The following is a 70,119-nucleotide window of genomic DNA, read 5'->3' on the forward strand; positions in this document are numbered from 1 at the left end:
AGCTCACCTTTGGCATGTGTGTGTGTGTGACAAAAGAGAAACGCAATCAATTTTAATAATTTTCCTTTTCATACACAGTCCTCCGGGGCTGTTATCTCTCAGGAGCAGAGGAATTCCCCCGAGTGCATCAGTCATCAGGGGAAGAGGCATTTTCACCACCAGCACCAGCCTCCTCTGTGGCCACCACGTGCCTCGTGTTCTTCCATATCAGCCCCTTCCCTCGCCCCACATCCGTGTGTGCTTCCAGCAAAACCCAACTGCTCCATCATCCAGTCCGGGAGACCGAGTTACCATTGCAGTGCTGGGCTTCACTCCCACCACAAACCCCCCTCTGCCCAGTGTCTGCCCTGGGCAAGCGCTGTTCCGTGCCCTGGCTGCCACCCTTGCTCCGGGCAGGCTCAGGTGGATCCACACCACGGCGGCACCGCAGGGTTCTCTCTTCCTTGGAGAAACCATAAGCTAATTTTCCCGCGGGGCAGATGCTTTTCCAGCGCTTTAGATCACACCCGCCCTGTTTTGTCTCTCCCGCCTTTACCATCCGTCCAGCAAAACGTCCCTCTGTCCGTGCCCTCCGCCCCCACGGGTATCCAGCAACTGGGGGGGAATAATAATCCTGCAGCAGGAGGTCCTGGGCTCCCTCCCCTGGCAGCTCCCCCAGCAGTGTGTGCCGGGACGGGGATTTCTGTCGGCAGGGCGAGGCGCCCGGCTCTGCTCCTGATGAACACGTCCCGCGAGGACAATGATGGAGTTCCTGCGAAATTTTTCCCGCTGACCTTTCCTCCGCCGCGGAGCGGGAATGCCTCTGCCAGGGAAGGCCGGGGACAGCGGAGAGCATGTTGGACGGCTGGAAAATGTGACTCTCTCTTTGTGGAATGCCATTTCCCCCCCACTTTCCTTCCCTTTTCTTCTACGCGCCCCCCCCCCCTTTAGAAAAAATGTAGCGCTGAAAACTTGAAAATTTAAGGCAAAAAATTGCTGTCTGCTCCCCCCTGCCTCCCCTTCTCAGCTCCGTCTGAGCAAGCAGCCAAGCTGTTAAATGCTTTTACCTGCTGTGTCCAAGTCAAAAGTCAAATAATGTGTGAATGAACGTGGAAGGAAAACAAGAGGCAGAGAGGGGGCGCGGGAGAGAGCCCCTCTTACAACAAGATAATCCCTACATTATGAGAAACAAATAACGCGCTGCTCCTCCCCAGGACCGTGTCCGTGACATCCTGACAGGTACAGCTGAACTTCATTACGTGCCTCTCCTTGCCTTTTGCTGCGCTGCTGGGGCTGGACCCTGCAAACGTGAGCCCCAGAGCGTCTCCCCCTGGCAGCCAGCACTCGCTTTTTGGAGCTCCGTGGGTTTCAGAGGGGTCGCTTGGCTTTCCCCGGGCCGTCCCGCCTACAAAAATGCCTTTGCCGAGGGGCTGGGACCTCCCAGCCGGCCGTGCACGGCGAGGTGAGTGCCGGTGTGTGGGACCCGCCTTTCACCCGTGCCCCCAAAGGGAAATCCCAACAGGAGAGCAGGGCACTGTTCTTTCTACCCGCATAGTGCAGTTGCCACTTCTTTTCTTCCCGGGGCTTGTTTGCTGCCCCTGGATGCTGGGAAGCCTTTGCTAAGCCAGCACATTGTCCTTTGCACGGAGATGCTGCTCCGACCCTGCACAGCGTCCTTCACTCCCTCCTCCTGCGGATCCTCCCCGGGATCCCCCATCCCACCTTCACCCACGGGAGGGGGGCAGTGTATGCGAGGTGCTCACCTGGAGCAGGTCTTTGGTTTGGGTTTGTTGCGAACTGAAACATCAGGTGCAGGAAAAGCTTCCCCCCACCAGTTCCTTGACTTTTGCTTCCAGGAAAACAGTGGATTGGGAGTAAATAAGCATTACCATGCACCCCACAACAAGTTTACGATCTGGACACCCTTAAGGCTTCTCAGTAAAAACCACATGTATGTTTTATCCCAGCATTTTGTTTGGCAGGTGTTCCTGGGAGGCCAGGGCTCGGTGGTGGGGTTGGGAGAGAGACTGCATGCTCATGAGATTGCAAGTGTTTGGAAGGCCCTTGGAGAAAAGCAGAACAGTTTGAAGTTAGGTTGAAGGTACTTTCTCAAAGTTTTTTTCCCCCCAGAGACAAAAATACATCACACAGGACTCTGGTCTTTCTGTTGCTCACAGACAGGAAGGTGGGGAACTCGATGCTCACTCCTGTGAGCAGACCTGCCTTCAGCCCACCACACATTTCTAATATTACTCCTAAAAAGATTCCAGGTACAGTTCTAGATACTGGAGGGGTTTCAGAAATGCTTTTGTGCTGCGTGCCAAAATGCTAAAGGCAGGGCTCCATTGTGTCATCAGTTTTCAATCAAGCCCCTCTGAGTCTCTTTTTCAAAGCTGCTGAAAAAGTTACACATAAAATGGTGAGCAAAGACTTTCCAAATGGCTTAAAAAAAGGGGGTTCCTCGTCTCAACTGCTGTAGGGGGGTTGGGGTGTTCTGATGGAGGACCTGGTCCTGTCTGGGTTCATGTGGCAGTAGCAAGAAGAGGGGAATAATTTTGCTTGGCTTAGTTTGCACATTTGCTCTGATTTGCACCAAATTTGATCATCATATTTTACAATTCCATCCCAAGCAGGAAATCTAGACTATGAATCAGTGGCTGCCCTAATTTTTATTGGCAAATCATGATCTTTATTGGTGGAATTACGAGCTAGCTGGACTTTACAATCTTTGTGTAATGAGGTCAATATATTGCTACCAGCGTGATGTTTTGAATTTAATGTAGCAAAGAACAAAGGTAGCTTTCTTCTTGCTTTCCTTCTCTTTCTCTTTCCTTCCCTCTCCCTCTCTCCCTCTCTTTCCTTCTTTTCTTTTTTTTTCCCTTCTTTTTTCCCCCCACTCTTGTTCTTTTTCCTTCCTTCCTTCCTTTTCTGTTCTGCTTTTTCCAAAACAGAGATCCAAATATCCAGATCTATCCCTCAGTACTGGTGCTTGTGTTACTGTGGAATGGGAAAGGCTTTTTGAAATCCCCTGCAGAGCAGACCTTGGTAGGGACAACACTGTCCCTCCCCTTCAGAGGGAGCAGAGCCAGCTCAGTTAGACATCCACCTTCTGGAATGGTGGAGAAGGGTGAGGTGAATTAAACCTTTTGTGGGTAAGATCTGGTGTGAATAACCCCTGTTCCTTCACCTCCCCCCCAGACTCTGCCCCAAATAGTTGCAATCTAGACAGGAATGTCAAAGAGAGGAACGGGGACATGAAGTCAAGTCACATGCCTGGCAACAAATTGCTCAGCAGTGATAAGCTCCAGCAAGGCTTTGTCTGTCCCTCCCAAAAACTTTAAAACAATCAAGCAAACAAACAAACCATCAGCCCTTTTGGTGATTTTTTAGTTGTTTTTTTTTTTTTTTCAGTGACCACAGGGGTGATGTGAAGGATGAGGAGGGTCAGACCTGTGATGATGCCAGAGGTGGTGCCAGAGCCAGAGGAGCACATCTGGCTCCTCAGACCCTGGGATGGGTCGGCAGCAGGAGCAGCCAGAGCCGAGTCTTCCCTGCAAACCATCCAGTGCTACAGTGGTGTCACTGCAGCACAACAAACATCCCACTGCACCAGTCCCCAGCCAGGCCAGGGCCCTGCTTTAATATTGCTTGCACTTCATCTTCAGTTTGTAACATTTACTTAATTCCTTATTGTTCAAAACCCCAGAGGAAGCTGGGGCGAGTCCGGCCTGCCCTGGCCCGCGGTCCTGAGTTATTAATCTGCCATGTCAGCATATTTCACTAATACTGCCTTCCTGCCTAGGCTTGGTGGATACATCATAACTCACTTACCATCTGCTCTGTAACTGCCTTGGAAAGTGTCTTTCTTCCACAGATTATTGCTTTGATAGATTAGAGGTTTGTGCAGCCACGATACCTCATCCCATCAATCCCGAGCTCTCAGGAGGGCCCTCGTGGCCGGAGGAGCTGATCAGTGCAGGAGTCCTTAACAGCACCTCCCTGTGTCCCCCGGGCCACTCCCTTTCCAGATGAGGACAGGGTGTCCAGGTTCTGCCTTCCCTGCTGCAGTGTGTCCTGATGGCAGCTGCTCTTTCCCCCCGGTGGATCCTTGTCCATGGATGAGCTGTGCCTGGGCTGTGCTCGGGATCCGGAGCACAAGTCCCAAAAAAAGCAGCTGAGGGGGCTGGGGGGGCTCAGCCTGGAGAGGAGGAAGCAACTTTCTGATCTGAGGGTGCACGTGAGCCACTGAACGCGTGAGTTTGGCCCCCGTGGTTTCTGGTGGGTTGGAGCTGCTGTCAGACCTGGAAACAACCTGAACCTAAGAGGTCCTCTTGGGAAAACTTAACCTCTCTGCAGTGGGGCTTGGAAAACAGACCTGGCTCAGTGAGATACAGAGCAAGAGGTACAAGGTGTTTAGAGGGACATACCTCTGGTAAAACTTAATGTGTGGGGTTTTGTACGAGGGTGTGCATTAAATGCACTAAGAAATTCAGTGTGAAGAGCTCAGGAACAGATCAAGGATGAGACACACAGGAAAATATGGAATAAAGATGTCAGTCAAAGGAATAGAGGATATCAGCCTGTAATCCAAGAGAAGCTTGGGTTACACCAGGGCAGCCAGGATGTGGCATTGTCCGGCTGGATTTTCCTTGCATTTTGGCCCCCAGGTTTCCCAAACCAAAGTGGACCACCCCTCCACACCTTGGCATGCTCAGCACCCCAAAGCCCTCATCTTCCTGAAAGCAGTTCAGAACTCTCAGAGTTAAGTCAAATTTGGGGTCCAAACAGGACCTGGCAGCTGATTTTAGCCCAGCATGAGTTTTAATGACTGACTTATAAGCCCCAGAAAAAGAAAGAAAAAATATCCCCAAAAATCCAGTGAGAGGTTTATAAAGGAAATCAGGACAGAGTGGTGACTGTAGGGGCAGGAACAACATCACTGCAACACAGCCATTAACTGGCACTGTCCTGTGGGGTGCCCTAAAAGGAAGAAAAAGGCATCTAAAATGCACTTGGTACCCCCAAAAGGCCTGAGGAGGTGGGTGCCAACGCTGGATGGGAAAAGGTCTCCTTACCAAGATGAACCTTAAAGGACTAAATATCCCCCTGGTGACAAACAGCACTGCTGGTGTCCCCACAGCCTCTGGGGAAGGGAGCTGAGATGCTGATCCAGCCCCTCCACAGGGCTCACAACTGCCTCTTTGCACCCCTGGCACGGGAAAAGTTAAACACCTCCATTTCCAGGATGCACAGCTGCCTGTGTGTGGGCAAACTCATCTTATACAGGGCAAAACAATGCTGGGCTGCAGTGATCTTCCATTGTGTGGGGCTAATGACGTGGAGGTGCTGCCCTTCCCAGCATTTCAGTAACTAAGAAGGAGCTGTAAAGCTTCTGGATCTCAGCTTTGATATTATCTGGCCATAAGGGGAGGCAAAACATTTGTGAGCTGCTTGCAAACCCCAGCTCCTGAAGGGCTGCTCTGCACCCTGGGCTCGGTCCATTCTCTCCAGGACTTCTAAAAGGAGAAATGGTGTTTGGCTCTGGCAGAGAGTGAGACAATAAAGAAACAATGGTCACACTTTATTGCCTCCCTCAGCCCTGCTTGCTCCAGGCTGACTTATGGAAGCTTTGATTTACGCTGGTGCAAGTTTTATCTGCTGCTGTCTTGGCCAGCTCATTCTTAATCCCGAGACCTCTGGGCCTCTGCTGACTTCCCTGGGTAAATAAATTAGAGCAAATATAAACATTAATGCAAGCCACTTTATTTATGGCTAGATTGGAGCACTGTCTCTTACACCGTGGGTCCAATCCAAAAGCCATTAATCCAGAGCCTAATGACATCCCTGCATCAGGCCCTGTCTCTGGGCTTTTCCTTCTCACTATGAAAAGAACAGTTCAAAATCATTTTAAATGAGATTAGATTATCCTGAGAAAGCCATCCTGCACAAAACTTTCAACCCCTGCCACCTCTGGGGAGGCAGAGCATTCGGGATGTTTCAGTGGCTGCCGTTTGAAGGTTCAGATATTCCTCCTGCCTCCCCCCTTTTCCTCTCCATGCCAACCATCCCACCCTCTCAATATCTCCTCCTGGAGCCTTTTGCAATGTATCACACACTGTTTGTGGCCAAACACATTTTTGGCTCTTCTGGATGATACAGAGCCTAATTCCAGCTCTTCAGACACTTTCTCAGATTGTTCCCTGCCAAACTTTTATTCTTTTGGCCTGGTTGGATGAGGGAGAGCTTTCTGCTGCTTTTATTTTTATTGTTTTGATTTTATTAATGTTGTTTATCCAGAGATGCTTTCTGACACATGTACTTGGATAACTGCTGGCTTACCATTCCAGTGTCTACCTTAATGTGCTCCTTGCCCTTATATCTCAGCTTCTCCAGTTAAAAAAGCCCCAAAACAACCCCCAGAAAAAAGAAAGAAAACCAAACAACCAAAGAAAGCTGCATCCTGCTTTTGTGCTGAAGAGAAAAAGCCCAGAAGACAGAACAGGGAGGCACAAAATGCTTAAAAAAGTGGAAAACCCTGGGAGTTGTCCCACAGAGTATTAGGATGAGTCAGTGACTGAAGCTGTTGTGTTTTCACATGCAAGTAGTAAGTTTTGGGTTATTCTTGTAGCAAAAGCCTTACTGTTATCACAGCTGTGGGGGAATAGAAGGAGCAGTGAGGAGGAGGAGGAGGAGGAAGAGCTCCTCAGTGAATATGAATTATTGTAATTTATCAAGGCTCTGGGGACACCTCATTGTGGCCTTTTTGTACTTAGAGGGGGCTTATAAAAATTATGGAGAGTGACTTAATACAGGCAGATAGTGACAGGAGAAGGGGAGACTGTTTTAAACTGGAAGAGGGTAGATTTGGATTAGATATTTGGAAAAATATCTGAATTCTGTCCTCTGAGGGTGGTGCACTATTCCTTATGGAATTCAGTGTAACAACCCTCACTTCCAGGGAAAACAGGGCGTCAGGCAGGTGGGGTGGGATGTCCCCAGTGGGACACAGGTCCCAGGCTCTGTGAGCTGATGGAGCAGCACCATAATCCCCGTGAGGTCCTGCCAGCACAGCCACCCCCTGTTTCACACAGTTTCACACATTCCATTAGGGAAGAGGAACCAAAGCCTGTAATGGTGGTGTTTGTTGGTGAACAGAAAGGTTGAACCACCAAGGTGGAATCGGAGAGAAATCACATCAGGATTGCAGAGAAATCACTCGGGGAGGAAAAAAATCACTGCTGTCAACAAAAAGGATTTAAATCCAGTGTTTTCCTGTCAGTTTAGGATAAAAGCAAAACAACCAAGCCTGGGGAGGGTTGAGTGAAGCAGATACAGCAACTAACTGCTGTGAAACACAAAAAGATTTGAGGTAAACCCACAGAAGTCTGGTGTTGCCTGTGGTTTAGGATTGCAGAGAGCAGAGTGTGGCTGGGAGAGGTTTTCCTCATCCAAATGGTTCCAGCCTGGGTTTCAAAGCATGGTGCCTTTTCTGCAGGTCAGTCTCATTTGAAACCCTCTCCAAGCCCTTTGGATACCCTGGCCCTCGTGCATGAGATGGTGCCAAGCCCTCCTGAGTCAGAGCAAACCCTGCCCCAGCTCTCTCCTGACCCCTGCTTCCACCACAGCCAGAACCAGTGCTGGGATCCGGGGCTGGATTAAAACCGGGCAGAAAGAGGGCTGTCTGACAAATGTCTCGCTCACAGATGAGGTGTTTCTGCTCTCAGCCAGCAAGTGCAGAGCTGGGACCGTAATGAAAGGCACCCCCCTGACCGTCTGACATTATTCCTCTATTCCAAAAAGGCTGGTCAGGCATTTTACCCTTTCCAGTTGGTCTCACTCTCTCCACCCCTGCAAAGCACTGCTGTTGATGATGCCCCCACTGCTCAGCCCCCGCAGTGGGGACTCCAGCCCTGCAGCACAGGAGGGGTCACTGCACTCCTGCGGGGCAGGGAAGGCACCACCCCACCCTGGAGGGACAGCTGGGGTTTATTAGGATGGAGGCCTTTAGAAGGCAGTGTTGGGGCAGGGGTGGGACCTTTGGTGGGGGAGAGAAGCCTTTTCTGCTCAGTGCCAGGGCTGGGAGGTTGGGCTGGGGTGTTCTCCTCAGCCAAAGGGCACAAACACCAGGGAGCTGCTTTGGTTCTGCTCTGGCTGGGGAGGGGAGCTGGGCTGGGCACTGGGACAGGAGCTGGGCACTGCTGGGGCCACTGGGCACGGACTGGGCACTCCTGCAGCACAGGGGAGGAGTGGTGAGCTTAAAGACGAGGTGAGGGACACAAACCCACTGAAATGGAGGGAAAATTGTGGCTACAGCTCTGAACCCTGCCCCTGTACAGGTGGGGAGTTGGGATGTCAGTGCACAAAAATGTCTGCTATATGTATGTGTACATGTATTTACGCCTCAGGAGTGCCAGTGAGCAGCCCAAAGGAAGTGCTCCTTAAGTATTCCTATTATTGACTTAAGTTGGAGGAACTCCAGTTTCTGGGTCCTTGCTTTTTTTATATCTGCTCCTGCTCTTCAGCACTGTGCAAATGATTTTAGCATCAAAGTCTTTGCTTGTTGTCCCCATCAGAAGATAAAGCATGTGGCTGAACATTCAAAATTCATATAATAATAATTTGGCTTATTTTTAGTAGGTGGGGGAGCATTTAGGAGAAAAAAAAAGTCCCTATCAATGCTTGAAATTGAAACACAGAGATCCAGTGAAAAACCTGTATCTGCCTAAAGTGGTAAATAAATAGGGTCAAGGGCACAGACCTTGTCACTGACGTATAATTTATTATTATTTGTGATTTCTCACCAAAAAAAAAAAAAAAAAACACTCAGCAAAGTCTATGCAGGGCTTGGGGGATTTAAGAGAGACGTTTCCTGATGCAGAGTGTGGATAATGGAGCTTAGCTGTGGGTGATGGAGCTCAGTTTTACATTCCAGTTGTGCATCAGGCCAGTGAACGGCCACAGGCTCCAAGTTATTGATATTTACAGGTGGAGCTGTATCTGAAGGTGGTGTTTGGCCTCTCCCCAGATCTAGTGGCAGATCTGGTGGCAGGAGTGCCCTTGCTGTGTTGTTTGCACAGTTCTGAGCACAGCAGGTGCCTGCTCCTGCTGCACAATCCTGAGTGTTACAGCCGCTGCTACTGACTGCTCCTGCTCCCACTGATGAATAACAACTGCATTTTCCCTGCAGCCCCTTAAAGGGGAAGGTAATTTGGAAAAAGGCAGGCAGGCTGCAGTGGGTATGGCAGCCCATTTCCCCATGTAAATAACTCCTCCTTGGAGAGCCCTGCCAGAACCTGCTCTCGTGGGTGCACATTGCTGGGAGGGGGACAGGGAAAGGGGAGCTCAGAGCAGTCTGAGCACTCTTGGGCTGCTGTCACACGGAGAAAAATGGCCATGCTGTGCGAGGCTGCTGGCAAAACTGGGCCTGAAACAAACCCCAGAGTGGCTCTGGGAGTTTGGAGCGGGTTCTCTGCAGTTCACACAGGACCATTAGTGACCCGTGGATATGATTGCAATGGCACAGGGACACACACAGAACAATATTATCCTACAGAAAGAGCTGACCTGGAAACAGCCTTCAGGAAACTTCTGAGTCCATTGCTCCAGAGACTAAAGCACTTACTCTGTTCTTTCCTTTCACCTGAAACCCTACATTAAACCTGCTGAAAAAAATGACCCCAGGACTTTTGCACCCAGTACCCCTTTATTGAGAGCCCAGAGCTGACACAGGGCTCTGAAACTTGAGGTGAAGAAGCCAGTTGTGCTTTTCCTTCTTACAGGGTTTTATCTTTTTTTATGTTTTATCTACTTCTATTTTTTCCTTTTGATTTTATTTTCCTTTTTTCTTTTCCTCTTTTCATTTTCTCCCTTATTTTTTTCCTTTTTCCTTTTCTTTTTCTCTTGCCTTTTCCCCCCCTCCTTCTTTTCCTTGGTTTTTTTTTTCATTTTTCCTTTTTGTTCATCTTTCTCCTTTTAAATATTTCAATCTTCCTTTTATTCTTTTCTCTTTTCCCTTATTGTTTCCCCCTTTCCCCCCCTCCTTTTTTCCTTTTCTCTTTTCCTCATCTCTTTTTCCTTTCTCCTATTTTCTTTTCAATTTTTTTAAATTTTATTTTTTCTTTTCTTTCCTCCCATTTCCTTTTCTCATTCCTCTTTCTCTTTTTCTTTTTCCTTCTCCTTCTCTTCTCTCTTCTTTCTCTTCTCTCTCTCCTTTCTCTTCTCTCTCTCTCTTCTTTCTCTTCTCTTCTCTCTCTCTCTTCTCTTGTCCTTTTTCTTTTTGCCTCCTTTCCTTCCTTTTCCTTTCTTCCCTTTTCCCTCCTTATTTCCCTTCCTCTCTCTCCAGCGGGCAGTCACGAAGCCTCCAACCCCGAAACCGACCTGAAAGCAAAACCCCAGAGCTCAGCATCTTTCCTTTCCACCGCCTGAAAGCAGCTCAGGGAGCGCTGCCTTCGCGCCTTCCCGGGAAAGCACCACCTCACACTTTTGGCTGCCGGTTGTTAGATTAATTAACCTCTAATAATTAATTAAATGATCATTAATTGACCTCTCATTAGAATAATGACGCCCCGGGGTCCTACGGCCGCGCTGCGGGGGTGTGCGGGGATGGAGCCGGGGGGGATCCGGGGATGGAGCCGGGGATGGAGCCGGGGGGGAATCGGGGATGGAGCCGGGGGGGATCCGGGGATGGAGCCGGGGATGGAGCCGGGGGGGAGTCGGGGATGGAGCCGGGGGGGAGCCGGGGATGGAGCCGGGGATGGAGCCGGGGGGGAATCGGGGATGGAGCCGGGGGGGATCCGGGGATGGAGCCGGGGGGTTCCGGGGATGGAGCTGGGGATGGAGCCGGGGATGGAGCCGGGGGGGATCCGGGGATGGAGTCGGGGGGGATCCGGGGATGGAGCCGGGGGGGAATCGGGGATGGAGCCGGGGGGGATCCGGGGATGGAGCCGGGGGGGATCCGGGGATGGAGCCGGGGGGGATCCGGGGATGGAGCCGGGGGGGATCCGGGGATGGAGCCGGGGGGGAATCGGGGATGGAGCCGGGGGGGATCCGGGGATGGAGCGGGGAGAGGATGTGAAGGGAGCCCGGGGGGGATTCGGGGATGGAACGGGGAGGGGATGTGGAGGGAGCCCCGCGGGGGTATCCGGGGATGCAGCGGGGGGGGGGGGGGGCGGGATGCGGAGGAAGCCCCGGGGGGGATCCGCGGGCGCGGGGCCTTTTGTTATGCTAATCCGGGCTGACATCACGCCGCATATCAAAGCCGAGGGGGCCGCATATAAGGCGGCTCCGGGGGCCGCCCCGGCAGAGCGGCCCCGGCCCCCGCGCAGCCCGGCCCGGGCGGAGGTGAGCGCGGAGCGGAGCGGAGCGGCGGTGCCGGGAGCGGGGGGACGGGACAGGGGCCCCGCGGAGCCCCCCGGAACGCCTGAGGGGCGGGGGTGGCCAGGAACGGAGGTTTGCGGGGAGCGGGAGGATTGCAAGGGGAGGGGATGCATCCCGAGGGATGCGGGAGAGCCCGCGGGGTGCGAGGGAGAGAGGAGGATTGGAGACTGCAGGGGGGGAACTAGGGGAGAGCCACGGGCATGCAAGGAGACGGGGAGACCCGGGGGATGGCGGGGAGACCCGGGGGATGGCAGGAAGGAGACTCGGAGGCTGCCTTAGAGCCCTGAGAGCCGGGGAGGGGGAGTGTGCGTGCGGGAGAGAGAGGAGGACCCGAGGGAGAAGGAGACTCAGAGAGTGTGAAGAGCCCCGAGACCGACGAGCTGCAGAGGAGAGGGGAGACTCGAGACTTGCAAGGGGGCTGGGAACCCCCCGGCTGACGGGAGAGGGGAGACTCGGGGCTGTGAGTGTGCGGGGTGATGGCAGGAGCGGCCGTGGAGAGCGGGAGGCTGCAGGGGAGCGGGGACACCCAGGGGCTGCGGAGGAGAAAGGACATGCAGAGGGGCTGCAAGAGACGGGAGACACTCGGAGCTGGAACCAACTCCACCACCCCCTGTTCGTTCCCTGCTCCCGGTCCTCCCTGCAGGTCATTTGGGGATGTGCTGCCCCTAACCCGGGCTCCTGTGCTCCCGGGGAGCCGCAGCCTGGCAGCTGGGGCAGGTGGATGTCTTTCCTTCTGGGCGGGAGAGCTGGAAAAATGTGAGCTGGATACTCACGGGTTTATACCCGGTTCAATTTTCCTGTTCCCATCCCCAAGCCCGGACTCCTGGAGGTGTGGGATTGAGAGCGTTTTCTGTGTGCAGGAGTGGGACTGGCTGCAAACAGCCTTGGGGCGAAGGGGAAAGAGCTTTGAGTTAAAAACGGCTCCGCTTTTCAGGAGCCCGCGGGCCACTTGCTGCTGGTTTGATCAGTGACCCGGAGCTCTCCGGAGCTGTAAACATCACGGCTGCCCCAAAGAGTCTCCCTCCCCTCCCCTTGCAAATTCCTCTTGCAAATGTAACCTGTGCTGGACCGAGTGGAAAAAAGCATTATTACCTCCCCAAATAACCGGGGTGCAATTTCAGGCCAAGCTTGCAGCTCTTGCGGGGTGGGGATGGGGGGTTAGACCATTTCTCTTCCCCTCTAGGGGTTGGAAAAAACCCAAACCGTGACTTTTTCAAGGCAGGGGGGAAAGCAGAGAATGGTGTTGGCTGGTCAGGTCTAGGGAGAGCAAAATCTGAGACATTTTACACCCAATTGTGCAGCAGTTCAAGGGAGAGAGATAAGGAGTCCGAAATATCTAAACGGGCACTGAAAGGCATGGGCAGGATTAAGGGATGAAGGTTTCCAGTGTGCTCGTGGAAGGGTGGGAAGAAAAGAGCTCCCAAAGATTAAAAGATACAGAAATACTCTGAAAGAAGTGTGTGTGTGCCGGGATGCTCATGGGAGCATGGCCTTCAAGGGACACAGCAAACCCAAATCCAGGCGGGCACTAAAGAAAAACAACCCTTGGCAATGAAATCCTGCCTCCCTTGTAGACAGCAGCGTTGTCTCGGACTTCAAGGGAGCCGGGAACTCGCCCCTAGAGGTTATTAAAATCCTTTGTAATAACAGCACTTCTCTAGTAACCCTTTACACAGGGGCTGGGAGAGCCAAAAAGCAGCCTGAACGGCAAAATACGCTGCAGATGGCAGAGAAAACACCAAGAAATATTCCTTGCCCCCCGACCCGATTGCTCCCCAAACGCGGATACTGAGGCAGAAAGCTGCAGTTGGGCGAATGCAGAGCTGGGGGTCGGGTAGGATGTGCTTTTCCCCGGGTAAGGGTAAACCCCAAAGTGATGCTGGCTGCTCCTGCAACACCCAGTGCCCCCCCCAACCCCTCTGAGGGGGTGACAGGGAGCACAAACAGTGCCAGCTTGGCTGTGCCAGTGTGCCAGGAGATGGGCTGGGACTCCAGAGCTGCGATGTGGTGGGCAGGTTTTGCTGTTTATTTTATTCTTGGCTTTCTCGCGGGGTGGGAATCCACCACAAAGACCACAAAAAGCAGCCCGGAGCCGTGTCTGAAGTGAATAACTGAAGGGAAACCCATTTACTGCTATTAATACCGCCGCTAAAATAAGCAAGCCGTGCCCTGGAGACAGTCAGGACCCCTCTAAGAATTTAAGCCCTGCACCTGGTTTGTTTATTTGTTTGGTCTGAAGAAGGGCAGAACAACAGAAAGAAAAGGAAGGGGGAGCTTTCTTGTCTCCTCCCGGCTGCTCCCCGGAGGCAGAAATGGGATTTTATGTTTACGAAGTTGCAGCCTTTTCCGTGAGCTCCAGGTGCCCGAGGACTTGGAAGGAGTGAGAGGCAGAGTTAATGAGGTGAGAAGGAAAGCAGAAGGGAAAGAGCAAAACACATTTGTTGTAACAGATCAGAGCGAAACATCTGCAGGGCACGGGCACCTGCATGGAGTCGGGAAAGGCAGTTTTCATAATTTGTCTTCTCTGCAAAAAAGAAAAAGAGGGGGAAAGAAGAAATCTGGAGAGAGGGAGGGGAGAGATGAATAGCTGAAGATTTGAGCTAGTCTAAAGATTTATCTTTTTTTTTTTTTTTCCTTTTTCCCGAGGAGTTGCACAGACCTTTTGGAGAGGGGGATTAAAAAACCCCCCTAAAGTGAAGCAGCGAATGAAGTCTTGCCATGTGCAGGGTTAAATGGAAACACACAATCAGACCATAACTCAGGGGGTAATTCAAGCCATACGGGTTGTCTGTCTGTTGACTCGAAGGTTGTATCAAGGCTTGGCAAGGGAGGGGACTGAGAGGGGATAATCCAAACTTTTTCGTGATTCATAAACCACTCCTTTGCAATCGGGGTAATGGATTTCTCTCTGGCCACGGCTCGCTGAACTTCAGAGTTAACGCAGCTCGGGCTCTTTCTCTCCCTCTCCTTTCAGGTTGTTCATCTCCAAGAACAAGCAATACTCAGACTGAAGGGAAATACACTCTGTGAAAAATTAGAGAACTCCTTCTTCTTTTTTTTTTTTTTTTAAATTTTTCTTTGGAGAAGCTGATTTCCCCTGGCAAGAGGGGGAAGGTGGAGAGAATGAAGCCAAGTCTGCGATTTTTCTTCGCTGGTTTTCTGTCGCTGATTCTGCAGACGGGGCTTTGCTATGGGATAAAATGGATGTAAGTACCTGGCTGTCTCTCTGCATTTTTCACGTTTTTCTGGGCACTACTGGTCTCTCACAGTTTGTACAACTGCTGTAAAGCTGTCCAAAGAGCAGCGAGCGCTGCAGTTCTCCGGGCATTCATTGATTTCGAGTGTGTGTACTAGAGGCTTGTGCTAACAATGTGTCTCCGTCTTCTTTCCAAAATACGCGTGATTCAGGCTCGGTTTTGTGGGTTTTTCGTCTCCTCATTGATACCAAAGGAAAGGCACACACTTGAACAGCTCACATGAGCCACTTAATGAAGTTTCTGGCGTTAGGTCCTGCCTCGCTGGGGAACTCTCCCACCAGGACCACTGGTCGTGCTGAGTAGGAGCTGAGAGCAGTGGGAGAGGCAGCTGAGATAATGCCACTGATCTCCAACCACAGGGGATGCTTGACAGATAACATGGGTTTTTTTTTTGTGGACCTTTTAACCTTTGGATTTTGTGAAGGGTGTTAAAAATGAGGCAAGGAGGTGGGGGGGGGGGGAAGAGGAGAGTGAAGAAATACCAGGGAGTGTGGTCAAGTCTGGATTGAGTTTCCGTGGAGGTAATGCCACTGCAAACAAAGTGAAAACATCCCTATCTCCTTTCTTGGCTTCAGCCAGCGATCAATTAGTTGCTCACTGCAAAATAAACAAACAAGCCCCTCCAGCACCAATCTGGTTTCATGTCCTTGGTGAGTGATCTGACTTTTCTACTTGGGTTTGGAGCTGGGCACAAAATAAATAAGGGGATGTGGCTTTGCCTCAAATGAGCATCTTCTGTGAAAGCCAAGCCCAGTCACACACAATGCCAGGAAGACTGTTGTGCACTGGGGCAAAGATCTTTGGGTTAGCTGGGGAAACTGGGACAAGAGGTTCCTGTTTTGTTGCTCCTTCTGCCACAGACCCTGTGCTATGTCTGATTCCCATTCTACTGTTCCAGTTCCCTGTCACTTGAGGATCTCTCCATGCCACCTTTTATAAAGGTTCTCTTAAATTTGGACGTCTGCAAATTCAGGTGTCTTGTTGGAGCCAGTGTTTTCACTGCCCAGCAGGCAGTCAGGGCAGACAGCCAGTCACCCTGTCCAAACACAGACATCCAACCGAAACAGCAGGTAATGTCCTCTGGAGATGCAGGGGACTGCTTGAGAGGCTCCAGGCTCTAAGGACCACCTTGGAAGCAGAGGAGAGTCAGGATGTGATTTGCTCCTCGCTGTCTTGGCCTTACACCTTGCAGCAGTGAGCCCAGCTCAGTCACACAGCCCAGCTGTTCCTTCTGCCAGCTCCCTCCCGTACTTAGGCTCGGTATTAGGACCCTCAGCTCTACAGGTATCCAGCACCTTGCACAGGGCAGGCACCTCCTCTCTGCAGGACGTTCAGCAACACGCCCACGGGGCTCTCTGCAGCCTTTGTTTCTCTGCAGCACAGGAGGGAAGCTGCTCTGTGCCACCCTGGCTCAGCAGGGCACTCAGTGCAGCACCAGGACTGGGTAGGGGAGGCTCGCCATGTGCTGGGGTTGGTGTCCCACTTCAGCAAGGTGACAAATCGGGAGGGAAAGGCTTGGCTTCCTCCAAAGGGCAGGGGGGAGACGAGCTTCAGAGGGAGCCCGATAGTTTGATGACAAGGCACTGACATGAAAAATGCTGGAAGGCAGGGCAAGGTCTGCCACAGCTTTGCTGGCACAAGCAGCCTTTGGGCCGGGAAGCGGTTCGGCTGCAAGGGCTGATTTTGGGGATGGGGTGTGGGAGAAGCGTCTGGAGGCAAAACACCGCAGTTGCTGCTCCTCCCCTCCCCAGCCGACATATCCCCGCTGTGGAAAAGCGGATGGGGAGGATGAAAGCTGGGATTAAAGCGGCATTTGAAGCACGGGCTGTGTCCGGATGTGCAGCCGGGGCTCCCCTCGCTCCCGCCTGGAACCTGGCAGGGACCTGGGACCTGCCCTGCCTGTCCCGCAGCCCTGCCGGCAGGGCTTTCACAGCCTCCTGTTCGGGGTTGTGTTTCGTTTGCTGTTTCTCCTCCTATGGAGACACGGGCCAGTTTCCCCCTCTCCCCATCACTCCTTTCCCTCAGGGCTCGGGCTCTGCCCGCGGAAATCCCGCGGGTAACTCTTGGCGAACAGAGAACCAAACGCCGAGCGAGCCCTCCGAGCTGCGGTCCCGGCCCCGCACTCACCCTCTAGGTGCTGCACAGTCCAAACCTGCTCCTTCCCTCTCTGCCTGGTGGATGGGGAGGGAGGGAAGAGCTCCATGGGGAGGGAGGGAAGTGCTCCGGGGTGTTTTCAGCTCTGGGCTGGTCTCCCCGCTCTGCCCGCTGTGCCGTTGTTGTAGGCACGGTGCCAGAGCCCGGCTTCAAAGGGGATTTGGGAGGGGAGGGGGAGGGAGATAAGGACGCGGGTTTCGCCAGCCTGGGGAGGAGGGAGCGGCTGATACGGCAGGAGATAGGAAATTCAATTTTGATTCGGAGCGTGATGTAATGGCAGGAGGAGGGGGAGAAGGGAAACACGCTTTTCAGCCGTTTAGGGCTTCCCTGTAACACAAATATCCCCATAAATGAGTAAAAGCAAGGAGAAGGTAAAAAAAGGAGTTATTTATTTTATTTCCTTTTATTTTATATGGCTTATTTTTGTGCGTTGTGTGGCCCGGGTCCCCAGCTGTTGGCAGCTGGCTCTGGGCACCCCCAAGCCTCCAGAGAGGTGTGTGGACAGTCAGCATCTTGTAAACATGTCCTTGCTGATGGAGAAAGTTCATATTTTGGGCTCTTCCACCCAAGCTCCAGAGAGCTGCCCAGGTGTACAGGCAGGATGTGGGCAGGTCCTCGCTGGGTCAGGGGTGCTGTGGGGAGGCAGCCTTTCCCTTCAATGCAGTGTGAGACCCTGAGTCTTGGTTTTGCAAACACTTTTCCATCCTTAAAGCAGAGGGTGGAGTGGGTTGCATTGTTTTGTGGTCCTCAGGGCTCGTCTGGTGGCTGGGGGGATGAGGCAGCCATTGGATATGTCTCAGGGCCAGTGCATCTCGGAACTCGGTCGCCTTCCTCCTTTTGCAACCCCTTTGCTTTCCCAGGAGGGCTTGGGTTTGGCCAGGCAGGTGCTGGAGCAACTTCTTTGGGTGAAACTGAAAACTAGGTGAGCACTAGAGGGAGCTGCGGCCAGATGTGCTGCAGATGTTGGCATGTCCAGGCACCGAGCAGCTTTGGAGGCACTTCTCCCTCCACGGGAGGTTGGCATCTCCTCTGTCCCTCTGCGCTGAGCGTCACCTTCAGGGCAAGAGTGGTTGTAAAGAAGCCAAATGCAGCAAGTGGGGTGTTTTGTTTTGGTTTTTTTTTTTTTTTTTTTTTTTGTTTTTTTTTTTTTTTTGTTTTTTTTTGCAGGGCTTGCAGAATAAGCCCATGACAGCAAGAGCTGGTATTAGGAATCCCGTGAGCTTTAGGTGCAGCTTGGTCCCTTTGGGGAGTCCCTGTTGTGGTGGCCCAGGCATGCACTCTGGAGCCCTCCCCAGCTGAGCACAATTCCCGTGGCTAAATCCCAGCCCTCCAGAACCCAGAGGTGGCCGAGCCACACCTCTTTTGGGGAACACAGGGTGTCCCCCCAGCCCACCAACCTGGAGCAGCCCTTCTGCAGCCAGCAGAAAGCAGGGGCGGGGGGAGAATGGAAAGATTTTGTGCTTCCTGGCAGCTCCTGCCTCTCTCTCCCCCAGGCAGGGGTGGGAGGGAGCTGGGCAGGGGGACGGGGCGCCGGTGAGGAGCCCGTCTGCCTGGCACGGGGGATGCCAGATGAGCTGCTGGGAGAGGGCTAGGGGCGAGCAGAGGGGGGGAACCACGGCTTTGAAGTTTGCTCCTCGCTCCGTGGGCAGCTCAGGAAAACTTGACGGAGCTCCACGGCCCTCTCGGAGCTTGGGGAGCCAAAACTCTGCTGGCATCGACTTCAGTGGGGCCTGGGCTGGGAGTCAGCTGTGCCCGCTGCTGCCAGAGCTGCCTTTGGCACCGGCTCTGCAAGCAGCTCTTATTTTAAGCTTTCACTTCAGGGTTGGTTCTCCCCTCCTCCCTCCCCCCCACACTTCTCTCCCTCTTCCTCTTCTTTCTTCTACCACATAAATTCTGCTTCCCCATTTGAAAAGGCTTTGCAGGACCAGTGGAAGTGTTTGCCAGGGGTTGTGGTGTCTTTCCCAGCACTCGTGGTCCCCACACTGGGACTGGTGCAGGGCAGGGTGGCAGGGGCATGGGCTGCCTCTGACTCCCAGGAGCTTAGGCAAGGTTATTGTAACCCTCCTGCAAGCCTTTTCCAGATGAAAGGCTGACAAAGTGAGGCTCCTGCAGATCAAAAACCTTCAGTGAGATCGAACAGAAAAAGCCCCTCGATCTCTGCCTCTCTTTATTAAAGTTTACCACACACTTCACTCTCCACAGCCATGTAATTTTGTCTAAATCTTTCTGTTTCACCCAAATCCCTGCAAGATTAAGGGGTTTAGGAACAGGCATGAAAAAGAGTGCCTTTGCAGAAAGCAAAGCTGGCAATCTGAAGCAGGAGTTCAGGGTTTCACCAGCAGTCCCCCTGTGAGACTTTTGGATCACATCACACGAGGGAGAACAGGGGGATGCCCCAGAGAGAGAGGAGACCCTTCCACCCTTTAAGGGTGTTTTAAAGGGCACCAATGCTTGGCTACTCAGGTCAGGGAGTTTTTTCCCCCTTTGCCTTGACCAGCAGCAATGTCTCACTCACAGTGGACCCTGTAAACCAAACACTTTGTGGCTTTTGCTGATACCTACTGAGATCCAAAGGTGCTTCTCCCTATGAATAGGTGCTGCTCCCATGAATAGTCTTCTCATGGAGCCCAGACCTGCAGGAATGGGCCCATACCTCTCAAAGGACCCAACACTGCAGAGCATTCATGTCTTCGAATGAATTTATTAACTGCCTGAGATAATTAAAAGAGTAAACGAATGCCATGATTCATCCCTGCATCATATTTCCTCTGTAATTATGTTTATGGCTTTCTGTCAGGATCCATAACTTCAATTGAAAGCCCTGCTATGCTATATATAAAGCAGGAGGTGTTTGGTTTGGGGCCTGTTTATTTAAAGGGATGGGTCAAATATGGATATCTAAAAAAAAAACCTTGGAACAACCATCCCTCAGTTGTCCTCATCTTTCTGGAGAGTGAAGGATGGGGCAGGAGAGTCAGGGTAGAAGAGCAGGGTGTTAGCAGGAGCAAGCAGTGAAACCCAGCATTTCTAGGGCAGCAGCAGGTAAAACCCCCCTTCAGATGAAGGGTGTGAGCCCACAGAAAGATGTTTGTCAGGGATTTTTTCCCGGATTGAGGACTGTTCTGTTAACCCTGCCCTCCAGGGGTGCTTTGTTCAGGCTGGCTGTGCCCCTTTGGTTCCAGTTTCCTTCCCAGTGCAGGTGATCCCTGGAGAATGGGTGAAGATAGGACAGAGACCCACCACCACATCCCACCACGGACCAGACTCTCCTGCCCCACAGGTGTCCTTTTCAGGGGGTTGCCATCCCTCCTCTGGTGTTGCTGGAATTCAGGGAGCAGGGAAAGGTGGTGCCTTTCCAAAGGGAGGTTTAGAGTGACAGGGAGTGGAGAGGACATTTCTGAATGTAGGACAGAGACTGGGCAAACCTGGACTGTCAGGGCATGGACTAGATGACCCACTGGGCCTCTCACATTCCTGATCTGTGGTTTATAAATGCACTTTTGGGTCTCAGTGAGTGACTGCATCAACTGAGGTTTCTTTTCCATCTCCATTACCCTTCACTTTTTCCTCCCAGCGTTTGGAGATGTTTCCAGTTGCAGGTTCTCACAAGCAAAGGCACAAAGTTTAGGCCTGGGAGATGTTCAGAAAACACCTTCCTGCATCTTGGAGTTTTGTTCTTGGTGGGCTCCCTGGAGCTGGGTTCATCCCATGGGGAACAGCCCCTGGTGCTGAGTTCTCCCCAGAGGGGAGGTGGTTTCCCTCTCCCATGAAGCCAGTGTCCTTCTCACTGCATTGAAAACCCACTTCTCTGGTGGTGTTCACTCCAGGCCGTCTGTAACAACACCCTCTCGGTGTGTCACACCCCCTTTTCCACACTGGGGGTGAGTTCCAGCCTGAACTCAGCCTTCACCCCAACCTGTCGGGGGTTATTTCTGCTGCTGGTGACTGGTCTGTGGTGGTGAGACACAGGTGCCTCAGTGTAGCCTTCCAGATCCTCTAAAGGTGCTGAACGTCTCTACACAGGACCAGAAACGTGGTGCAGGATGTAGGAGATCCATGGATTGTTCTGGAAGGCCAGGTGGAACATCACAAGGCTCCTCAAGTGTCACATGGCACCTCTGCTCAGAAAACTGAGCTGGTGCCCCATAGCACAGCCTCTCTCAGAGCCTTGGAATGCTCCTCCTGTGCCTGAAGCTGGGGCTGTGGAGTTCTCTCCCTCCTCCTGCCACACCCTGCCTGCTTCCCTGGCTGCTGGGATGTGCTGTGCTGGAGAATTTATCATTTTTACTCTCTTAGTGATGAGCTGCCTTGGCCTCCTGCCTGATTTGTGTTGCAGCCCATTCCTGGGAGTTGCTGATAGACTTTCTGGGATAAGTTTTCACAGGTCCCCGGTGCCAAGGGCTGGGGGTTGGACACATCTCACCCAGCTCTGTGCTTACACAGTCCAGATGTGTGTGTCCCAGCTCAGTGCCTGGGTCTCCTGCACAGTGCACAAAAGGAGTGTTTCTAAGGCACTGTTTTATCTTCCTGCGGGTCTCACAAACCATATCAGGCAAACTGCTTTCTAGATGTGGCTTTCTCCTGTCCTGGCTCACGTGGAAGGCAGGATGAGCTGCCTTCTGGAGGTGCCCCTCTCCCAGCAGGGAGCACTTCATGGACACCAGTGTGTGAGGCACCGAGCTGAACTGCAGGGCAGCATTCCTGACCATTAAATTATAAATTATTTAGGTTGGAAAAGACCTCTGTGATCACCGAGGCCAACCAATAACCCAGCACTGCCAAGCCCACCACTTTTTCCTTTCCCTTGAAATCCACTGGCCAGAACTCCTGTTTGCAGTGTGTTTAATGGGCCTCTTCAAACACATGCATGATGTATGTGTTTACACAGCCAGCAGAGTGGGGCTTTCCCTTCCAGCTTTGCCACTGATTATCTGGTGCCAGAAACGCCAAACTCCAGTCCCCTGGGAATTTGTCAGCGCAGACCTGCTCGGCCCTAGCGAGGACTGTGGCTTTTCCCTGCTGGAGGAGTGGCTGGGGTTACTCACCAGCAGCCCTGAGAGAGCTCCAACACACACAGCAGCTGGTTCAAGCCAGCCTTGAGGGAGCTGGTGGAACACAGATATGTTTTCCTGAGAGCAGGAGATCAGAGCTTATACCCCCGCTTTTGGTTAGGGCTCAATTTTAGCTCTGTTTCCATCCCATTTAACTTCTGAAGGATGTGCATGTTATAGCAATAAAGTGCAATGCACCCAGAAATGTGTCTGCTAATAAGCCAAACCAACCGAGATGGCTCGGGATGAAAACTGAAAGGCAACACATTTAACAAGGAGAGAAGGAAATATGTGTTAAAGTGGTTGTGCTGCCAGGATCAGATGCCAGTTATTGATGCAGCCAGCTAGAAAGTTGTTTTATGGGAAGGAATAACATTTATGACTACCCTAAGCAGGCCATAAAGATACAAAGGGAGCAGTTACACACCAGGCTTCTGCTGATCTCTGTGGGTGCTTGGGGGAGAAGAGCACAGCCCTGCACGAGGCATGGCAGCACTGGCTCTTTTTTTGCCTTTTTTAACCTGGAAAAGTTGGCAGTGGGACACTGGAAGTACCAACAGGGTCTCTGGGGTGCTGTTGTTTCCTTCCACGGTGACAAACGTGCTGGGGTTGGTGGGTCCCTCCTGGGTTCGCCCGTGGTGCTCTCTCTGCACCTCCTCTCGTGGTGCTTTTGCGCTGCGGTTCCTGGGGACTGGAGAAAGCCTCACCTACGAGCAGCAGTGGTGGGATCATGGAGGGCCTTGGCCTTAACTCTAAGTGGAAGCACATGTTTTGCAAATTTGGTGGCTTTACCCTGGGCCTGGCAGGGGATTTTCTCCGTAATTAATTATATGACATTTAGCATAATCCTTTGAGAGTGTGTGAGACAGACGCCGAACGCAAAACGCTGATAACACCAGTGGCACTTTTTTCCCCCCGAATGCCACAGCCCTGGAGGATCCAGCTTTCTGTTATCATGGAACCGATGGGCCATTTTTCACTCTGCTGGGAGGTCTGTCCTCTTCATTCTTCAGCAAAAACCTTCCCATAGGATTTACACACTCAGTGAACTCGGCACATGCCCCAGGAGCTTTGTGCAGACTCCCCTCCAGAACAGAGGGAAATGTGCACTTTGGGAGGGGGTTTCTCCCCACCTGCCTTAAATGCCTACTTTAAATGAGACAAATCACTCCTCATAGCTGCCTGTCTTTCTCACCAGCTTCAGCTAGGCCCGTCTTTACAGAAAGACTCAGGTGAGCACAGGCCACTGGTGGAGAAATTAATACCGACCTAAAGATCAACTTTTTAAACGCGTTTTAACCCTTTTTTTTTTTGTGCTTGTCTCCTCAGAGCTCTGTCCAAGACCCCCTCGGCTCTGGCCCTGAACCAGACCCAGCACTGCAAGCAGCTGGAGGGGCTGGTGGTGTCCCAGGTGCAGCTGTGCCGCAGCAACCTGGAGCTGATGCAGACCATCATCCAGGCGGCACGAGAGGTCATCAAGACCTGCCGCAAAACCTTCTCGGACATGCGCTGGAACTGCTCCTCCATTGAGCTGGCTCCCAACTACCTGCTGGACCTAGAGAGAGGTAACCAGCCCTGAGGAGGGATGGCAGTGGGGACAGTCAGCCAGGGGGTGTGAGCTGGGCAGGGGAAGGGTTTTGCTGCCGGGGGGGGACGTGGAGGGGCTGCACAGAGAACGCGGCTGACCTGCTCTCTGAGACCATCCTTAGGGGGCCACTCCTGCCCGGGAGCTCTTGGCTCCAAGGCACCACAGCTCTTACAAAGCAGACCACCACTCTGGTCTGCTCATCCCATTGGGAGTCATGGGAGGAGCACGGGGGCAAAAGGAGGTGGGAGAGTCCACGAAGGGGTTTCTCCACATGCTCCAAGAGCAGATCACACCACAGTGGACAAGCTGCATAAATCCACGTGACTCCTTGCCCTGCTGGGATGTTGCCTTGTGTGGAAGAGCTGTGCTCCCAACTGGTGATGCCATGGGACACCTCAGCTGCAGCGAGCTGGTGTGTTGGCTGCTCTGTGGGGTCTCTTTTTGGGGATTGTTGGCCCAGGGGGCTGAGCTGGAGTTGTTGTCTCTTGCAGGCACAAGGGAGTCAGCATTTGTGTATGCCCTTTCTGCTGCTGCCATCAGCCACACCATTGCCAGAGCCTGCACCACCGGGGACCTCCCTGGCTGTTCCTGTGGTCCCATCCCAGGTGAGACACCTGGACCTGGGTATCGATGGGGAGGATGTGCAGACAACCTCAACTATGGTCTTATCATGGGGTCCAAATTTTCAGATGCTCCCATGAAGATGAAAAAATCAGGATCACAAGCCAATAAACTGATGCATCTGCACAACAGTGAAGTAGGGAGACAGGTAACAAATCCACGAGAGTTATTGTACTTGTACAAACATCCGTAGTGCTCGGTGGCTCTGTGAGGTTCAGTGTCTCTGTCAGCGAGGGAGAGGAGCAGGTTTCTCTAATTATTCTCTATAAGTCCCCCTGGGAGACAGGAGGCCCTAATGAGCCCTGTGTGACCATGGGGGGGATGTCTCAGTGCTGCCTGAGAATCGGGGGTGGCTCTGGCTTGCTGACTCAAGGAGGTGTGGTAGGGCTGGGCTTCCAGGGGCACTGTGCAGGAGAGGTGCTGTGGAAGTGTGGAGGATCAGCATTTGCAGCAGCTGCCTCCAGCCATCCCTGCAGCCAGGAGGGATGATTTCTTCCCCTTTTCCAGCTACTTTGCTGGTGATTATCCTGGTGTCTGGCAGAGTTCAGTAGCTCACACCCAGCGGAGGGATGACGCTGACCATGTGCAGAGGGTGTGCTCCGAGGGGCAAACCCCGAGAGCAGCCCTCCTGCAGCTGGACAAACAGGTGGGGGACTGTAAAACTGACCCCTGCACCCACCTCTGGGGCTGCTCCCACCACACACCCTGAGCAGACAGAACCTGGAGCGTGCTGAGCTCACGGGCAGCGCTGTGAGCCACAGGCTGAGGGCAGCTCTGCAGAGCACAGCCACGCTCAGCTTCCCTCCCCTGGGCCTTTTTGTTCTACCACCGCCACCCTGTTTGCTTTGGGGCTTTGTTTTGTTTTGTTCAATTTTGTTTTCCTTCTGTGATGTCTTGAGTTTTCGTTTCAATCGAGAAGGGCGGATTTTTGTTCGGGGCCCGGCGTTGCCATGGCTGGTGCATTCAGCCCTTCCTGGCAGCGTCTGCCCTGTCCCACCGAAACGAGACCAGGGCAAAGCCAAAGTAAAAGGCTCTTTTGGCCCCATGACCAGCAGAAAGGCAGAGTGAGAGTGCCCTGAATTCATCACAGCTGTGACATTTCTCTTGCCAAATCCCAAAGCTGCCCAGGCTGAAATGGATGTTAATGATCTATTTGTGGAGAGCTTTGATTTTTTCAGCTCCTATGGAATTTAGGGGGTGGAAGTGCAGCCCAATGGAGATATCTGATCAAAATTCAAAGTACTGCTCTGTCTGCTGGCTGCAAAGGCGCCCTGGGGAAAGTAGCCCTGGGCTGATAGTGATCACCAGGGAGCTGTGGGATCTCATTCCCTTTGCAAAGTAGCTGCTCCAGAGTGACTGAGCAGAATTGAGAGTAGCAGTCCTTCTCTGTAGCAGTCCCTGCTGAGAAAGGGCCTTCTTTAGCAAGCTTGTGGGATGTGTGGAGGTAAGAGAAGGGCGTTTCCTAACTCCTGCATTCCTTTTTGCAGGTCTTGAAAGCCTCTCTTGAAATGAAATGTAAGTGCCATGGAGTTTCTGGGTCATGCTCTATCAAGACCTGTTGGAAAGGCCTTCAAGAGCTGCGAGACATTGCACTGGACCTCAAAAACAAGTATTTATCTGCCACCAAGGTCGTTCACCGGCCCATGGGCACACGCAAATACCTCGTGCCAAAGGATATTGATGTCAGGCCAGTTAAGGAGACAGAGCTGATTTACCTGCAGAGCTCGCCCGATTTCTGCATGAAGAACGAGAAAGTGGGGTCACATGGCACCCAGGACAGGTGAGGGTTCTGCAGGGGGTGCTGCCTGCACCCTGACCCCAGAGAGGGAAGGGGGAACACGTACGAATAAGGGACGAGTCACTGGGGAGGCAGCACATGCCTGCAGGTAAAGAACATCTCTAACAGATGCCCAATCCTGTTATTGGTGGCTGTGGCCAAGACAGGGCTTCTGACACCTTTTGCATCACCCAGGCAGGCACAAGATCCAATTTGAAATTCCCCTCAGCTCACCTCCACAGGAACCTGTAAGGATCCAACAGCTGCTTTACACTGTGTTGGGTCTCAGTCATTGCTTGCAGTCACTGCTGATCAGATGAGTTGTTACTCTAAGGCTCCTCTGAGTAGGTAAATATTAACCCAGTTAGGACCAGTGCTCCTATACAGCCTTAAAATAGCCTGAAAAGCTACAAAGATATTTTTTACGTTTTTTTTCTTCTGCCGCAGTTCCAAAGTCCAGGTGTGTTTGTACTGCTCGTGACTCCGCAGAGGAATTTCTTTCTCTCATTAATATTAGAGATTTAGGGCCATCATGGCCAAGCCCAGCCTCCCCTGGGCAGGGTGCTGTCCCCTTCCACAGGCAGCAGACATGCCTGTCTCTTCCCATCCTCTGCTGAATTTCATCCAAGGCAAACTAATTGGGCATCTCAGCAGCCTGAGCATCTCTAGGTGGGCAGACCCACCTGATCTCTCTGGAGCAGACCCATCAACAGCTAAACAATTGTGTGGTTCCAGAATTTTCTTATTGTTTGTTAGGTGGCTGTCTCATTAGTTGCTCTCTTGCTGGTTTGCTTTTCTTTATATAGTTCTCATAATGCTTCTTTGCTCTGTGCTGGGAACACCAGGCTGAGGTTCATCTCCAGCCCAGCAGTGGAACAGTAATTACCAAGTGAAGATGTTTAGGGATCACTGAGGGTTGCAGGGAAAAAAAAACAAACATGGATCGAAACTGGTTTCTGAGGGGAAATGTCATCTGAGTGGAATTGGTGGTTTTGTGGATTTGTGTGGATTTTGACTTATTTGTGTCTTGAAAAAGACCTCTTTGTTGCGTCGCTCTGTTTTGAAACGAAAAAAAAAAACAACTGGTGGAGGTTATTTGGAGGTGAGTTTTATAGGAATTGCATGAAATGAACAGGTTGTGTCAAAACCAAACTGAATTCACTACAGATATGCCAAGTAAAACACTTTCCACGAGCCGAAATCCTTTCAAGGGGGGGAGGGAGGTGTGACTTCTTTCTTCTTCTTCTTCTTAATCTAATCTCATTTTACAACAGATCTCAACTTTTTATCCCAGCAAGGGATAAAGAGTATGTCCAGGTCTTGAGTGATTTTTTTTTCCCCCTTCTGGGGACAGGGAAATGTGTATTGCAGGCGTCCCTTTATCCGGGCGGGGTGATGCAGTGACTGTGGGGCTGCCAGTCCCGGACCCCGGGGAGGGAGGATTTAGAGGCCGAGATACTCAGGCAGGAGGGGATGACTTTCAAAAGGAACCTGTCAAGAACCTGGCAAGAAATCCTTCTCCTCCTGCTCAGCTGTGCAGGACGGGCTGGCTGTGGGATGGCAGGAGGGTGATTCAGGCCCGTGCTCAGTTCTAAGGTTGTGTGTAGCTGGGCTTGTTTTCATCACAGTCCCTCTGCAGGCTCTCCAGAAGGTGCCTGGGGTCTCAAAGCTGGCACGTGCAACACAAGCCACAGCAGCCTGCTTTAAATTAGGAGAGGAAATAGGTGTAAAATGCACATTTTGTGCGTGAAGATCAGTCCGTTCTTCCTGGGGGGGAACGGGGACAGGGAGGGGATCTTCCCTAACCCCCTCCTCCCGTGGGTGCCTTTTTCCCCTTTGCAGTTTTCCTCTTGTGAAGAGGACATCCAACTGCATTTTGAATGTGGTGGCTCTGTTCCAGCCTGCTGCAGGCTGCAGATAATTCCTAGTGACAGGGGTGAGGAGAAGGAGCACAAAAGGGGTGCTGTTAGAGAAGGCACAGCGAGATGTGGGTCCTGCTTGCTGCACAGAGGTGTAAAAACACTCGCTTGGAAATAGCTCAAGCAGGTTTTTAGTTTATAAGTCAGGTCCTGGTGGCATCTGAACATTTTATTCCTGTGCACATTGAAATTTTCTGGAGGGAGATCCTATTGTTTCCCATTAGGCTCTTTTTAAGGTCTTTTATGGCAAATGCAGTCAAAAAGGATTTCTTTTTTTGGTGGTGGTCCCCTCAGTTCATCTTCTCTCTTCTCCACCACCTGCCCATTTCCTTTTTGGCCTTTTTCTGGGTGCAGAGGTCAGTCCATGAGGTGTTAGAGTGTATTCCCCTATCCCCACAGTCCAGGAGACTTCAGGCTGGGCACCTTCAGCATCTTTCCAGCCCTGCTTTCTGCCTCCAAAGGGATTCAGAGAGGGGGAAGACCCCACTAACAACCCCTTTTCCCGTTCCTGGATTAAAATATTCATATTGCTGCATTTTTTGTTGCAAAAATTGCTCGGTTTTGTACCACATCCCCCCTCCCTCTCCCCACGTGTGGTGCTTGCTCAGAGTGCACCAGGAGCAGGACAGAGGCTGCTGGTTCCTTGGAACACCTGGGACATTCAGGTTTTCAGTGTGTGCTGCAGGGAACAATCCTGCTCCAGCAGGTGGGTGGAAGGGGTAATCTCCCTGGTGATCTCTCTAATGTGAGGGATCACATTATGCAGACTTACTGTGTGCTTTTCAGGCAGGAAAGGGAATTGAATTCCCTTGTAGTGGAACTGCCCGAAAACCCACTTGGAAAAGGTGCACCCGGTTACTCAAAAGCCTTTCAGAGCTCTTTGCTGAAAGGATTTCAAAGCCCTCTTCAGAACAAGCCTGAAATGTCTTCTAGGACACCTTGGACTTTCTTAGCTGGTTGAAATTAGAAATGGTTTGGAGACCTGCCTGCCTGCAAGTGCTTGGGGTGTATCCAGGTTTCAAAGGCAGGGAACCCAACCCAAACCTGAGATCTGAAACCTCTTTGAAGTGCTCGGGGTCTGATTAAGGAGCTGAGTTATGCAACCAGTGTCCAAGTCTCCTGCAAACGAGACTTTGCTGCTGCCACACAGGCTCCAGCCAGACTCTGTGTGCTTATATCCCACCGTCCCACCTCCAGAGCCCGTTAAAAATGGTCTGGAGGAAAACCTAAAGAAGCTGATCTGTGGAGCTGCAAGTGGATTGTGCAGCTTTCAATACAACAAATTAACCACTGGGAAAAAAATGTAAGTGTTCCCCTTTCAGGAGCTGGGCCAGCTCTGCTTTTTTTGCATTTTCTCACCTAATGCCTGGGGAAGATTGAATCCTTTCTGCTCTGAGAGACCTGGATTTCACCACAAATTTTCCTGAATGGAATCGTGAATAATATAAATTTATTGATGGAGGGAATAATTTCACACAGTAAAAATGGATAATGAATCCAGCTCTCCTGAATGCATTTAGTCCCCCTGCATGAAAATGGAATTGGAGTTAGGGGAAATTGGGTCTGGGAATGATTTTCCATGGACCCTGATCTTTTCAGGAGCAGGGCTGAACTGAGATCAGCTAGGCTGTTACTGAAGATGTTTCTCTGCTCTTAAATGCAGTTTCCCCAAACAACCTGTTCCAGGGTTTTACTGTCCCCAGTGTTATGTTTTTCTTAATCTGAATTCAGACTAAACATAATCTAAAATCAAACTAATAATTTCTTGTCCTCTCTTCTCAGCATATAAAGAGGATTTCTTCTCTCTCCTTGTTGCAATAATCTTTTATGGATGGGAAGACACCTCTTCTTACACACTTCTCTAAATCAGTTCCTTCATCATTTTCTAGTTTTCTAGTTTCTGAACTGCTCCTCTGGCTCTCCTGGGAACATCCCCACGTTTATCTGGATCTTTCTCAAAGCGTGGTGCTTACTTTGCATTTTAATCCACCCTCACAGAACATCCTCAGCTCCTTCTGTCCCAGGGTTATCCCACATTTTTAAGCTCACTCTCTCCTCCTCATTAATGAAAATCCAGGCTGGTTCCAGGCTGTCCCTGGACATCTCCTTGCTGACATGAGCTATTGATAACTCTCTCTCTCGTGCAGTTGTTCAGTGTCAGTCTCAGTCATTCCTTGGGGATGAGAAAGCAATTTAAAAGTACTTAAGATTCTGCCCTCAAAATCTTACATGAGGCTGGACTTTGATGTATTTTTAGGGATGTCCATTGTGTTACACACCTCCTGAGGGACTCGAATTACTTTTCTCTTTCTTTCTTTTATATACTGTGCATTACTTGACATTGCTGGAGCAAGGTGCACCAAAGAAATAAACAGGAATTTGATTTAAAAGAGGAAAAGATCAATCACTCCTTTACACAGCAGTACTGTCTTCTGGGACTCGTAGCTGCTGGAGTTTGTGGAGGCAGATGGTTTCCCTGAGGTCAGAAAGGGCTGAGGGAAGCACACAGCCAAGATGCCCACAGGAGGATACTGGGATGTCAGGGAAGGAACATCCCTTCCATCATCCCTTATGCAACAGCCCAGGTGCTCGTGGGGTGTGAGAAACAGGACTAGAGAGAGGGGTCAGATTTGTGTTTTCCTCACCAGCTGGGGGGTGCCCTGGGCCAGGCAGGCAGTCGCTGTGCCCCAGAGTGACCTTTCCTATGTCCCCACAAGCAGCTTTCCCTTCTCCATGGGACTGATGGGGTGAGGTTCCAGTGCACGTCTGGCCTGGCCCCGTCATCACCTGTCATAACTGTGGGTGACACAGCACAGACTGGCCTCACTTTGGGTCTCAGATACCAGTTGCATAGCCAAAAAAAATATCTGTCCTTCTGTCTGCTCCTGGGACAGAGTGAACTGGGATCCACAGCGACACTTGGGACATGGCCAAGTGAACAGCTGGACTCCAGGGATCTCAGAGGTCTTTTCCAACCTAAGTAGTTCTGTGATTCTGTGATCTCCCCATAGCTTTTAAAATCAAACTCCCCACTCTCCATGTGGGGGAAGACTCCCAGAAGTGCTGGGATGTCCTTCCCTGTCTCTGCCCAGGAACCTTGCCCACGATGGGGCCAGGGGGTTCCTGCAAATGAGGGCTGCAAAGGGGGGATTTGGGGCAGCACATCAAGTGGGGTTTGTCCAGTCAGCAGGGCTGACCTCCTCCCTTCTCACACAGAGATGGGAAAAGCACTGTGACAATGCACAAGGCTGTCCCTGAGCCAGGCCCTGGGCTGGGCTGGCGGCCGGAGCATCGTTTTCCAAGTGCTGGCGGAGGTTACGGTGTTGTGTTAAGATTCAATCTCCTCCTCGGTGTTTTCTCTCCGAGGCTCAGGAGGAGGGCACTTCTCAGGGTTGCTGGAATCGTGCTGGACCAGGCCCAAAACAAATGAGACTGAACTTAACCCGTCAGCGGGAGCGGGGTGGGATCCAGCCCTGGGCTCGGGGAGCAGCTGCTCGGGGCAGCTTCCGTGGGCAAACTCTGATCCTTGGGCTCCTCTGTCTTCCCCCACTCGCTTTTTCTCGAAACATCTCTGTTTTATCTTGTTTAAGGAAAAAAATGAATGTGATTCATCCAGGCCCGCACTTTGAAACAGAAAACAAAATCTCTGCTTAGTGGCATCGCCAGGAAAGCTTTTTAGAGGCCCATTTAGGTTCAGGATGGGGTTAAAGGCTTTGTTTTGGCTATTCAACTCATCCATCCACAATGCCCCTGTTTCCTTATACCAAACTGAGGGAAGCTTGAGGATTTTTTAATAACATTTTGGTTTTTTCCTGTCTTTGATCCAGGCTGGGTGGGATGGAGACAGCTATGGAAAGGTATATCTCCCACTAGATCCACTTTTTTTTTTTTGGCAAACCACAGGAGTGGATGGGGGAAAAGGGAGAATCCCAGTATAGCAGGAAGAGGAGTTTTACTCTGTTTGGATGGGGTAAATGTCACTGTTGGGCGCTTTGTGTGCCTGGGGAGTGAACATCCTCAGTGGGCAGCTGGAGTCAGAGTGGGCCCCTGTTCCTTTGCTTGGCCATTTTGGTGAGGTCTCAGCGTGAGCTGGTGTGGATGCTCCACACATCCCTCATCAGGCTGCAGCTCCCCATCCTCCCCGGGTGAACCTCAGCCTTTCCATCCCCTAGCAAAGCTGAGATAGGTTGTCAAACACCCTCCCCTCTTCTAATGTCAACACGCCCGTATGTGAACCTTTGCTCTGAATATTTAATGCATTTACTAATACATTTATGAGGAGTCATGTGGAGGTTTCCTCGTGGAGGGGCCCTGGCTCTCAGGGGCAGTAAGAGGGCCTTTGGTTCAGCTTGGCAAACATGCTCAGAGTGCTGCAGACTCGGCTCTGCTGGAGGCTTTCAAAGGTTCGTAAATATTGACACACACTCCCCAACGAGGGGGATTGGGGGGGGCCTTTAAACACTGAACCTGGAGAGGAATGCGAGACAGAATAACAAACAGGGGGCAGGAGAAAATGAAGGAAGAACAAGAGCAAAATCTCAACACTTCATTAATCCCGTGACTTCTCCTAAAGCATTACCTCATGAGGAATTCCTATAAATCTCATGGATTTGTTTTCATCCATTAATGGTGTGCTCAGCTCATGCTCCTCTGTCCTTTCCCTGCCCCAAAGCAGCCTCAGAGCGTTTCTGTCCAAAATAGCCATGCAGAGCAAGATTCAGGAGAGATGTCAGCAGTTCCCCCACTCCACAGACCACCTTTCCTGCAGCAGTTTCGAGCCTCCATCCCTGGGTATTGGGTGCATGGTGAGATTTGTTAACCTGAAGTGCAAGCATCTGACCAAACATGGACAGCTCCACCCTGGGTTATCTTTACAGTCCACGAGAAAACAGCAGCTCCAGGACATGGTTCATCTCATCCTGGTGTGCTTTCATGGCCGGTGACCCAACCTGGAGTATTTTGGGAGAATGAGACAGATGGTTTTTGAGCAGCACAGCTGTGAAATGGCAGTCAATGAAAGACATTCCTCAATCCATGAGTTACCTCTGAAAACCTCAGGCCAGTCACTTGCAAGCAGACAAAAATGAGGGAACCCAACACAAGGGCCAACTTATCTTGGTGGGTCTGGCTGTAATTAAAAGCAGAAGCAAAACAAGCAGTGGAAGTCCGTGTGATATTTGGTGACTTGTCATCCTGCCCTGTGTTCCTGCCACGCTTCCTGCTCCTGGGTCAGGACCTGGGGTGTCGTGGGGCTGCTCATGCCGTGCTGGGAGACAATCAAGGGGGAAGAAGTGCAGCTCTGCTGGTGTTGGTTGTGATTGCCCTGATAGGATCAGTGCTGGATAGTGGTTGCAACAGCCTGCTCGGGATCTTTCTCAGCCTGGGATGCTTGGCATGGAGCCTGTGCAAACACTGTGTGGCTGCAGGGTTCCCCCTCCGTCCTTTTCAGGTTGGGGAGTGCTGGACAAACACCAGGGTTTGTTCTTTAGGTTGTCATCTTCTTCCAGCTCCTTTCAGGCAGTTTTGGAGCCTGCCTGGGAATACAGATTGCTTGGGATGAGGAGTTTTTGCTGGGGAGGTATCCCAAAACCTTTGCTTGTCTGCCTGTGTGGGAGGCAGGTTCAGGAGCCTGAACTGGGAGGCAGAGCAGGAGCTGGGTGTGATTTTGGGTGTCAGAGCAGGTGATGTGGGTGCAGCCTGGGGGTCACCCTGCTGCCCTGGCAGGCGTGGGGGGCTGCTTGGCTGGGTGCTCCCCCTGCCACGTGCTCTGTGCAGCTGGGGTGTTCCTGTGCCCCGGGCAGCCCTGCAGAGCTGTCGGGCCCAGCAGCACCTCGGGGCAGTGCCTTGGGAATCCCTGCAGGAACTGCACTCGCTCACAGCATCTTCTCTCTTCCAGACAATGCAACAAGACTTCCAACGGGAGCGACAGCTGCGACCTGATGTGCTGTGGCAGAGGGTACAACCCCTACATGGACAAAGTGGTGGAGAGGTGCCACTGCAAGTACCACTGGTGCTGCTACGTGACCTGCAAGAAGTGCGAGAGGACTGTCGAGAGATACGTGTGCAAGTGAACCCCCTCCCCTGCCCCCCAGAGCTGAGACAGCAGCACCAGCACCACCCAGAGAACAGAAAACATTGCCTTGACCAGAGGCCATTTATCTTGCAAAGACACAGACTTGAGGGAAGCTGGCAGGAGGAAAAGCGAGCAATCACACCAGTAAGAATAAGACCCTTAAAAAAAACCTCCCAAAAAACCCCAAAAGCAACAAACCCACAAATGTCCCCCTCCCCCCCCCAATCAACAAAATGCTCTCTGAGAAGACAAAGCCTCATTTGGGATGGTATTTCCTTCAAAAACACTTCTTATGGTTGCCAGTGATGTCCAGCCATCGAGTGCCTCAGTATTCTGGGAAAAAAAAGTAGAAACTTTCCCCAGGGGAAGAAAAGCAACTCCTGTTTGACAATAACTGAGGCTCCCACCTGCCTGTGCCTTCCAGCACAGGGACTGAAACTCCATCGGGACCATCCCGGAAGGGAAAACACTACAACTTTACAGCAATAACTTTGTTGCCAAAGACTTAATTTTTAGCAGGGAATCACCCACTGGGAATGATAAAGGTGGAAAGGTTTCAGGTCAATCCCCTGAAAGGAACAACCCATTTTATCCTTGCTTTTACACAGGTCTGCGACTTCGAAGTTGCTGCTGCAGGAAGGGCTGTCCTTGATTTGTCCAGGCTGGATGGGTGTTCAAATTCAGCCATGGAAAAAGTCCCCTGGGACTGGGAGGCCCTGGGGGCAGAGAGTGTAGGGCAGCCTGAGAAGGACCTTTTGGGGCCCACGAGACAGTAGTGGGGCCGTTAGGACACAACAACAAAGTGAAGTCAGAATCCAGCAGGAAAGTAAGACAAAAAGCAAGCCCCTGCTCTCTTTCTGTTTGCCCTTTGGGTGTGGTGCCCTCGGTCGCTGCCACTGTCCCACACTGGGCCAGCAAGTCCTCGGGGAAATGTGCCACTGGCTCTTTTCCCTCGGCAGAACTGTCGGTCCAACCCCAAGACCCCGCGGAGAGCGGGGCAGTGCTGGCTGCAGGGAGGGCAGCCCTGGAGGGCAGCAGCCATTCCCAGCAGAAGGGAGTGGGAACGTGTCAGTCCCTCCCGTGGCCCTGCCCTGGCACAGCAGAGAACCACTACCTGTGGCTGTAAATATTTCCTTTTGTACGAGGCTATACGGCAATATTTATATCTCGTGCTTTCCTCTACTCTACTCCCTATGTAAACATATCTATGTACTATAAACAAGCATTACCCAGAGTGTGAAATGAGCGCTGAAGTTATGGGGCAGCAGCACAATGTTAGATGATGGTGTTTCCTGCTTGGAAAGCAGCTCTGATTTTCCTCCCAGGGATGGGAGAAGAGCAAGGCTGGAGGCACTCGAGAAGTTCCTCTATTCCCTGCCTCCCCTGCCTCTTCATTTGGAGCAGAATCAGCCAAGATACAGCCAAGACAATGAAACAGAGCACTGGGAGAAGGGAAGAGTCACCGTTGTTGTTTTGCAATTTTATCAGTGACTCCTCTCATTGGGAACATTTCCCAGTGCCCCCAAGGAGCTCAACAACAAACAGGACCAACTCCTCTCCTGGGGGTTTGCTCCTGGCTCCTGCACATGGACAGGGGATGCTGTGCAGGGCAGCTTCTGCCTTAGGTTTGGTTCCCTTCTTTGCTCTGTTTTTCCTTTGCAGTGGGCATCCAGCTCTGTGTCCCACTGAGGAAAGGTGACCTTGGGGAAGGATGCTGCTCCAGGAGCCTGTGATACCCTTCACATCATTCCCCATGCAAAATGCTGTAAGCAGCCAAAAAATCCCTCCTGCAAGAACGTAGGGGGACACTGGCACTTTCCTAGGCAGTAACACCACAACCTTTCTCCAAATCCTCTTTTTTTCCCTGCTCAGCCATTCCCTAGGGGCCAACTGCCTCTGACAACATGTCTGTGAGCAGCCCTGGGGAGCTGGAGGAGAAAAGCAACGAGGGCCGTGAGAGCAAAATTCAAGAGATTCTGTTCTCCTCAGCTCCTTTGCTTTGCTGGGATGGGTTTGGCCTCCTGGCCCCCTTCCCTCCCCCAGCCATGAGCAGGCAAAGAGGGGCCTTTGGTGGTTTGTCAGTGGTTTGTCAATGGTTTGTGTTCTTGTCACCCCATAAAAACTGGTGGACTGAACGTCTCTGCAGTGCAGTGTGATGAGTGCTGGGTGTCTCTGGGCTGACATGCAGACAGGCTGGTGGCACAAATCCCACTGCTCTCCAGCACCAGGATCTGGCTTCCTTTGATTTGTAAAGAAACGGTCTACTCTTGTTCTTTTGAGGAATTTTATTTTTGTTTCCAGTTTCTGATGAAGCCAACAAGGCAGGGATTTCTGACCAAAGAAAAATTCGAGCATTTCAATGCTATTCTGTAATGACTCTTTTTCTTGCTCCCTTGCTGATGTCCTGAGTCTTTCTGCCTGGTGAAAACAATAATAAAAAGGAAGAAATGCTCTCTAGGTACATTTTTTCAGCTGCATTCTGCTCCTCCCGTGTCAGACCTGTGATCCTCGAGTGGCTTTCTAGTGTCAGAAGAAAGCACCACTTGGCAGAGCATTAGAGGGCGTGAGAAAACCTCTCAGGCATGTGCAGGTCCAGCAGGTGGGACAGGGACCTGCAGCAGAACCTCAGCCCTGGGACACCTCATGCTTTGTGCCTGGTACTGCAGATGCTGACCTGAGGTGTCTAAAGTGTTTGGAGCTTCCAAACCTCTGCTGTCTTTGGATAATCCATCCTGGGTTTCCTCTGAATTTTGCTGCTTTGGGAAAAGAGCCCGTGTGGCCCCAGCCTGCGGCTTAAGCTGTTGCTCTATGAATTCCCTCTGTTACATCACTTTTGTCACAGCTTCTGAGTTTCAGGGCCCTTTTCCTCTCTGGAGCAGCTGCACGCTGCATTTCCTTCGAATACCAACCAGGAGTAAAGACAGAATGTGCGCCACAGGGCCACAGGGCTGGTGGAAGGACTCGTGGTGCAGCTTCTCCAGAGCTGTCCCTGGTGCTTCACTCCTGGCCCAGCAGCAGAGCCCAGGGAGCTCAGGAGGGAGAAGTGTCCTCGCTCCCAGCTGCAATTCCTGGTGCAAACCCACCCAGTTATTTCCACAGCCAGGAGGAGGTGTCCCTGCCCATGGAAGGGGACAGTTCCACTGGAACTGGATGATCTCCGAGGTCCCTTCCAGCCCAAACCATTCCATGTTCCTGTAGTTTTCTGTGTGGTCTCAAAGCTGTTTGGGAGCACATTTGTCATGAACCAGTTTTGCAAGGAAAATATATCCCTCCTTCCCTCCCCCAGGCCCTCAGCAACCAGTTTTCAAGGCTTTGCTCTGAAACGTGGAGAAACTTTCAACCACTGAATAAAATGGCTTTAATTCCTGGGAATGTCTCTCTCAGGTGATGCTACAGTTCCCTCTCTTACAACATTCCCTACCACATCCCAGCCACTGGTACAATTTGGCCCAGCTCCACATGTCCTACTACACAGCACTGCTGGTTTACACTGGCTGGGAAAACACATCTAATTTCTTCCCATAAATCCTATAATTTCAAAATCTTACGCTGTTACCCCAGAGGGAAACGGCCAAACCATCTGGAAGAGTATTATGCTGGTGGCTTTGTATCATTTATTAATTTGAAAAAATATCTATGATTTAATAAAACAGTTTGGACTTAATGCTATTTCCAAATCTGAGGGTTTGCACCTAGTGTACATCCAGCTGGCTTTGTGTTTTTTGATGAATTCCCCCCCATCCTCACCCCCTTCCAGTTTTATATCATTTAGATTTCTCCCTAAGGTAGGCAAATGACAGTCATTACAAAAAACTCCCGTCTGATTCCTTGTTTTAGTCCACAAAAACAGAAAGTATCTTAATCATGCGAAAGTAGAAAGTCCATGTGCAGCTAGAAAAGCCCTTGATGAGGGGAAAGGGAGTGAGGAAAGGAGGCAAAAATCTGACTAAAATTAACAGTGTCTTTGGCAGGAAAATGATAAAAAGAGTCCCCAAGGGACCATCCCTTTTCCTGCTGGGAAGAGATCCTTGCAGCACCTTCCAGGTGAGCCAGCCCTGTGCTGCCCAGCACCAGGCACCAGCCTGGGGAAGATGCTGGGAGGAGGCTCTGGAGGTGCTTGATGTGGGGAACAAGTGGAAAATTCAGCCCTGGGACCCCTTGGTGTTACCCCCCACCCGTGAGGAAGGATTTGCCATCCCTGCCTCAGGCAGAGGGTTGTGAGACACCACTGCTTTGCTCCCCAGAGCACCACAGGCAGGACTTTCTCCTCTGCACAGGGAGATAGAGCTGAGAACAAGGTTTGAGAGAGGCAGAGAAATAACAGGAAACTTCAAATCCACCTGAGATTAATGACTTCAACATGTACAACGTGTTGTGTTGTGTTTTGTTTTCCTCTTGGGACCAGTTTCATCAGTCAGACAGAGTTTGATTAAATGTCTCAGCAGAGCTATGGTTTGTTCATCTAGAGCACAGATTACCCTCTGTTCATGAAAGCAGTATAAACTGTGTTTTCGAATTGTAAGAGCTACAATAATAATAAAAACAATAACAATAACAATAGTATGCATTGTGGATTGTTTTTATTTGCTCTTTTGTTAAGATCATGTGGACGGTGTTTTTTCTATATTGTAAAGATGGTGGGATTATAACAATAAATCCAGGTAAAGTTGGGTGCTCACAACCCTGTGTTTGTCTGAAGCTCTAGAGAGCGTGACAGCTCAATTCCAACATCCTTGAGGGTTGGCTGCTATCTCAAAATTCATACTGAATTTCAGAGGAAAGGGAGATTTTAAATCCATCATTCTAAGGGGCTTCTGTCCCTCCCCATCATTTCTCACCCTGAATTTCAAGTTGTTTGGGATTATCCTGATCTGGGTCATCAGAGGAAACCAGCTGGTGGGCACATCTCAAACCACAGAATCAGAGAATGGTTTCAGTTCAAAGGGACCTTAAAGACCATCTCATTCCACCCCCTACCATGGGCAGGGACACTTTCCACCAGCCCAGGTTGCTCCAAGCCCCATCCAGCCTGGCCTTGGACACTCCCAGGGATGGGGCAGCCACAGCTTCTCTGGGCAACCTGTGCCAGTGCCAATGCAATGCCTCAGGTGAGGCTGATCACACAGAGGAGGATCCAGATCTTCCTCTGCTGCTGCAGCCACTGAGAACAGCCCCCTCCCTGCAGCCCCTTTCCACTCCCTACCTGCTGGAGATGCAATTAATTTTACAAAGTGCTGCACATGTTGACCAGGGCCAGGCTCGTGCAGGAGAACTGTTTTCTTTCCTGAACTCCTGCTCTGTCCAGGGCTGCTGGGGCAGGTTAACCCTCCGTGCTGCAGGCAGTGTGCAGGCTGGGAGCAGAATTGGGGGTGTCTGTGCACCAGGGGGAAGGGGAGAGCAGGGCCAGCAGCTCCCTGTGTGTCCACACCGAGGAGCAGCCCCGGGGGTGACAGAAGAGCACCTGGGGCAGTTGTAGAGCATGGTCTGATTTAGGGCGGTCACAGCTCCCACAGAGCTTCCCCACCACTGGCCAGAGGGCTCCTCTCAGCAGGGAAGCATCTGGTGCCCCTGGAGGCTCTGCACAGGACCCAAGGGACCTTGTCCCCATGGGCATTCTCTGCCCACCAGGGCTGGAGGAGGAACATTCAGCAGACACCCATGGCAGTGGCATTGCTCCCCTGCATCTGCTCAGGCAAGGACTCCAGGACACTTCCTTCCCCCCACAGCACTGCTCCCGAGGGCTCTTCCAGCTCCACCAGGGACCAGCCAACTGGGTGACACCCAAAAATGAGCTCTGCAAAGCCATGGGGCTCACTCTGCCTCCTCAGTGCCACTGACACCAGGCCACTGAGCTGGAGTGGGAAGTCGGGTGAGGTTTCTCCTTAGCCTGATGCTTGTCATAGAAGTCCTTCTGTTTTGATGTTTGGCTTTGCTATAAACCAAGCTAACTAGTTATTAATTATAGCTGGACTATCAGCATCAAAGAATGAGCCTAAATAACGCCTATGCCCCAAATGATTACATGTGCTGTGTTACAGAAATTGCTTAAAGACACTTCCAAATAAAACAAGGAAACTCAGTGAATGAAATCAAGCATTGTAAACATGTCAGTGTAGCTGGTTAGATTCACTTTTTCCTCTTCTCTCCATTAGAGGGAATATTTTCATCTTGGGATTTGCACAGAACTCCAAGGAAACAAAAAATCCCTTTTCATGGAGTTTATAAAGAAAATCAAACCATTCAAGTGCACTGTGCACTTGCAATCAAATGTCAGACTCAAGGCCCCTGAACTTGACTCATATTGATAATTGCTCTGGTACAAAGCAACTCTTTTTTTCCCCCAACCATTAAGGAGAATATTTCAGATAATAAAGGGTAAACAAAGGAACTTCAAAGAACCAAATGAATGCCATGCAGTGACTGTGTTTTACACGAACACTGAATTGCTGGCAGAGGATTTCTCCCTGCAGAATATTTTCCATTACTCTGTGTCATCTGGTTAATAGCCTAAGTGCCCTGGCTTACCTTCAGGAGACTCAGATAAGCTGAGAGATCTTCCTGCACGAAACACACTGACCATGCTTTCAGCATCCTGCTTTTCCTCCTCAAAATGAGCTTGGCCAGTGTAACGAGATTGACCTTCTTCCTCGCTGCTGATAATCCTGCTGCACTTTGGGACATTCCTCTCAGTGCTGTGTGCCCTGGATGAAATACAGCAGAATAAAGGAGTCGTGAAGAATGAGCTGATATAATCCAAAGCAAAAAGAAAGATCAGCTGTCAGGGGGAAAGATACTCCAAAGTGCCTTTTAGACACCTAAATTCAATAGTGAGAATTGAATCCTGTGGTGACTACTTTATCATTGTGTCTTTTGTCCCATTTTAATCCAGAACAAGTGTTCCTTCCCAGCTTTGTAACTAATTCCCAGCCTCACTGATTCTGGGTTATAACTGACCCCACCACTGGCTCTGCTGGGCTTCATGCTCAGGGACTGTTCTCTGTTCTAGCTGAGGGCAGGTGATGGGGTTATGGTAGAAATCCAGTGGAGATGGGTTTATCTTTATCATCACTATGACTGACACAAAAGAGATTAAAGCAATGAAACCCAAAATAGAACATCTTCTTGCAGTTTGGGTTGGATGTTTTGGTTTTTTCTTTTTTTTTTTTTAAAGGCCCAAAGTTTTCAGTTTGGATTTGCCCTGACAGGATAAAGTACATTTTCAGGCTCAGCTCCTTAATGGGCCACATCTGCTTAATGTAATTGTGCATCTGAACTGTGAGTCTTGTCAGACACGAGCACAGTCAGAGCTGCACTCAGCAGAACTCACTTTCCCTCGAATCAGATAAACTCAGCCCAATAAATTAGTTTTACTGCTCTCAGGATCACCCTGTTATCATTGCAAGCTATTTAGTCTGGGCTTCCCAAACTTTCCCATTCTCTCACAATGAAAGAGACTGAACTCCCAACATAAATAAATAAATTTCTCTCCCTTTTTATTTCCATCTTTCCTTATTTTCTTCCCTTCCTTTTTCTTTCTTCTGCTCACTTTTGCTTTTTTTCCCCCTCGCTTTCTCTCTCTTCCCATCAAAGGGCAATATAAAGTAATTCACAGTTGCACTTTTTTTCAAGTATAGCTTTTTTGCTCAAAGAGAAGCTATTTAATTAGGCAATTGTGACCTGGCTCTCAGCTGGTGTAAATCAGCAGCAATGATTTATACCAGCTGAACAGATGTATTCTGGTGTTTGGTAGCAGGTTTTAGAGGGCCTGCCTTGTAAAGTGCACTGGACTGTGTACTATATTAGCTGGAAGAACATTTTGTAAAAATACAGTTGTATTTTATGCCCCGTTTTGGGTTTTTTTTTCCCATATCTTTTATATTCCCACGCAGTTTGCATGATTAAAAGAGGGGAAAGATGGACTTGTCGTTGCAGAACAGCCCAGAGGTGGGTGATGATGGCCTGGGCTCCCTCCTCCGTCACGGGCAGGCTGAGGTGCTGAATATCCCACCCAAGGTACTGACAGCCCGCAAGCCCTGCTGGAGCCCACGGGCATCCACGGCATCTAAGGAGCCTCCAGAGGCACTTGGAGCTGTGATGGATGCAGTAAGGAGATGGGAAGAGGTGTCCAGCCACCACACTGGTGGATGGGAAGGACAGTGCAGTGGGAAGAAAAATAGGAAGCAGCACTTGGGGTATTTAATTTTCTCCCGAAGCCTCTGGATCAGTCCCTGGGACAACTGAACTCCAGGAGTGACAATGGATAGGTGTGCCTGTGGCTGGGGGCATCTGAGCACCTGTGAGCGCTTCCTGCTCCTCACACAGGGTTACTCAGGCCTGGCAGAGGGGAGGGGAGGAATGAACGCTTGGGAGTGGCAATATCCTAAATCTCCTGGCAAACTTGGCCAGAGTCTGTCTGTCAGGGCTGAGAGCTGTGGGAGAGGTGGCAAGGTCTGGTAAGCTGGAAGAACTGCATTTTGGACCCCGATTTGCTAAGGATTTAAACCTTTTTTGCCATTCTTCTCCCACCTTCATGGATGTTCGTATGTCCAGCCTCCATCCCTTCACACGCCTGTTTCTCTCAGTGTCCAGTTCCAGCAAACTTTGGCAGGGAGTTGAGGTTTCAAGAGCATCCCAGCTGGATGATATCCCACCTGCCTGGATATGCCAGCTCTGTCACTGGGCTCCTTCATCCTCAACTCCCTTTATAAGCACTGTTAAGGAATTGGCATCAGGGACCTGCTTCATCCCTGTGTAAAAGAGCCCAGAACTTCTCTGATTAAGGTAGCACACGCTGCCAGAGGAGTTCAGCACCAGTTTACTAAATGATCAATTATACTTGGGATACTTGGAAGAAAAAACAAAGTAACTGCACTCCTTGTAGAGCTGGGTGAATTAATTTTATTATTTGAATTAATTTAGTGACAATAATCCCAAACTCTTGGAGCTGAGTTCCCGTCTCCATTCTGGCCAAATTGCCCGTGAAACATGTTAAATGTGTGGGCGAAATAAGTCAAAGGAAGGCATTTCTATGTGAAACACCAATTAATTTTCCTGCTCTCCTTTGTGCTTGGTATAAGCAGGACTTCATGAGAGTGTGCTTTAGAGTGGAAAACCCTAATATCCTTTAAATGTGGTGTCCCAGCTATGGCTAAGCTTTCTGTTTGGACCTTGACCAAGCTGCTGGGCTTAAATCCCAGCTCTGGAGCTACCAGATGGACCACATTACTCTCACTTGCAGAAACCCCACCAGCCAAACTGTTTCTCCCAGAACAGGTCCTGCTGCTCATGGAAGGCGTGAGGCACTAATGGGACATTGTGCTCCTGTCCTGAGTCCCGTGTTCCTCTGGGTGCCCATCCCAGCTTGTGTAAAATTCCCTGGATCAGAGAAAGGGGGGAAGGTCCAGCCCTGCAGCAGGCGGGGCAAGGCCAGAGGGACCTGCCCAAAGGAGGACCACTGGCAGCTCAGCATCACAGCAGCCTGCAGTGCTCCACAGGGGAATGTCCCAGCCCAGCCAAGAGGCCCTTCCAAAGGGAGGGATGTGTTGGAAGTCACACCTCTGGCCTGGGTTCGGGAGGTACCTGCACTGGCTGTGTGTGAGTGGGGAATAAACCAGGCTGGGGGCTGTTCCCTGGCTGCCCACGGCCTGGGGCACAGCACAACCTGCAGCCAGCTGGTTTTTAACCCCCACACAGACAACTCCAGCCCTGCTGAGCTCTGTCAGTGATCCCTGCCCTTTGCTGGTGTGGCCATGCCTGGGTGTGTCTGCACCCCCTGGCTGGTGTGGGCTCAGACAGAGATCCTCTATGAGATCCCCTGTGTGCTGTTCAGAGAGAGGAGCACACAACAAGGGCCAGGGGCTGATCACCAGATGCTCCAGAAGTGGGTGGCTGCCCTGAGCCCTCAGCACGGCCAGTTTTGGGAGCTGGGGGTTCAGGAGGGAACTCCCAAGAGGTTCATTGCGTGGGGTGTCCCCTTGGCCACAGAGGTCTTTGCACCATCCCCGAGAGCATGGAGGAGCTCAGGTACCACAGGGGGAGATCTGCAGGGGGAGCAGAGGCCTCCCTGCCGTGAGAAGCTCAGCAGGAGAACCTGTCCACAAGATCTCATGGCACCACCAAACCCCTCCGTGGATAGAAGGGTGCATGGATAGAAGGGTGAGGAGCTGAGCCCCCCAAGCATCTGGGGAAAAGAAAATCCAACTGGCTTCTCTGGCTTCATGTCAAGACAGAAAACAGATGGGATCCTTGTAGTGTGGTTTTCTCCCTCCCTGGCAAACAGATGCTGCAGCCTTTTCTAGAGCGGGCCCTCTCCTCCCAGAGCTCCCTGCCAGGAGAGGGAAGACCAGGAGATGCAGAGCTCTCCTTGGCCCAGGTCACAGCCTGCACGGAGGGTGCAGCAGAGTGTGTGTGTGGGCACAGACACCCACTCCATCACTGCTCTGCAGCCCTGGGAAAGGGTCTGCCAAGGGAATCAGGAGTGCTGCTTGGCTCCAGAGCTCCTCACACAGCCTGTGTGGTGCTGCTTAAAGCACATGCAGCCAGTTGTGACCTGGGGTGTAGAAACGAGTGGGAAATCTGGGCCCTTTGTGTGCACAGAAAGGCAGGTAGTAGGTTTAAGGGTGGTCTGGAAGGCGGAGGGTTGGGAACCATGGAGAAAAGAAAGTGGAACAACCAAGGAAAAGAAGGGAATGAAGTCACTGATTGCTTCTCAAGGCTGTATTTTAAAGTATCACCTGATTGGTTTTCAAGCCAGAAAGGTTTCAGGTCCAGTGGGTTTCCAGTAATGATGGTAAAATAAGGAGGAGCATTGAAAGGAATTCGTAAACTTTGTACTTCTTTCCCAGTTTTTAAAATTTTCATGAAAAGGACTTTTGTCCTTCCTGGCTTGAAATCAAACTTGGGAGTGAAAACGTGTCTATGTTCACCAAGAGAAAAGACTTTTCCTCAGAAAGATTTCCAGTGCTGGATTTGTGACATTGGAGGCATTTTTTTAAGGAAGAAACATTTCTCTCTAATGCTGTGACACATGGTGGGATTCCTGGGGTGGTCTTGTGTAGGGTCAGGAGTTTCACCACACCACAGAGTGGAGACAACTGGGAAACAAGAGAATGAGTTAACAGGCATCTCATCTCATGGATAAGAGATTAGATATTGGGAAGGAATTCTTGGCTGTGAGGGTGGTGAGGCCCTGGCACAGGTTGCCCAGAGAAGCTGTGGCTGCCCCTGGATCCCTGGAAGTGTCCAAGGCCAGGTTGGACGGGGCTTGGAGCAACCTGGGATAGTGGCAGGTGTCCCTGCCCATGGCAGGGGGGTGGAATGGATGGTCTTTAAGGTTCCTTCCAACCCAAACTGTTCTGTGATTCTCTGCTAAGCAGAGAGCACCCAGTCCCTACCAGCATTGCAGCAAACACTGGAATTGTATCCTGACCCAAATCACTTGTTAAATAAGCCATGGTCAAGCCTGGTGTTTCTACAAAGGCCTCTTTTCCAGAGAAGAAGATATTACTTCAGAAGTACCAGAGAAGGAATCACACCCCGGGGCCATTCAGTTCAAAATGTGCAGAGCCAGAGTCAGGGACAGAACTGCTGGAGTGGGGAAAATTGCATCACTGCAGCCTGGCAGCCTCCTCCAACATCAGTCCTGGAGGCTCACCTGCAAACAGTGCTGAGCACCAGCAGCCTGTGCAGACCCTGGAGCAGAGGCAGTGACTCTCAGGTGCTCGGTGTGGAACGGCTCGCAAGGGATTTGCTGGATCCGGCTTAATTTCTGTGTGTCTTCTGCTGAAACGTGGATTGAAGCCATTATGACAGCACAGCCCTTTCCAGATGTGACAGCACATGGCTGCAAGCACACTTTTTAACAGGCTGCAGGGCTGAGAAGACATTTTATGATCTAGGTGGGTAAGGATGTTTAATGTCCGAGCAAAAAAAAATAGTTAATGGCAAAGAGCTGCCTAATAAGCCCTTTTGTGAGTGATTGCTAGCCAGGCTAATGTGCATTCGGTCATAAAACATCTGGAACATTTGGGATGGATTAGCCAACTTTTGCACAACATAGGAAGGAAGATGCTGAGAAGATATAACTGCTCTGTTATGATGTTGCACAAAACTGTTGATTTACACGGTACAAAGGGTGAGTTTCTTCACCAAGGTGACCCTTGTCAGGGCTGTGGACAAGGGTCACTGGAAAGGCACAGATTACTGGGGTGACATTTTTATCTGTATTTCCCTTCCCCCCCCCTCTCTGCAAGATAATGTTTTGGCTTTCCCATCAGCTCGAGGATCACTCCGATATGGTAGGAATGACAAACAGACACTCACCTCCAGGAAAGTGGGACCAGTTCATCTAAGTGGCAGGAGACCAGTGGCTGTTTTCTCCTTGTCTGGGAAGTGCTGAGTCTGATACTCTCATGTGAAGTCACACTCTTTAGTAACGGTGTGGTCTGTGGGAAGGGCTGTCAGAGGACACGAGGGGCCAGTGAACCAGCCCCTTGCCCTCTGTTCAGTAGGGCAGGTGTTGCTGGTGGGACTGCCCCACTCTTGGCTCCCTCTGCCCTGCCCAGCCCGGCGAGCTTTGCACCTTCCAACACCCCCACAGGTCTTTGTGCCACACCTCAGGGCTCAGAACACCTCCCCTGTTCTTGCTGTGACAACACTGCTCTGGCAGGATGAGCACAGCCCGTGCCACGTCCCAGAGCCTTGGAACTGAACCCCTTCTCCAGTAATTCCCATAAACTGGGGCTGTGGGGCATCACACAGCACCCAGAGGGGGCTGAGGCAACCCTGGGCTGGCTGTGACTGAACAAACCAGGCTGTGCTGGACTGCAGGGCTGAACGGGAGCACAGCCCTCTCTGCTTCAGCACCACAGAGGAAATTATGGTTGGGTTAGGGGACTCAGCTATTGTGGGGTTAGGGGAACCAGTTATTGTGGGGTTAGGGGAACCAGTTATTGTGGGGTTAGGGGAACCAGTTATTGTGGGGTTAGGGGAACCAGTTATTGTGGGGTTAGGGAACTCAATTATTGTGGGGTTAGGGGACTCAGCTATTGTGGGGTTAGGGGACTCAGTTATTGTGGGGTTAGGGGAACCATGTCCTCAGAGGGCAAGGAAGGTTTTTGCCAGTGCAGACATTGGAAATGGTTTGTGAGATGAATGTTCATCCGACTGCTCGCTTTTCTGGGATGAAAATTGTGCCTCCGAGAAATCTTCCTTCGATAAGACACATGGCAACACTCAAACCCCAGCAAGTCTCCACAGATAGCCCTGGTTAACTCCCCAGCACAACAGAGTGCCCAGCCTTCAGGTATTTCCCCACATCCTGCCCATTCCAAACAGATTCCACAGCTGCTTCCCCATCAAAAATCCAGCTGCATCTTCTGTCATACCTCTACAACCATTATTAGATTTTCTTCCAGTTTAGCAGATCTGCAGCTTATACAATCTTGACCTCTGAAGCACAAAGAGAAAGGAGAAAATAACAGGACACAAGGTCTCTTTTAGCTATTACTCCACCAAGGCCAGCCAAGCTACTGCAAGGGAAATCCCTGCACAAATGAAGGATATTCAGACATTTCTTTCATTCTGAGAGGCATTCCCGACAGAGCCAGGGCTTGTTTCCAAAGGCATCTCTGCATTCCAGCATCAAAAAAACTTTATTATGCAAATATTGACCAGTGTTGAAGGAAACAGCAATAAAAATCTGTCAGAGGTTTGTGCTTAGGCTGTAACATCTGAAGCCAAATTTTGGGGGCATTGTTTCATTGATGAGATGGCTCTTGCAAGTAAAGGGTAGGAGTGGATGGTTTCTGATTCTTCTTCTTCTTTTTTTTTTTTTTTTTTTTTTAATTTGTTTTAATTGGGGACATTTTAGCCCTGGAAGTGCTGATGGAAACACTAATGACTACACAGAATCCTGTTATTGTCCAGGACTTAGTCACACAAGGATCCACACAACGGTCCAACTCCAGACCAAAAAACTAATAAAGGCCCACCTGGCAGGAACATGAAGAGGAACATTATGTGTTATGGACCGGCCCTAGGAATGAGGGAAGAATATTGGAAAAAGATGGGAACTCCACCTCCAGTGAAGCCGATGGAAAAGTCCAAAGGAGGCCCAGGAATGATGGGACAGGAACTCAGTAATGATATACAAGTTGTAAGGTTTGAGGCAGAAGTCAGGGGTCACACCCAGGAGGGTTTAAGTTACACATGGTGAGGGGGAGCCAAGAAGTTTAAATATTTGCAGCTCATGTGCAAAGGGGCTGGAGAGGACTCGAGCACCCAGCACGGCCCCTGGGCTCTGGAGGTGTGAGGAGGGGCAACATCTCGCCCTTAAATTGACTTCATCTGCCTCCTAGGAACGAAATTAAATCTTCACAAGCTGGGGAAGTCACTTTAAGGAGTCGTGTCTACCCAGAACCTTGTCCTTACAAAGGTAATGACCAAAGAAAGGCTCCACTGGACCCCGTGCACACAGGGAGTGTCCTACCCAGCTGCTGGCAGAGACCAAGCTTTGACAAGATACTTCAAAAGGAAAAGAAAAAAAAAGAGCCTTTGCAATACCATCCTACCTTCTGACATAAGAGAGCCTAAGGTACAGATTTATTTATTTATGCAAATATACCAGACCCACATTTTGTCCCCAGGAACTCCTGCTGAAGCTGCAGGAGATTTTAACCTTAAGACAAGGGACACTTTAACCAATATTCTCTTTTTTTGCTGCTTCTCTCCCTCTGTTAAACGTGGCAGCTCCAAGCCATGCTCACTTCAGCAGTAGACAGGCCCTTCCCAGTGGCTCTGGAGGATATCTTCATTTACTCTTAAATTCTTTTTCCCTTCAAGCTCCCCTCATCACATATATTATCAGTGAAAAACAGAGTTTATACCCCATCCCTGAGCTGGCACATGAATGATAAGGGCAGGCATTGCTTCTAAACACTGGCATATGCACAAAAATGTTCTCCATGCTCCCCTGATACCTCATCTTGTGTGTTTTCAGCACAAATCCAAAGCATAGCTTGTGCTAATTACTATTAAGAAAGTGAACTCAATCAGCCAAACCCATCACATCATGACACAGTTGTTCCTACCCAAAACCCCTATTAAGGCATGAACCAAGAGTTCACCCCTGGAAAATCCTGATCTAAAGCTCTCTTATGTTCTAAGTTGCTTTATGTTCAATTTATTTATTACAGCAAGCCTTGGTCTGTCTGAACTGGTGCACAAGTGAGAGCTGGGACCTGCAGCACTGGTTATCTCATGGTTCAGGAAAAAGGGGTGAAAAGATCTAACACCGAGTGTCTGCAAGTGCAGTAAAAGAAAATAGATGTTGGTGCTTCTTTTACAACTCTCAGCTTTCAGGTTCTCAGTGCTGCACCTTCCGAGCTGGGAGTATTGAGCCCAGGCCAGCCCCTCTCCCCATGGCTCTGCCTCCCTCCCTCCTCTCGGTTTTTGGGGTTTAGGAGGCTGATGTGGCTCTGAGGAGAGCTCTGTCCAACCTCATGCGCTCTCGGATGGGCAAATTATTTTCCTTTACATGATGGGGGGCGGACACTGAACAAAACCCCACGGGATGACACCTTCTCCAAATGGTTTGCAGTGAGAAGGGGCCCCAAATCTGCAAGCTTACCCCCAGGACAGTGGGATTGAGAGGGGGAAAGGTAGGAGTGTGGGGACTGCTTCCTCCTGTGTACCAGGCACAAAGTGGTCCAGGGGGATGTAGCATTAAGAGTAGTGCACACACACACACACACACACAGAGGAGTCTAGACTTGTTAAAGCTTTTTCCTTGCTGGCTCTGCCTGGCAGAGCCTGAGTTTTAAAATACCAATGCCTTTTCATGTCACTCTCAGCTTTAATTTATTATTTTTTTAAATCAATAAATATCCCTCCACTCCTCCATCTGGAGGATTCCTCCTTCATCCCAGCACTGCCAAGCTGATCAGAGCCACCTATGCAATGCCATTTGATCCAGAACATATTTCAGTCTTGGCCCGTTCTCAGCCTCATAAATTCCTGACATGATTCGGGAGGCGTTTCTGTTGGAAATAGCTCTGCTCCACTGTCGTATTTATAGAGATTGCTGCTGCCTCTGATCTGAGGCCAAACACGAGGAATAATTGCAGCAGGAAGCAGGACAGAGCTCGACATATTGTTTGTCTGGATTGTTTTAATTTTAAGAGCAGGGAAGTACCCCCACTTACTGATGCTAGCAGCAAAAGAAAAAAAAATACAATGGAGGGGGGGAAAAACCCCATTGTTCAGGAATTTTCTATTTTAATTTTTTCTTTTTATTGCTTTTGTTAGAGGCAGAGGGGGAACCGTTATGCTTTCTGCTGAGGACAGGGAGGTGAACTGGGTGTTGGTGACTTGTTAATCCAGGAATCCTGTCCCTGCAGAGCAGAGCAGGGGTTCCCACCTTCTTTATGTTGGGGTCGTTGCAGCAGCGCCGGGAGGTGCACAGGGCTCGTGTGTGCCTGTGTGTGCTGCAGGAGGGCCCCCAGACACCCTGTCCACCCTGTGCAGCTCCAGCCCTGCCCAGCACAGCCACGTCCCTGCCCTGCCCAGGGCCACGGCTGCACACAGACAGGGTGCGAGGGCTGGCACTGGGGATGGAGGCACACGTGGGGCCCCCGAGCAGGGTGTGAAGCCCTTGGCCGTGGCTCAGAGCTGAGGCTGGGGGTGCCAGGAGCTGCCAGACACAGTGTCTGAGCTGTGGTTGGAAGGGAGAGCAGCAGGCACACGCTGGGAGCCTGAGCTGAAGGCTGTCGGAGTTGACAAAAAAACTGTTTTTACTTCAGCAGGCTTTGGAGGACGCTGGAGGGGCGGCTGAGAGGGGGGGTGGTGAAAAGGGCAGCACGAGTGTCCCCAGGACAGGAGTGCCAGGCGGTCTGTGGGGTGGAACCAGGGGGCTCCCAGCGCTCAGAAACCCCGTGGGAAACATCTCCCACCCTGCATGAGCACGGACAGAACTGCCAGGCTGCCTGGGGTGGCATTGGAGCACAGAGTGATTTGATGGATTGGGATCCAAAGAGGACCCACAAGAGAGTCGGGAGGGACTACTGTAGAAGGGTATTTAGTGACAGGACAAGGGGAATGGCTTCAAACTGAAAGAGGGCAGCCTTAGATGGGATATTGGGAAGAAATTCCTCACTGTGAGGGTGATGAGGCCCTGGCACAGGTTGCCCAGAGAAGCTGCAGCTGCCCCATCCCTGGAAGTGTCCAAGGCCAGGTTGGACGGGGCTTGGAGGAACCTGGGCTAGTGGAAGAAGGTATCCCTGCCCATGGCAGGGGGTGGAACGAGATGGTCTTTAAGGTCCCTTCCAACCCAAACCAGTTCGTGATTTCATGACCCCAGAGCAGAGAAGCAGCAGGGCTGTGTTCTCCCACGGCAGTGCTCTCGGGGCAGCATTACGCTGACACAACAGGGATTTAACTTTGCCTCAGCCCTACTGCCTTCAGAAGAGAGCACTTGATGACTCGCTTAAGTACCCATTGTGTTGGTAAAACACTTAGAGCCCTCCTTAGGTACATGTCGAAATCAGTTCCTGAGTAGGGATCCTGAATTTGCACTATTGACTCGTGAGAAAGAAACCTGCCTGTGAGTTCACTGCTGGGTGACAGCTTTGGGAACAGAGGACATCCCTCCTGCCAAATCCTGGGCCGGGCTTGTCCAAGCCTCCCCCGTTTCGCTGGTTACGAGAACTCTCTTAATTGAGCGGAGAGATGGGGTAAGAGCTGTCACGGCTTCAGAGGAGAAACCCGCTGCCACACTTCCAGCAAGAGCTACAATCATATTAGCTTAGCACAAGGGGATAATAAAGGGCTCTACTCAAAGAAAAAAAAAATAGCAAGAGCCAAGAGCTGGGAGCTGAAGCCAAAAAAGCATTGGTTATGAGCAAGTGAGCCCTGTAAAGTGGAGAGGGAGGTTGACAGCCTGGGGCAATCTATCAAGGAATGGTTGAAGTGTTGGCCAATCATTAGGGTGCCTTCAGGAAAAGATCCTTTAAACAAATCCAGGTCACTGGGCCCAGTCCAGTTTTGAGGTGAAAGTGCCTGTTCTGTGCTGTGCTGGAGTTCAGATCAGGAGTTTGGTGGGTTCTGCCACTCCCAACAGCTCCCAATAAAGAACAGCCAGAAGCACTCTTGCACTCCCCGGGCTGACAGGGAAGTGGAAATGGAGCCACCTCACGTGGTTTCTGGGACTGTCAGTGATACCGGGCATTTGTATTTTGCCCCCAGCAACCCATGAAACAGTTCAGGCGGTTTTGAAAAATGTTGCAGTGGTGGAAAAGAGATGTGGAACAAACTGTGCCTTGTGTGAGGCTTGTGAGGGGCACAGAGCAAGTGCCCCACCTGGTGCTGCTGTGAAGGGGCCTTTGGGATTCTCCATGACACTCCTTACAGCATGGAATACCCTGAGGTGGAAGGGACCCATAAGGATCATCAAAGTCAAACCCCGCCCCTGCACAGGACACCCAAAGTCACACCATGTGCCACTGACATTTCCTCAGATGGTGAGTCCACTGCCTCAATAAAAAATGCCAGCAATGGAAGGAGGATGGAGAATAAATGTCTTTTAAGGTCCTGGAACAAAATGAGGGCAACACCAAAACAGTTCTTGCTGTATTCAGGCTTGATCACTTCTTGCCATGAGTTCCTGCAGCTTCCCTCAGAGAGGCTAACCCAGTGCAGCCTTTCCTATACTATTATGTAGGGGAAAGCTTGCAGACATGCAGTAAGAAGTGCAGATGAAAGGGTGGAAAAAAGGATTGATTAACTCCGCTCATCATCCAGGGAGCTGAGGCAGCAAAAGCTATAAAGGCAGGCTATAGCAAAATGGGGAATTAAGCAATTATTTTGAGTCTCACCACATCTCTGTCATTCCAGTAGCACCTTCCCATGGAGCTGACCACCTCAACCCAAAGCTGTGGCTGGCAGCTCCCTCACCGTGGGGCTTTGCCACAGTTAAGTCACAAAATCCTCCCTCTGGGAAAAGAAGTAGCCCTGAAAAAAGTCAACAAGCTCAGCAACCGCCTTGAATCTTTTAAGTGACTCCTGATGCACTCAGCCTCCCTCAAAATCTGATGCTGATAAAAAATATTCCTTTTATTTGAAAAAAAAATTAAGGATAATGGGGAAAAAAGAAAGAGCAGAGAGCAGGACTGGGATGGGGGCCAGGAGATGTGATGCTAATCGAATCCAGAGAATGTCCAAGGCCAGTCTCCCCCTCCCTGGGGATGGTACCCAGGACACAGTGCCAGGAGGATGTCAGAGCTGAGACTCCAGCGCTCGCCTGCACCACCAGGGAAAGGGAATCTGCAAATATTTAGTCTGCCAGAAAGACTATTCCAATTAGTGGATGTCAGATCAAGGCTTGAATGATTCTGAAACATGTAAGGGTTTGGACAAGGCTTACCCAAGTCACACAGGGGTCATCACTTACTTACAGCTATTAGTATTTGACAGGCATGCACATCTCCAGGCACTCAAACCAGAAACTGCTCCATTTACACCAATCCAACAGTCCTGGGATGGATCCCACTCAGCATGAAATCCTGTGTCCCCAGAGAGCTGCTGACTTCATGGCTTCTTGTCCTCTGGAAATTTGCTTATTCATAAATATCTCCCCCCATTATCGTTATCTGGAATGAGGGAAGGAGTTTTTGTCACAGCAGACAGGGTGTCATCACTCAGCTGTGTCACTGCCAGCTCCAGCCTGACCACTGGGCCTAATATGGTCACATCAATAGCCATGGATGAGCAGGGACTTTTTTGGGAATGAAGGGAGAGGGGCCACAGAGCCCCACGTGAGCATTCAAGTGAAGAGAGTCATGTCAGCAGAACGTCCTCAGCCTTTACCCTCTGCCTTGTCACTCCAGGCCCTTGTCCAAAGTCTCTCCCTCTTGGAGCCCCTCACACCCAGTCACAGTAGGAGTTTCTTCAGGTCCCCTCACCCTGCAGGCTTTGAGTGAAAATGAGACATCCTGAAGGGAAACTTGGAGCTGAATTTCCCGACAGGTGAGACCCAAATGTGCTTCATGTCCCATTACCACTAAACACACGCAGCCAGACCCTTTCTGGTCCATCATTGTGACAGACTGGAAGGGAAAGAGGTTTTTTTTTTCAATGCCATGCAGTTTTCAGTGCCTGGCATGTGACCTCTTTCCTGGTGCATCCTGTCCTCCCATTGAATTAGAAGATGCTGTTTAGATGTAAAGGCCACGAGTGCCAGGCAGGCAGACAGATGCATTTCCTAGGATACAAAAACCAGACAGAGAGTTGAGCTGTTTTTCTACACCGGCCTCCAAAAATCCTCCACTTGGCATAAGGAGATTCAGGGCAGGAACCTGTCAAATCTCCTCAATCTTAAAGCACCAGCAAGAAATTGCTCCCAGCCCACACATTTTTCCTCTTCTTCTGTCCCATAACCCTCTTCACTCACCCTCCAGCAAATCCAGATGCCAGAGCTCAAGCATAAACAGGGGCTTTCAATACTCAGACCTAATCCTTTCCTTTTCCACCTTTTCCACTGCAGTCCTCCCCTGTTTGACCATTTCCCACGATTAGGGGTCCCTCCATTCCCAAAACTGCTTTAAGTATCAGCAGCCTATCAAGTTACCTCCCCCCAGGCAGATGCTGCCTTTGGCAAACTCCCCTTTTCTGTGGGCTTTTGGGGTTGTTTCTCTTCGAAGAGGAAAACTGAAAATACAAATAGGTGATAGCAATATTTCACACGTCCCCCACGCTCCCTTTAATGTCTCTGTTTATGCTGTGCATTGTTTAGCACCGTTTCGCAGCAACACCTTTTGGAGGAAGATTGGCCGAATACTCATGGCTTTTGAAGAGTTTACACGACCAAATGTCAAGTTCAGAGAGGTTTCTCTGTCTCTGCCTTGTCTGCAGCTTAGCTATGGAATGTACAGGTGATGTAGGGCTCGCTCACAGGGTAAGAAAAGACAGAGAAAAGGTCCAGCAACGGGCTGGACCAGAGATCTCACCCCTCGATGCAAAGACCTCGACTGTTTTCAAACTCTCGTGAACGTCTCAGAGTGAACTGGGGCTGACCTTCGCTTTCAGAACAGGAAACTCTACAGAATCTATCTCTTTTGGGGGGATGTGGTGTTCTGCATGCATTTCTGGATCTGCTGCGGGCTCACGGCCCGTCTTCCCCCATGTCCCCGCGGCCGAGCCCCGGTGGGTCTGTAATCTCTCACATCTGCGTCTGCAGCTCGCGCGCGCAGCGGGCAGGAGCACCCGGGGCTTCAAAGAGCTGCTCTCTTACATGCCTCTTACATCTCACTATATGGAAGCCTCTTACACATTCATATTTTGTTCCAAGAAAATAGTCTGGTCCTGGAAGAGACCCCAGGAAGGTATTCTACAAGGTCTCTGGCCTGTGGGAAAGGTAAGCTCCGGGCTTGGCCGCCGTCCTTCTCGGCCTGTATTTTTTTCCACTCGCTTTGGTTCTTTCATGCTGTGCAAGTATTTGGACTCTGACGCTTGAACCGAGTCACGCTGCTCTTCAATGAGAGTATTTCTGCCCCAGAGAATGACTCACCAGGCCCTGTCTCTGCCTCCCTCACAAGAGTCTGAGCAAATAAAAGTGCTGGTTCAGCTCTGCCGTTCGGTCACGGTTGGAGCGCGACGTGTCGGGACGGGGCTTCTCTCCTCGGGTAAATCATGCAGAGTTCCTGCGAGTCCAACAAGGTGCCTGCTGAAATGCTGCTTTGCTTTATTGCATTTCATCTGGCAGCTCATCCACCTCCCCTCGGCCCGAGCACTTGTCTGCAGCGATGAGGTAGTTTGTGTGGTTTGTGATGAAAAGGTCCTTTCCTGGTTTGTTCCAAAGTCTCCTGGGGATCCTGTATATTTGCCTTGTCTCTGTTTGTTGCTTGGCCAGCATTTCCTCGCCTCTATAACAACATCTGCTCACCAGACCTCAAATCTCCTTGATCGTGTTTCGCCAGTGTGAGGCACCTCTGGCTTTCTGCTGTTCCTGAGAGCACATCTGTTCCCAAAAATCCGGGTGTTGGGACTCAGCTGCACTTCTGTCTGAGCCCTCTGTCCCTTGCAACTGGCTCATCTCTGTGTTTCCAGCTAAGTAACATCTCTCTGGCTTTTTTTTTCCCCATGGCTTTTTTTTTTTTTTTTTTTTTTTTTTGCATCTTGTTGGTACCTGGTACACTTAGAGATTTGGACAGCTGGGGATGGTTGTGAAGGTTTGTTCTGCTCTTCACCCAAGAATTCACAAAAGGAGTTTTGCCTCCTGTCTTCTCCACTTCTCAGCCCCATTACCCTCCTGCCTTTGACTTCTGTCATTCCACTTAGGACGCCCTCCTCCTCCAGCCAGTCATTGGCCTTCACTGAACTTCTTGCTTTTCAGCTGTTATGGTTGGTCTTCTGAATTTTGTCCATAGGACCATCTGTTTGGGCAAAACGCGACTTCTTGCTATCAGAATTACATTCCCTGGCAAAGAGGTGGCAGTTTCTGTGGGAGTCATTGCTGGACACAGCCACAGTTGGGAGTCACTTCAGAGGCACAGCACGCTGTGTACTGCAGCTTAGCATGAGGCCATGCTCAGAACACATCCTGTACACTTGGAGGTGTGCATTTGCCCCAGAAACACGTGCTGCTGCTCAGCCCAGCCAGGGGACAGCCCCCCTGCTTCAGCTGAGCAATGGTAACAAGAGCAGCACCACTTTTCTTCATGAATCCTCAGCACTGACCTCCTGACACAACACCTCTCTGTGTTCCCAGCCCCTGGATGTGTGAGACCATCCAGCTCTGAATCCAACCCCCTCCAAGGTGTGTGAGGGTTCGGGTTTCAGGCTGCTCCTATCTGCAACGTGAATGCTTTTCAATAAAGCAGAGCTCTGCACATGCACCCAAACAGCTGAAAACCATCAGCAAGGACAGCACCACTGGAGCCCTTTTGGAGGGACCTCTGTGCTCCCCCCCCCTCCCACCTCCCCACCTGTGACCCCGTGGAACTGCATCACTGCTCTGGATCTTGCTGGTGCTCCTCACCTGGCACAGCCCATTCCCCCTGTCCAGGCAGGGTGGACACCCCCAGGATGTGCTCTGTGCCCTGGTTCTGCTCCCAGCCCATCCTGGGGGCCCTCTGTGCACACCCTGCATCATCTCCGATGATGGAGCCCACCTGGGAACCTCACATAATGGATTGCAGTGGAGAACATGGATTTTTAAATGTGTTTAAGATGTTTGGCAGTTCCTTAAGAAGCAAGAGAGGGAGAAAAGAAAAAAAAAAGAGTAGGATTAAGAGGAGAGAAATGTACCCCAAATCAGTGAGAGCTGTTTGGAAAGGGGACAAGGAAAGGCCTCTGTCATGTTGTGCTGCATCACCCATCCCAACACTGGAGGGGAATGGGGAAAGTATCCCTAAAGCAGAACTCCCAGAGCTGAGGGCAAGGAGACAAACATGGTAAACTCTGCACATGGTTTAAATTATCATTGGTAATAAAACCATTCATCATCAGGCTCCATGCAGCAGATTGAGATAGCTATTGCTCCTGAGGATTGAGGGACTGAAAGAATGAATCATTTACTGCTCTCTTGCTCTCTTATTTTCTCTGACCTCTGTGGCCCTGGCTCAAGGTCTTGCTGCAGAATGACAGGTCAGCTGCTCTGGGCTCAGCATCCAAAAATTATAGCCCAGGATTCAAAGGTAATCATCGTCACTGGTGTGTCTTCCTACTCCCTGAAACAGGGTCTGCTCTGGCATGAGGACTGAGTTAGTTCTCTGCCTCAAGGACTAATCACTCAGCACCAGAGCTGAGGGAGGGATGGAGCTGTCCCACGTGTGACCTCCCCAGGGTCTGGTGGTGATGGCCAGTCCCAGCCAGACCTCAGAAGGTCCATTGCTGAGGTTTCTTCAGTTGACCCTACAAAAATTCTGCTTTATATGGTGTCTTTTGTATCACATGCAACATGAGGGTGGCAGTGTCTGGGAAGCAGTGCAAGATTCCCTCCTGCTTTCCTCTGGAGATGGGCACAACCATCTTCTGCTCATGGTCTCCCAGATGCCCAGAAAACAGGGCAGAGTCTGCGCTGTCCTCTGCTTAAGACCATAACCCAACACCCAGCCATTAAACCCAGCACCCTCAGAAGGGATAGGAAGAATCTTCCACATTGACTTCAAATCCAAAGGATTTTGGGATCCTTCCCTAGTAGTGTCCAGCTCCTCATCTCCCTGACATTCCTCCCATTCCTCCTCTTCCAAACAAAATCTCTCCACCCACAAACCCACTTGTTCACTTCTCCTTTCCAGCTTGGTGAACTCGTGTCTCTCTTCACACGAGTGTGCCCAAAGCAGAGTCTCAGGAGTTTGTCCCAGGAGTGCCCTCCTGGCTCTCCCAAAGCCTGGCTGGGAGGCTCCCTGTAAATTTGGTATATGTGCTGTCGAGGCTGGGGAGGGAATAAAATACTCCCCCTGCTTGGCCTGGCTGGAGCCCCTGCAGGTTCCTCTCTCCATGCCCTGCTTTCTTTAGGTGGTGTGGAGCTGTTGGGATAATAACAATTGCAGGTTGCTCTCCAGGACGCATTCCTTCTGCTCTTTGGGTATCCCCTTACCCCCTTGTCCACAGAAGGAGGACACATCCTGAGCCTTGCTGCAGAAAGGAAGGTGAAAAATGTGGTGTTTGGTTGCAGCACGTGAGGGTTTGGGTGCTGGATAGCAGAAATATGAAGTACAACTGCCTCAGAAGAGGTGCAGTTCGGTGGGTATCAGTGACTCTGAGCCATTTTTACACACACCAAGTTTTGCATTACAGGGTGTTTTGTTGCAGATGAGGACACCATACAGCCAGACTGCTTTTCGTACTCAGTTCTTTGTTTGCATCATTTTACATCGCTGCATCTTTGCCAGAGCTGAATATGGTCTAAGTCAGCAGTGATCACAAACCTCCTGCTGCTGAGAGCTTGGCCTAAGGCCATTACAAAGCTGTGACCCTGGGATGAGGGAGGTTGGAAAGAGGCTCACTGTCCTTCCAGGGGGTTGCTCTGATGCCCAGCTCAGGGAGGGCAGCAGCGAGCTCAGACCCACAACAACCCCTGGATTTCTGTGGAGTGTGGGAGGGGATGCACCGAGACAGCCAACACCAGGAGCACCACACTGGAAAGGGCAAGCTCACCCTCCCAGTGCTTATTAACAGCTCCTTCTGCCTGGGGGTGCAGCAGCACATGGACCCTGGCACAGGGCTGGAGAAAGGGGACAGGAGCAGAGTGGGGTGTGCTGTGGTTCCTCCTCAGCACCACCCGCCCCTGCCTGCCTGCAGAGCTGTTTTGGGCTCATCATTTCAGCACTGGAGCACACGGGGACACTGCCAATCAAACCCTGGGCACAAAGAGCCACAGAGGTGCCTGCTCTCTGCCCCACCACAAACCCCTCCCTGCCTGCGGGGTCAGCAGCTCCCATGTTCTGTGTCAGGGCTTAATTCACTGCTGAAATGAGTCAGAAATCAGGTGCCCAAACAAGAAGTTAGACACAGAAATGCCTCTGTGGACTGGGCCATGCCAGTCTGGCCAATAAATATCTGAGAGGTCCCATCCCCTGTGGAGAGCCTGCTCCCACCCGGGCCCTCGGAGCCCTTGGCAGTGCTGCAGCAGCAGGATCTGGGCATGGGGCAAGGAGCACTGTCCATAAATCTGCTGCTTAACAAGATACAGAGACATTATCCGGCCCCTCTTTAAGATTTGTGGATTTGTTCTTATTTCATGCACATTTTCAGTCCTGTTGCAGAGCCCACCTGGCACAGTGAGGTCGGCAGTAAATGTAACCCAGCGAGTGCAAGGCTGGGGGGGGAAGACTTTGTTTGTTGTCCGTAGCTGTGAGGGGGTTTGATGGTTCACATTTTTCTGGTGCTGCCTACTCTGAACTCAGGAGGCTCCATCAGGCTTGTTTGCTTGTCAGAAATTTGCAATGGAGTTGCAACAGGGAGCGTTTTTCCCTGGACTAAATCCACCTGAGGCGCTGACCTCATCTCCCAGGGACACTGCAGTATTGTCTTTTGGAGAGATACAAAGCTCAGGTCTTGTTCTTTGAGGCTTTACACAGACTGTGTCCCTTTTCTTTGCTGGCTCTCAGTGCCCCAAGTGTCCCGGGGCAGGTGAGGATGCTCCCACTCTCTGCTTTTCCTTTCCACCTTCCCTTCTCACCATACATATTCCTAGTCCACGCCAGCGCAAGGCCAAACCTCTTCTATCCTGCCCTAAGTGTGTGCAGGGATGATCCTGCCCAGGAAACCTCTGTGCCTCGTGAAGGGTGTTTCACTGGAGCCCTGTAGCTCTTGCAGCTGTACTTTTGCAGTGGTTTAGGTCTGAAATCACTCCGCTGATCAGAGGAGATTTATCCCGGGTTTATCCTGGTGTTCCCTCTGAGGCCACACTGAAAGCAGAGAGCTCAGGGGCACTTCCAGAGCAGGGGTGCAGGAATGGGCTCAACACTTGCTCTGTAATCCTGAAGTGTGACCTCTGTGCATCCCTGTCTTTTCCACATTCCCATCCATGGACAGGGTGCATGATGGACCAGACAGGAGCCCAGGCAGGTGGGCACCAGGAGCCCAGCTTACCTCTGACTTCCTCTGTGCAGCAGGTTCCCCAGAAATGTGTTCCTTTCCCTCTTGTTACCCAGCTTCCTGAAACACTTCAGAACACAAGCCTTGAAAACACGAGGTCTCATGCTTAAATTTTCCTTGAACCCCTCGGGCTCCCCCGTGGCCCTCCAGCTGCATTCCTGAGATTTAATTATTCTCCTCTCTCCTTCCTTTCCCACTCTGTGTGTTTTGCCAGAGGGTGAGGCAGTGGCAGCCCATCGCTGGCTGATGTTACCTTTCAACATTCCCTGCTCAGGGCTCTGGAAGGAGCTGCCCTCCCATGGCCAGCCCTGACCTTTCCTGTCCCGTTGGGGTCTGGCTGCCAATCCATACCAGGACACAAACGTGCCAGATGTGGTTGCAATTCAGAGATATTCTGCTCTAAAGCCCCTTTTTATTGATATTATGATTAAATTAGAAACCACTAAAATCTATGGGTTGGAGTCTGCTCTCACCATCTCCTCTGATAATTTTTGTTGTTGGTGTTTTTGTTTTGGTTTGCTTTTTGTTATGTTTTGGTTTGGTTTTTTTTACAGAAGGAGGGGGAAACAAAAGAACTGATGAGTAAACCATTTCCCAGGTTGTAGGACGACAAGTCTGAAAGAGTTTCCCTTAGAGTCAACAGCAGAAGTCCCATGAGCTCTAATGGAGAAGACTCTCTCTGAAGAAACAGAGACTTCTGACAAAAAAACCCGAAACAACCAAACCCTACAGAATTTGTATCAGTCCTCTGAGGTCTGTGTCCCACCTCCCTGCTTTACAGAGACATCCCTTTGTGTTCTACTTCCCCTTTTGATGCACCCAGTTGATGCCAGAGCTGGAGGGGTGTTCCTGCACACCCTCCCCACCACTTCTGTGACCTTCTTCTCCCACCTCCTCACTGAGTTTGCATCCAGTGATTATTCCATGCGTCTCCCAGGCAGAGGTTCTCCCTTTTGGATGAGAAGCTGGAGGTGCTGTTCACTAATTAAGGAGTCAGGGCTCCAATATTGCCACGTGTGGCCTTTGCTGAACCATAAAACAGCATTAAGGAAGTTTAAATCCCTTGGGGTAGTGAAGGTTTTCTCTCTCCACCTTTTCTTTCACTGATCAGCATCCTACCAGGAGCCTCAGGGAACCAGCAAACAAGGGAGGGGAGAGCAGAAGAACAGCACAATAGATCCTTGGGGATCAATTAGCAAGCCTCTGGAAAGTCTGGGAGGACACTTTTGGGTGTTCTCAGAAACAAACCAACAAACAAAACCTGAACTCCACGGAGTTCAGAGGGGCTGGAAAGACACTTCAAGGACAGAACATGGGATCTGAGAAGCCCCCTGTCTCCCTGGAACCCTCACTTCTCTCTGGAAAAATTCCTTTTCAAGAGCCACTTTGGAGGAAGGTTTGCATTTGGCTGGGGATGGATCCCAGCCCAGTGGCCCAGACTCCTTCCCCCTCACACCCCATGGACTCCCCCAGCCCTGCTCTTCCCTGCAGTCATTCAACCAGCCAGGTATTGCAGCACAAACCCCTCATCAGAAATGCAACACAAAGTGGAAGTGACCCCTGACACTGATTTAAAATTAGACTCCATGAGCCTCCAACCAGGAAACTGTTCCCCCAGCCCCCTTCAAAATCCAGCAAATGAAAAACATTTGGTTGCCATTACCAGTGATTATGATAAGCTACGTTAAAATATGAAGTGGGGGAATTTATCTTTATTTCCTGGGATAACATTGATGAAAAATATGCTGTTCCATCTTGATTTTCAATCACTCCAATGAACTCTGTCGTGCATTTATCTTTATTTGGCTGGAAGTGTGTAACTGATCTGGGGAGGGAGAGAGGGCAGGGAGCAGGGACAGGGTAGGATTGGCAATTTAATCTGATGCAGATAAGTTTATTAGCTGCCCTCAGATCTGTTCCTGGCTGGACAAGGCTGCCTGTGGGATATCCCATCAGGCTGCTCTGGGGAGCAGGCACAGCCTCTGTCACAGGGGAACTTCAGCAGAGGGTTCCCATCAGTTCTCATTGCATTTAGGGCCTCCCTCTCACAATTTGCTGCCAGAGCCTGGGGGCTGGGTGGCTCCTTCTGCCCACGGGGACTTTTCCTCTGCACAGTGAAAGCAAAAAACTTGGACAAGCAACAAGGTCCAAGCTAACACAGCTCCCTGTCTCCTTCTTTCCAGGAGGTGAGAGTCAAACAGTACCAACCAGGTTCCTTCTGCCTAAAGCAGGGTTAGGGGACTGTCAGCTTTTTGAGGTGAGAAAGATTTATTTGGGTTTTTGCTTTGTTTTTGGGGTTTTTTTTGGAGGACAAAGTTTTTACAGTTTTTTGCAGCACAAGCTCGTCACTGGATTGCAGTGGCACTGCTTGATGATGCACCAGGAGCCTGGGAAAGACCTGACAGAGATTTACTTGGCAAAACTGTGAGACAATTTTCTGGGAGTAGGATTAAAGCAGAGGCAGCAGGTTCTGCTGGACTGCCCACGAAATCAGCAGCTCTGTTATTGACTTCCGTGGGACTGGACTGCAAAGAGTTAATTATGCATGCACATTTCTACACATACATATTTCTGTTTCAGAATTGCTCTTTTTAAGCATTCAGGGGTGAGCAATTTTTCAGCTGGTGCAAAGTTGTGCTGTAATCCTGAGGGCTGTCTTGGGTTTCACCAGCTAAGAACCTGACCGGGGGCTGTGGGGACTTTGTGGCTGAAAAACCCAGAACCATCAGAAGAATATTACATCCATTAGCACTCATTGACCCGTCCTGAAAAACATCTCTTTCTAATAACTCTTGTCTGTGCCGTAAAGAGCTGGGCTGAGCTGAGGATGTTTTCCCCTGGAGCAAAGCCCAGCCCAGCAGAAGAAGGGATCAGTTCAGCTTTTCCCCCCCTGCTCTCTGTGTCACACACTCCACTGCAGTGGGGTACAAATTGTAAATCACTGTGCTGGCCTTGCCTGGGACAGAGCTAATTTCCTTCATAGTGGCTCTTGTGGGGCTGTATTTGGGATTTGTGCTGGAAACAGTGTTGATAACACCGGGATGTTTTTGTTATTGCCAAGCAGGACTTAAGCGTGCTGGCTGGGGTTAAACCACGACAATCACCCAGCCACTTCCCTGCCTTCCCCCGAGTGTATCCTGCTGGTCACACACTCCGTTTTTGGGTGTGGTTTTTTTCCCTTTAAAAGAAAAAGAAAAAAACAAAAAAACCCCAACAAAACCGCAACCACCCTCTCACCAAGTGCAGCTCAATTTAACAGATGTTTGGTCGTTTACGGCGAAGTCCTGCTTACAAGATGGGGGAACTTGTCTGGTTCTTGAACAAAAGCAACTATATCACCTCGGTGCAAAGCCCTGCCTGGCGTGGGGAAGAGGAAACACTGGAAATAACAACAGGTGAGAGCTGACAGAAGAGACGTAAGGGCTCGTTCTGCAGAGTGTGTCCAAACCCATTTGTTATTTATAAATGTCTCTCTCAGCACAGAGGAAACTTCAGCAACGATTTCTCTCACTTGGAGCAACCTGGTCCCGTGGAAGGTGACCCTGCCCGTGGCAGGGGGGTGGGACAGGATGACCTTTAAATGTCTCTTTAAATGTCCCTTTAAATGCACCAACCCAAACTGTTCTGTGATGCTCGTGTAGGAAGATGTTCAGAGTTCCCAACCACGCCGTGGTGTGCCTGGCTCTGAACCCCCAATTCCCTTTAACCCAGACTCCCTGCAGTGGAGTCCAGCGTGGGCTGGTTCCTGGGATGCTGTGCATGTACAGCAGAGCTGCTTCCAGCCCTCCCTGCACTGCCAGAGGGATCCCGACGGCAGTGACTGCTCCTGCAGGGAGGACAAACGTGCCTGATGCAGGTTAGGGCTGAGAGGGTGGGAAGGCACTGTGGGGACTCAAGGGCCAGTGTTAAAGGTCCAGCTGGAGCAGAAGGGGCCTGCAGGCAGCCAGGCTCCTCAGGAGGGGTTTAGCAGGTTTAGGTTTCCAGGTGGAACCTAGAGTGTCTCCGTAGCACGAGCCCCCAGGGAGGAGAGGCAGAATCTGGGGGGATCAGGGATAGCATTTGGAGCACAGCGATCTCTCAGCAGCCTCCCTGCTGAGGTTGTCACCTCCCTCTGCAGTGCTGAACCCACAGCAGGTGGGTTAACCTGCTACACATGCACTTCTGCTGCTTTTGAGGTTTTCTCCCTGACCAGACATGGGAACATTTGCCCCCTCCTCTAAAAAGAACTAAACCCCACCAAACTCAGAGCATTTTTCCCACTTCTCCTGAAGCTGGTGGTAATTCAGTCCCTTGGCTGCAGCCTGCAGATATTTAAATTGTGCAGCCTCCTCCCTCGGCTCAGCACTCCCCGCTAATTTCAGTGAGATAGTTTATGTTTAAATTGCAGTTTCGTTTTGGTTTTTTGTTTTCCCGCCTAATTATCAGAATGTCTACAAAAGGTTGCATGAGTCCCACATGTTTATCAGCAAAAATAACCTCCAGGAGACATAACAGCAGTCCCTGCACACAGAGTGAGATGTAGCTGAGGATGTGGTGGGCTCAGAAGGCATCACCCCTCGAGACACCACTTTGGCACCTGCTTTGCAGCCCAGTGGCCAGAGCTGACACCCTGGTGCAGGCAGGACAGTGGCACAGGTAAGACACACCTTTGTGGCCTCAGCAGGACAGTGGAGGCTGCAAAACATTCAGCAGTGTTACCAGATACCATAACTGGAAGCAGAGACCAGATAAGTTGAGAAGGGTGATAAGACATGTTTCTTTTTTAACAAGAAGCATAAAGAACCCTTTGGGTGGCTTATCTAAAGATGTGCAGAGTCCTTCATCATGTGAAGTCCCTAAATCAAGACCAAATGCCTTTCTAAAAATGGATATTAGCCAGATGGGGGCTGTGATCCCTAGCAGGCATCTGATTTTTGAATATGTAGATGTAGCTGGTGGAAAAGAAATATGAATTAGAGAAGGACTAAACCCCTTTCTTGTTGTATCTATGGTTGTGATCTTTTGGCAAAAACTACCAAACTCCCTGTTGTTCTGGTGTTTTATCTAGAGGGAATGTGAGGATGAGGAAGAAAAAAGGGGCTGCACATTTGTCCACCTTGCTTTCTCCAAATAGATTTTCTTATTCTTGTAGTGTAATGAACTCCAGAGCCAGGACCTGGAATCAGGCTGCCAGCCTGGGATTCTCCAAAGCCCATGGCCCTGCTGGTTGTTCTGAGGGAGCAGAATGGACACGGGCATCTCCTGCAGGAGACACTGACCACAGGAACCACAGAGGTCCACAGGCAGTTCTTCCTCCCAAAGCCAGGGTGGGAATGTCCCACCTTACAGCCCAGCATGGGAAGGATGCACTGGCCAGAGTGGGTTTTGCTTTAGAAGATTGGGGGGGAGTTTGAGGCTGGCTCTGGAAGGGCCATGACAGCCAGTCCTTGCAGGAGAGAGCTCAGGGACTTCATTCGCTTCCTACAGCATGAGCAGCTGAGCAGCTGAACCTGGGAACAGCAGCACTGAGCAAACTCACCCCCAAAGTGCCCCCAGCAGCCAGATTTCCCCAGCCCTGGGGAGGGAGGGCTGTGACAGACAAGCAGCCACCACGGGCAGCAGAACCAGCATTTCTTTTGAGGCTCCCAGCCCTGCCATGTCTGTGTGAGGAGGGTTCAGCTGGGTGACTGCCCCGTGGGAGCAATGAGCACATCCCAGCCCTGGCCCCAGGCCTGCCCTACAAACCCCCCTGGGCTGCAGTTAATCCTGTGCCATCCAGTCCTCAGTGCTGGTGTTTGTCCTTCCTGGAGCGTGCAGCTGAACCCCCTGCCCTGCCACGGGATACAGGACTGTAATACCCAAATCTGCTCAGTATTAGCACATTCTTCAGGCCCTGCACGGCCCTTGACAAGATTATTTTTAACAGATGACACACGGCTATTTGAAAAGAAGATAAATGGTTCTTTTGGCTGCACAGCCCGGAGAAAGAAATATCTCATTTGGGGTGATGGAGGGGAACAAAGGAGAAGGAAAGGCTGCTTGGGCAAGGCAAACTGGAAAGTTAGCTGGTAGAAAAGGCAAGACAGTTCAAATGAAAACTGTGAATCAAAGCACTAACAATAAAAGTGCACTTGTGTGTGAGGAGCCACCTCCTGGCACTGCGACATCGGTGGGGCATCACACAGAAACCTCCAGGGTCAGCAACACCTGGCACTGTTTGTGCCAGACCTGGGGCAGACCCTGGCCCCTGGGATGCCCCCCAGCCCTCAGGCTTTGCATCACCCAACACAGACCTGGGCTCTCTGCAGCCACAGCCTGGGCAAGCCTTGGCTCACAAAACAAACCCTGAGAATTAATCACACCACAAACCCACAGTGCTTTCTGCACAGCCTGCAGTTTGCCCAGGTAGCAGCTGGCTTGGGACAGAGCAGCTGTGACCTGCAGACACCAGCTGAGGATCTGACCCTGTGAATTAAAAAAAAAAAAACAAAACCAAAAACAGTTAAAAAAAATACATTGGCAAAGCCACTTAATGTTCCCAAACCAAGGGACGGGTTTTGGGAAAATTTCACACTGTGGAATCACCTCAAGGTGTAGGAAAATGTCAAGGTGAGCTGCTGAAGTGTGGTTAAGTCACATGCAACTGAAAAGAGGTTTGTGGTGGAAAGGCAGAACCAGCTGCATGCTGTGGGTGATGCTCCACTGCCAAGGAACAGCCTGGGACACCTCTGAATGTGGGCTCAGGTGCTGCAGGGCTGGGGGGAGCTGTAATGGAAAGAAGGGCAGCAGTCTGGGTCCTCACCTGGTGGCATTGTGGGTGTGATGGATGAAGGGAAAGGGTGATATATTTTCCCAATGTACCCAGTAAATCCAGACTGGCACTTACCATGTTCTGAGAGACTTGCAAATTCCTCCAGGCCCCCGAGCTGGACTGTGAGGGAAGGCTCTTCCTGATGTGCTTGCACTGCCCCTTTCTTGGCCCACCCTCCTTCTGGATGAGAAGAACTTTCACTGTGAATTGCCAGCACCTTGTCCTGCAGGTGTGAACCACCAAACCAGCGCTGAGGAGCAGCAAAGCCTGCACAGTGATTTGAGCATCACCTCCAGGATGGAGAATCAGAGGCAAAGGGGCCATGGGCTGGCAGGTGTTTTCAGGGGGAGGAGATCTGGGGCAGAAATGTGCCCACCAGGAGACCAGGACCAGCCAAAAATGCCTCTAGTTGGACGTTACCAACCTGGGACTATCACAGGGTCATCAACAGAACTCCAGCAGCAGAATGTGGAGAAGGGATGGACTGTGGAGCCCTGGGATGCCACATTACAGAGCCACAGAGGTGCCACCCTCCCTCCTGGCTGACCCCTGCACAACACCCCAGGTGACACTCCCACCACAGCCCCAAAACAGCCCTTTGCAAGTGCCTGGTGTGGGACCTTGTGCTGCCAGAGGAGATAAAAGAGCTGAATCTCTTTTTGTTGTTATCCCTGCGAACCAGCCACAATAAATTATTCCAGTGGAGTGACTCGGTTTTCATGGAGCTTCCCTGCAGCTGTTCAGCTTGGCTGATGGGCCCAACCCCTCCTGGGCTGTTTTGTCAGATTTCCACCCAGATGGCAAAACCTCTTCTCTTGGAGACCCGTGAAAACAAAAAATGAGGTCGCCTTTTATTCTCTGCTCCTTTTGTGCTTCTTAATGTGCAAAAAGGCCATGCCTGGGGCAGAGTCTCGTTGCAAAATCTCTGCTGGGCAGGAGGCAAAAAAAAAGAAACAAAAACAGAGGGGGAAATCACAGACAGAATGAAATGGAAGTGGAATAATACTCCAAAATTTCCTGAAAGTGTTATCAAACCCTTTCCAGTTCAAGCCTGGCATTTATACCCTTGACAAAGTCACAGGCAAGGCAGTTTTGAATCTCATACTGAGGAGCAGAAGAGTTACTGTAAATAATTGCCCAGTGCAGCCCACCATGGAGAGCCAGGTCAAAGACCCAGCCTTCCCCTTTCCTTCCTCTCAGCTGTTCCTTATATTCCAGTGCAGCCCTGCCAATCATGCCAAAATGATGAATTTGAAGCAGCAGGCTCATAAATTCCGAGAATTGGAATTAGAAATCATGACAATTCATGTACTCTGGATTCTTTTTCACTGACTCCTTGCTTTTGGCACATTTAGCCACACTCAGGACACATATATGAGGGTTAAATAAACCTGGGGGTTTTGGTTTTTTCCCCCAGGGAGGGAGAATTGGAAGTCCAGATACTCAGCTCCTGGAACTGGGGCTTTAAGAAAAAACATAAACACCACGACTGGCACAATGAAGTCACAAGAGCTGGCAAGTGTCTGGACCTCACGTTTCAAGAGTTGTTGTTCCGCTCTCATTAATTTCCAACATCTAAGACCAACAAGTCCAACCATTCCCCAGCACTGCCAAGGCCACCACTAAGCCATGTCACCCAGGGCCACATCCACAGGGCTGTTAAATCCCTCCAGGCATGAGGACCCCACCCCTGCCCTGGACTGCCCATAAAAACCCTTGGTGCTCTTGGCACTTTGCACCTTTCAGGGGCAGGATTTTGTCCTTGCTTTGGAAGAAGAATGGACAGCACTGGGCTCTGGGCTGAATTGCACCACGTGGGCCAAACCAAGCTGTGCTCCCCAAAAGCACGAGCCGTGTTCCCAGGGCACTGCTCGGGGCAGGCACAGCAGATGCTGAGTGGGCTCTGCAGCACCAAAGGCCCGGAGCCACTCAGTGCTAACTCACCTTCACTTCCACAAGTGCCTTCCACTTCAAATGGAGAAAACAAGAGCTGAAATATCTTCCTGGAGGCGGGCCAGAGTGGCTGCTTCATCATGATCCCCTCGTGCTTGCCTGTCCCTGCAGAGCTATAGGATTGCTGGGGGGCAGGAGGGGGAGGCGGCACATTTTCTTGTCACCGATGAAAAAAGAAATTACTTTAACTGGGCACAGAGAAAAAGAAAACTCTTTTCTCCCTGTGGTAACAATAAAAAGCTCTCTGGCATTTCCTCCTGGATGCTGCAGCACCAAGCAAGCATCAGCAGGGCTCCACGGGTTCGTAACCCGCCCGCCTTGGGCGTCACGCGGGGTCTGTGGATCCCTGCCAGGTCTGTGGATCCCTGCCGGGTCTGTGGATCCCTGCCGGGTCTGTGCTGCCACAGAACTGTCAGCTCCCCAGCCCAGCTCCGGGGATGGTGGCTAAGGAAGCTATTTCCTAAAAGGGAGTCTGTATTTCGCACCTTTCCTGCTCTAAGTGAGCAGATCAGCTAATCCCTGCCCTGGTTCTCTGCTGCTCTCACCGGCTGGGACACGAGTGGCTGATCAATGGACGTTCTCTGCACTTGGGCTAATGTTTCCTTACGCAATGAGGGTCCCTCATATGTTGCATGTGGTTTCCATTTGGGGCTTTTTGGGACCTTTTCCAGGAAGTTTCAGGTCATTACCTCAAACCTTCCTCAGCTGAAAAGGATTGAGGTAATAACCCACAATATCCTGGGGGTGTTGGGAGTGGGGGCGGGAGAGAGAAAAAGAAAGAAAAATTTCTATAATGCATTGAAGACAAGGGAATGAAAATTGCATGCAGGATAGATAGAAGGAATGTGGCCTTTGGCCCTCCAGCAAAGGTGTCATAAAATGTGCTGTATTGAAGCAATATGTCAAAATGCAAGATCTTGGGCAGGGCAATCAGATTGTACAATCCTGAAACCACACAGTGGTGGGGCTGAGCCCCAGCCCTGATC

At 50.9% G+C, this 70,119-nt stretch overlaps 1 protein-coding gene across 3 annotated transcripts; it reads left to right on the forward strand.

Moving 5' to 3' along the window:
- Positions 1-11,742: 11,742 nt before the first annotated feature.
- Positions 11,743-38,333, forward strand: WNT11 (Wnt family member 11). Of its 3 annotated transcripts, XM_051779439.1 has the most exons (7): positions 13,573-13,756; positions 14,330-14,561; positions 23,147-23,382; positions 23,897-24,010; positions 24,095-24,174; positions 25,514-25,806; positions 33,619-38,333. In XM_051779439.1, the coding sequence occupies exons 2-7, from the start codon at positions 14,479-14,481 to the stop codon at positions 33,791-33,793; spliced, it is 981 nt and encodes a 326-aa protein (XP_051635399.1). In that variant the 5' UTR covers positions 13,573-13,756; positions 14,330-14,478; the 3' UTR covers positions 33,794-38,333. The 3 variants fall into 3 exon arrangements, with proteins under 3 accessions (XP_051635398.1, XP_051635399.1, XP_051635397.1); XM_051779438.1 differs by lacking the exon at positions 13,573-13,756 and adding an exon at positions 11,743-11,815 and having other exon boundaries at positions 23,897-24,174; XM_051779437.1 differs by having other exon boundaries at positions 23,897-24,174.
- Positions 38,334-70,119: the final 31,786 nt, after the last annotated feature.

The sequence above is a fragment of the Manacus candei genome, unplaced genomic scaffold (genome assembly GCF_025592945.1).
Source record: "Manacus candei isolate 608988 ecotype Guabito, Panama unplaced genomic scaffold, ASM2559294v1 h1tg000014l, whole genome shotgun sequence".
Taxonomy (NCBI): domain Eukaryota; kingdom Metazoa; phylum Chordata; class Aves; order Passeriformes; family Pipridae; genus Manacus; species Manacus candei.

Bases quoted from the DNA above. Each gene is read 5' to 3' on its own strand.
- WNT11 (XM_051779438.1), top strand. From the start codon at position 14,479: ATGAAGCCAAGTCTGCGATTTTTCTTCGCTGGTTTTCTGTCGCTGATT. The intron at 14,562-23,146 runs GTAAGTACCTGG...TTGTCTCCTCAG, and splicing joins TGCTATGGGATAAAATGGAT to AGCTCTGTCCAAGACCCCCT. The intron at 24,175-25,513 runs GTAACAAATCCA...TCCTTTTTGCAG, and splicing joins ACAGTGAAGTAGGGAGACAG to GTCTTGAAAGCCTCTCTTGA.